We start from the raw sequence: 72,089 nt of genomic DNA on the forward strand, positions 1-72,089 counted from the left end.
AGAAAGCAAAGAAAAGTCACCTTGGCCATTCCAAGACTGAAAGTAAGGACACAGGATAATACATGGAAGAAGGCCAGCACAAAGATTAGGTATTGTAGTTCCTCCACACCTTGCCTAGACAAAATGGAAACCATTCCCTGTTCAAGAATCAACCCAATAATGCATAAGTTCCAATTCAATTCAAATTTTATCGATGTAGTTAAACAAACATGAAATCCAAAATGCATGTGTTTAGATTAACTTATTTTCATCGGTTTATTAATTTTGTATATTTTGCTTAGAAAAATTCTTAATTTACATTTATACTAACAATATAAACTTACACTGTAAACATACAAAATATGTATAATATTGTACACATTTATAAAAAGTGTACAATAGGTAAGTTTTGTGTCAACCATGTAAGCTTACAATATTGCTAGTAAAATATAAACCAATAAAACCCATTTGCATATATGTAAAGGTACGATCTTGAAAATTGTGATTCTTAAAAAGTAATACATATGTGTGGCTGTCTATCAATCTCATTTGCTCCTTTAAGTTTTAGCATACTAGCATATGCATATCACCATATACATCAATCCCATTTGCTCTTTTAAGTTTTAACGTACACGTTAATTGCCCTATGATTCACGGGGCTTGGCATTTATTGCTTCATTACCTGCTCTGCACATATGGCTTCCTCCTCAGCATCACTTGAAGTCTCCGTGCATGGAAGAAAAGTTTCACCGACACTCTTTGAAATACAGATCTTTGCTATTGGCCTTTGGCTCACAGTCAGAAGTAATGATACAAATCCCAACAGCATCAATTCTAAGAAGACACAGAAATACATAGGAGCAAACATATTTAGCAACTATACAAAGAAAGCAGTTATACATATTTTTGAGCTTTATGTGTTGGTTTCTCAATTCTCACCTGACTTGATTTTATCAAGAGCCTGAATAAGGGACTTCCTCCTTTTCCGGTTGAAGTACTGGAGAAATTAAGAATAGGAGTAATTATAAAGTTAACACAAATTGAAGAAATAAGAATGGTTAGACTTGCATGTGAAATTGCAACATTTTAAACATGTTTATAGTTTAGACCTTGCCCAAAAGATTGAGCAAATGCTCAAGAAGAATGGAGACTAGTATCAAGATGAAGCACACAGTAGCAACAGCCCATGTTGGTGTTGATTCAAGTGTTGTTTCCAAAGTTGTTGTCGCCTCTTCCTCAGCCATTACTTTCTGCTCTCTCTGTCTCTTCTGTTTATAGAATGGTTCTCTCTCAATAATAATAAAAAGTCATTTAATTGGAACGAGTGGTGGGATGTTATTATACCTGGCTCCTTGTTTTCCAAAGTCATGTTTGTCAAAACATGAAAGCTTTCCTCATTGGATATCCCGTGACTCATCTTCAATGTACACGGAATCAATGACGTGTGAAATACTAACAGTACTTTCAATTCACTTACTAAAAATAGTTCGACTCGGGATCCAAACCAAACAATTGCACAATATACAAGACGTTAAAACAAAAACGCACTTCTACTATTTCAGTCAAAAATGAAAAAACAAAAATACACACATTATGTGTTCAATGTCCAGTTCCATTGAATATGGACACGTGTTCATATCTTAATATATTCAGTGTAATTAAACACTAGACGTAAGCTCTTCTCAACAAAATTAAAAAACAAAAATAAGGTGAATCCGAAGTTAAAATTAACTACAAGAGTTGCACAATATTTGTCCCTATATACTCTCAAGCACTTTGTACATGCATAGTTGCTAATTAAGTTACAAGACTTCTAACAACATTCAATTTTTATATAGAGTTTACTTATTTTGGTTACTTTCCAATATATTAAATGATGTAAAACAGACCGTCATTGCCTTCCTGGACTCTCAAGAGCATCTAATAGAAATCATTTGGATGACGGAGTCGAAATTGCATGAAATTTAGCAGGCTGAAGAGAAATGGTTTTCTGATCAATAGTCATTGCTTTGAGATAAGGTGCGCCCTAATTTTGGCTAATTCCTTCATTTAGCCCCAGAAAACAGTGATTTTGCCATTTTTAGTAATTTTTGTTTCTTTAATAACTTTTTTGTTCAAAAGTTGAAATAAGGTCCCGCTTATTTTGAGACAACCCCTTAGACTCAATAGTTTATGATTTTGCATTCAATTCAATTTTACCATTTTTGGTAAAATTTGGTATTTTGCCACCTAATCTTATAATTAGTACGAATAAGGATTTCAAACGTTTCCTAATCGTCTTAGGGTTTTACTTCGTCGGTATTTATATGTTTTGTAGCTTCCAAAAGCAAAGCAGATTATTATTAATAAAATTTGGAGTTTTTCTCAAATTGTTTACTGGTAGATTTCAAGCGTATCACCTTGTGGTTTCAAATAACCCCTCGTAAATTCGAGATTTACTATTAAAAACTAATAATTTAGTTTCTGTTTCATCAAAAAAAAATATTATGTGTGCTTTATTCAAACTTTCGCAACATCAGTAAGAGTCTCTAACTCTTCTTTAACAAATATATTTGCACACCCATTAACATATTCCATAATAATATAGATTATTAAAAGATTAAAAGATCCAAGTTTTAACCCATATATCTTGGTTGTAAGGGACTTGTTCCCACTTACCAGCAAAAGAGAAAAAGGCGTACGCTCTGTTAAAATGAAAAACTATTCCATCCTGGCCTTCCAAACCAATGAGTACAATATAAGTGAATCATTATAGTGAATTACTTGAAATTTAGAATTGATTAGAAATAGTTTTTTTTTTTTTTTTATATTATTGGTTACGAAAACGACTTCCATCCCTTTATACATCACTGCTCTTACACGTAGAAGAAAAAATAATGCGTTTTCATAAGGACCCACAATGTGAAAACAGAATCCCCAGGTCTGTTTGTTGAGTTGGAGATTTTTTCTTGGTTTTACATTCACTTTTTTATATTATTTGATACTTTAATTTAGTATATTGTCACAATTATTTTAGATTATAAATGCAACACGCTTTTTGTCCTTGGATTTTGACTTTTTTTAATTTTTTGATGGGATCCTTGGATTTTGACTTGTATTTTATTTGATGTAATTAATTGATAGTGGAAATATCTTGACCCTGTAGACCCTTTGATTAGCTGGCACCGCACACAGTGACCCCGACGTAACACTGCCTTGGCCAAACCGACTACTATTTATTGGCTGTTGACCTGTGGCAGGATATTCAAAATTTTGGGGTAGCGTAAGTAATAAACTATTTAAATAATTATTATATTAAATTAATTAAATTCGTTATATATGATGATAATTAAGTATTTTCTCATTTATATGGCTTCCTTTTTTTTTTTGAAAAGTCATTTGTATCGCTTCTTAAAATAGATTATCAAACATTCATTTTTTGTTTAAGGCTGCGTTTGGTTTGCGTAAAAGCATTTCCGGAAAATATTTCATTTTCCGGAAATGCTATTTTCCGGAAAGGAAAATGTATTCAAAGTGTTTGGCTGCGTCGGAATTCGTTTTACGGAAAATCAATTCCGGTGTTTGGTTCGTATAAACATTTTACGAAAAATGACTTTCTTTTACAGCACCAACATTATCAAGTTCACAACACCAACATTTCCCAACATTATTCTTCAACATCACAACAAAATTCTACACAGAACAGTGGTTCCATCACAGCAAAATCACAATACCAAGTTCTACACATTGATCCCCTTAAACATCCATGAACACAGTTTAAATAAAAAATGGATAATTAAAAAAAAAAATATATATATATATATATATATATATAATGCACATCGGATCCGATGTGCATGTGGATCGGACTTGTGTGTTTTACGGAGGTGGGGGTTCGGTGACAGTGCATCGGCGGTGAGGTGATGTATGGATCGGAGCTCGAATCGGTCAAAGGTGGAAGGAAAAGTCATCGTGGGTCTTCCTAAAGCTCGGTGATCGGACTACCGTGAAGGATCGGCGGTGAGGTGAGCTCAACATGACCGGAATGGGACGAAATCGGCGTTTGCTTCGCAGTGGTGGATCGGCGTTTGCTTCGTGACGAAATCGGCGTTTGGTTCGGCGCTGATCGGCGTTTGGGACGCTCGCTGATAGCCGTTTGGTTCGCTGATCGGCGTTTGGTTCGCTTTGTGATCGGCGTTGATCGTTCTTTCTCTGGCTCGCTCTCTCTTTTGTTCGCTGAGTTCTTTCTTTCTGTGGCTCTCTCTCTCTTTTGCGCGTGTGAGGAAAATGTTTGAAGGTAAAATGATTCTGTAAAATGATTTCCGGGTCAAATGAGGCAAATTTTGGTCAAACGGAAATTATTTTCTGGAAATTCTATTTTCCTAAGCTGCCAAACGCGTGGGTTTTATGAAAAATGATTTCCAGAAATGGTTTTCAGCCAATTCAAACACAGCCTAAGTTAGTAGTCACCTCCCCTCAAATTACTTTTTGAAACAAAAAATTAAAAATATATGCTAAGTCTTAATTACTGTCTAAATATGATTATCTAGCCACAGAAGTCACATTATTTGTTTGCCTAAGCTTTTTTTTATTTTATCAAATAGAACTTTTTAAGATACCATTAATATACGTGCTTTTAGGGGTGACAAAGTAAACCCAAACCTATTTGCCCACCCAAACTCACCCACTCTAATTGAACCCCAACCCACCTAATTATTAGTTGGGTGTTGAGGGTCATTTGTGAGAATCCAAGTAGGAAGAAGAAAGCCCAATGACAAGGGTAGCAAAGAATTGGCAAACAGATGGCAAAACCATTAGGCCTAAGCGGTAGGAATAATAGATCACAGGCCCATGAAATAAACAAATGGGCCTTGAAGAGGCAAGTGGGCTTAAAGAAGCCTGGAAAGAGAGAAATAGCATACCCATGGGCAGTGTATGATGTAAAAAAGTGAGAAAGGACCACCGCAGGTCCAAAGTAATACAAACAAAGAAAGTAAGGGATTAATGGCAGGCTCATGAATCTCAAATATGAGAATAAGGTAATTGGGCTAAGGAAGCCCAATGAAGTTAGTAAAAGCCCATGAGAATGCAAAGTTAGTAAAAGGGCCAAGGAAGCCCAAAGAAAGCAAGTGGGCCAAGGATGCCCAAAGGGACACAGGAGCCCATAAGTAGGAAAACCAATGGTCATACCAAGCCACTGTGGGAAAGAGTAAATGGCTGGCCTAAAGAGGTTCAGCAGGATTGAGTCATTACAGCAAGAGTGATAGAGTAATATGGCAAGAAATGAGAGTAATCAAGAAATGGGCCGAAAGAAATGTAAAACTCAGTATTAAATAAAGCCAAGCTCCTCAAGGGAGCGGGAAATCGAAAAGCAACTCACATAAAAAGTCAAAAGGAACGAACGACAGACTATGTAGGCAAGCCTCTAGGCCACGGCAAACGAATGACCAGAAGGCAAATTTTGGACACACATGGAAGGGAGGCACGCGCAAGGCCCAAGCACCACCAGCCTGTACCTAGCCAATACAGGGCATGGTGAGGTCGTGGGTCAGAAATTCAGAAGGCATGGTTTGGTAGTGGGGAGAGGGGAAAAATCTATTTTTGAAGTTTCGGCTCAGGTTCTTTCGAGGAAGTGTCCTGCTGGGATGACTTACTACCCAAAAGAAGTAAGCTGAGTTGGAACCACTAGGTGCATGCCATGAGGGATAGGGAGAGAGAAAGAACCCAGACCGTAGCAAGAAAGGGTGTCACGGCAAACAAACAAACAAAATACCCTTCTTTGTCTGGTGATGAGGGGGCGGCACACAGATGAACCAATAGTGGTCAGCCAGTACACCCAGACCAGACAAAAAAGGTTAAGGGCTAAAACAGTAAAATACAATTATGGCAAGCACTATAAAAAGAGAATCTTGCCGTGAACAAAAAATAGAGTAATAACGGGAACCATAACTAAGAAATAGGAATTCGAAAAGAGATCCCAAAAAATATAAAAGAAACGAGTGGGAGGGAAGAAAACAACCAGAAAGAAAATAGAGAGAAATAGAACGGCAGGCATGCACCGGTAGATTGATTCCCTCTCTCCCTCACGAAATCCTGCTCTCTGTCAAAAACCAAAAGGAGCCTTTGTATATTAACCATTCAGGTCCGTTTCCCTCAGGGTAGTTAATCTCCACGGTAGGATTTTCTTGGGTGATTAATTGCGTTGAGAAGGAACGTTCTTTCCTCTCTGGTTTTGCTCCTGTGAACCAGATTTAAGTTAATTTCTTCATCTTCTGATTAACCCATACATATTACTATTTGCTCCCTTTTATTCTTTCTTTTTTGTAAAAGTTATTTTTATTGCTGTGGTTGTGTTTGGGGATCATTTGGTCATTTCTTACTAAGAAACTAGATATTTTATCTTTTCTTTTTTTTTTTTTTTTGCTATTATATCTGTCTGCCACAATTTATCTGAAACAACTCTGCCTAGCGCAAGCCTGTTTCTGGCAAACCAGGCATATTTTGCGCACAAGCCGGACTAAATTGAGTTGCAGTGGAACCGGTCCCAACTCCCTTATCTAGAAAACTTGGGCTTAGTGCAGTAGGAAGCAGCCCAACACTATTAACATAGCCCACCACTTTACAATTGGCGACTTCACTAGGGAGTTGGAAAATAGATAGGGGTGAAAACACAGAATCCCTCGCAAACAATGCCACCAAAGTCCAGAACAACACAAAATATGAGTGTCGTGCCCTCGCAAGTAGAGTCCAAGCCAACGACGCCTCACCTACAGCAACCTAACCAAACGGAAGGTGACAACAAAACGGGGGTTGATCCTCAGCCACAGCCAGGAATTCCCACAGACAATGTCAATACTTTTATTGAAGTATTACAATCATTGCAGCACTCACAACAACAAATGATGGAAGAAATCCATCAACTAAAAGCAAACAAGATGAAAGAGAAAGGAAGTCAGCATGACCCAGAGCATGCGGCAAACAAAGAAGAGACACTAGCAGGAGGTGTCCCATGGAATGCAGAACAATGTTTCATTACTATGGCTGAACTAGCGGCTCTCCTGGAACAAGAGAGAGCTAGAACACCTAAGGAGAGGTTTTACACACGAAGGCCTCCTTACCCATTAAAGGTACTCAGTAAACCATACCCCGAGAGGTATGAGCCGAAGGCCTTTGCACAATACGATGGCAGGAAGGGAAGTGCAGTTTAACACATAAGCAAGTTTATTGATACCCTTGGCCCTTACACCGCAGACGAAGACTTATGTCTTCGAGAATTTTCGAAGTCATTATGTGACCGGGCATACACCTAGTACATCGGCTTAAAACTAGGATCGATTCCAACTTGGGATGACATGGTGGATGTATTTTGCACTAAGTACTTCCATGGAGAGGAAACAGTAACGCTTGCAACCCTTCAAGCGACCAAGTAAAGGAATGGTGAAGATTTGATGGAATACATCAAGAGATTCAGGGACATAGCACTTGACTGCTATAACCATTGTGAAGAAAGAACCTTAATAGAAATGTGTATGACTAACATGATTTGGGAATTCAGAGCAATCCTGGAAAATCTAGAAATTTCCTAGTTTGCACAGCTGTTGCAAAAAGCCAAGAAGACGACCCAATCTGTAAAAGACACCTTTAGGAGGATCCGGAACCTGAATGGCCTGCTCCAGAACCGAAATTACCTCCTCAAACCGCCCTAAACTCGAATAGATCGCTGCTAAAACGTGAAGGCTCATCGCCAAGTCTAGACTCAGCTCGCCATCATCTCCACCGAAGCACCGCTCGAACACGTACTTTTTGACTTGATAGTTTTCACGTTATATCTCAAACACCATTACTGGGTTTGAATTTTTTTTTTTTTTTTAATTTGGGTAATTTAAGAATGGAGTAATTGATAAGGATGTGTTCATTTTTCTCTTTTTTTGGTTCAGAAGAATTTCTATTTGTTTCAAGGACAGTTGCTTTTGAAATTCTAGGAAATTTTTGAGCATGAAATGACATTTCTTTGTATTTGTTGCACTGTTTGGTTGCCAAGAAAGTGAGAGAAAATAGAAATGAAAAGAAAATTTTTTTTTATTTGGATTTTTAATATAATTGCTGATGTGGATGGGCTTATGTGGAATTTTTTAATCCCAAGAATGGAGACTAAAGAGAGTGGAAAAGGGAATCCAAGAAAGTGTTGAGGTTTTCACTTTAATGGCATTTTCATAATTTTGATAATTGGGTAATTGGGTGAGTTGGGGTTTACCCATAATAATTGGATGGGTAAATGAGTTTTATATACCCAACCCAATTATGCCCACCCCAAACTCAACTATTTGACACCCCTAGTGCTTTTATAATATATATATATATATATATATATATATATAGAGAGAGAGAGAGAGAGAGAGAGAGAGAGAGAGAGAGAGAGAGAGAGTTACACCTAGTGTAACTCTTTAGAGTTACACTTTTTTAAACCGTTGGATTTAAGTAAATCCAATGGTTGAAAAAAGACACTCATTATTACAAATATTCTTATTAAGATCTCATTAATTACTTTCTAAACCTATCTCTAAACCCAAAAACGTTTGACATTTCTCTCTCTCTCTCTCTCTCTCTCTCTCTCTCTCTCTCTCCATTTATCTCTCTCTCTCTCCTCCACCATTGTTCCACTTCTACAGGTTGCCAGAAGAAGAAAAAAAAAAAAAAAAAAAACCAAGCCAACACTAAAAATACGCCATATATATAGATGAACATTAGTGGTGGAAATGATGTATAAAGATTTTCAGTCTTCCTAAACTCGTGGAAATTAAGGTTCACAACAATGACCTTGAGAGGTTTGAATTGGAAGAATTAAATCGTCATTATCTATGTTAACAGAGAAGCATATATCCGAGCTCAACTTGCTTCCTTTAAAAAATCTGAAAAAGCTAAATCTAGATATGCCAAACTTAACAGAAAAGTGGCTTCATGACCATCTTTCTAGACTTCCAGTCCTTGAGACCTTACGCTCTGTTTGTTTCAGTAACGACGTTTTCTAGAAAACGAGTCATTTTTCAAGAAGTATTTTTTATAAAACTATTTCATTTTCCAATGTTTGGTAGCAACTTTAAATGAGTTGAAAAACAACCTCCTAACTTCCCTTATTTAGCTTGCTATGAGATATAGTTGTTTTCCAAAAAAATTTAATGGAAAACAATCTCTAAAAATAAGCCTTACTTTTTATGTTGACCAAAGATAGTTTTTTTTTTAACTCATATTTTTTTATGCTACCAAACACTGGAAAACATGGAAAACTATCTTTACACAAAATTTTCCATTAAAACAAACAGAACGTTAGAGATAACTTCTTGTTATATGCTGAAAGGAATAAAGATTTCAAGTTGTCATCATCATCTTAAATCATTGGGATTGTCGTCATGTGACAATATGGTAGAAGTCATGGTTGATTCTCCTATATTATGTGGACTCTCATATTATGGCAATACTAGCAATATATCTATTTCCTTGAATGCTTCAAATCTGTTAGAAGTTAAGTACTTATGTGGTTCCGGCTATCGTTCCTGGAATGCTGAAAGGATTAAATTCCTCTCAAAGATGGGAAATTTAAAAGTATTCGAATTGAGTAGTTTTTCATTTAAGGGATTTCCTTATTTGATTATATATCTTATTCCTAAAGTATTCGGCTTGGTTTTTTTTTTTTTTCTTTCTGCTGACAACCTGTAGAGGTGGAACAATGGTGAAGGAGCAATGGTGGAGGAGACAGAGAGAGAGAAACAGAGAGAAACGTTTTTGGGTTTAGAGATAGGTTTAGAATGTAATAAATGAGGGTAATTAATGAGATCCTAATAAGAATATTTGTAATAATGAGAGTCTTTTTTTAACCATTGGATCTACTTAAATCCAATGGTTTAAAAAATGTGTAACTTTAAAGAGTTACATCAGGTGTAACTTGAACCTATCTCATATATATATATATATATATATAAAACCGAAGCTTTTGAAGCTCCCAAAAATTTCCACGTCAGCATAATATTTATTAAAAAAAAAACATAAACACAAAAAGAAAAACTTTTCTTAAACCCAAAAAAAAAAAAAAAAAAGCCTAAACGCAAAAAAAAAACTTTTCCAAAAACAAATAAATGCGAAACCCAAAAAAAAAAAAAAAAACATAAACGCACAAAAAATCTTTTCCAAAACCCGATAAATGCAACCAACCTTCTTCTTCCTCCAAAACGTAGACCCATGCTTTGCAGTTCCTCTTTCTTCTCTATTTCTCTACCCTCTCCTTCCCCAAAACCCAACACTAAAAATAAATCTCGCCCAGAAGCCATACCCACAGTGCCAGGTCCGAAATTGAAAGAAGGCATCACCGATCTTTCCATGGTGCTACTCACAAGGACCGATCTCCACCTTTGAGCGCTGACGACAGCCATCAAAACCTGCCCCTTATACTCCGGCTTATTCAGCCCATTGTATATTTCAATTATGTCAGTCGGCAAAGGTAACCAAAATTGATTAGGAATTCATAACCCTATATTATATTTTGATTATAATCCATAACCCTAACCAAATTTGATTAGGAATCCATAACCCTATATTATATTATAAATAATATTTTTTTTGGGATAATTTGTTACAATGCAACTCACAGCTGAAAATTTGTATTTTACATTCTCTCTTCTGAAAATTTTTTGCTCGCTTTATAATTCTGAATTTTTATTGCTCTCTTTATAATTCTGATTTTCTATTCAGTTTTTTTGGATTTAATTTTTTGAATTTTTATTTGGGTTCATGTGGCTACCGCTTAAAAACTTGATTTTAGTGTATAGTTTGTGGATTTAAATTCAAAATTCATAAGGAATTTTAAATTCTAATTCTTTGAGATTGTGTATTTGAAATTTTTTTATGATTCATATGTTAGATTTGGGTCTGGAAAAATTATATCTCCATGTTATGACCATGATGCACCTAGCTAGCTAAGTTATTTCATTTTAGCTGAGCACTAGACAATGCAAAATAAATTCATATTTCTCATGCCTGTTTCAATTCTTATGGCCCATGAATGCAATAATTGTTATGGAATACCAATAACAGTATACCATTATGTTGGGGCCTCTTATGTGTGAAATGAAAGTAACACTATAAAAGGCCTTTCCAGTACTCACACCCTGAGATGAATAGTCTCCCATGGAAAACAACGCTCTGGTAGAACTTGGAAGTCTTCTTGAAGACAAAACTGCAATTCATATCACCAAAAATTTATGATTCATATGTTAGATATTGGGATTGGTATTGATGGTGAGATAGGTTTATATAGTAGAAAACAACATTTAGATAGTTTTGGTAATAGTTGATAGTATTGTACAAATGTTTTTTTTTTTTTGCTGCACTATTGTAACAATGATTTACCATATTGATTATTAGTCTCTGGACTGGTGTCACTTTGGAGCTTTAGGGGCCTCTGTTGGGCTGCTATTGTTGTGGACTAGAAGAGTAGTAGAGAAATTTGATGGGGCTGTGGGAAATTATTCAGTTTATGTAAGTTTAGATCAATACAAGTCGGTGTTTCAAGTCGTGCCTATGGTCCCAATTCTGAGCATGACAAATATGTGGGTTTGGTGGAGTCTTGGAAGAGATTTTGATATGATTCCGTTTGAGAAGTAGGTTTGATTTTTTTAATGATTTATTTCATGGTGTGTTTGTGCATTAAGATTAGAGTTTTTTACCCTTAATAACTTCAAAGGAATCAAAACTTTTATAAAGTTTTATTATTTTACTTAAAAAGATGATTCCCTCTTAAATTTGATGGAAGCCATGCGATCAAGTTAATAAAACTCTCTTAATTTTGATCAAGAGTGTATGTCAATTGTTTATGAAGTGAAACGACTACTATTGATAATGGTTTCAATAGATTAATATATTTTTCATAGTTTGTCAACAGATTAATATTCATAGATTTTATATTGCCATGGAGATCTGCTGGCAAAATCACATGGTAACATACTTACATAAAAATTAAATGAATAAAAAAGTCAATATGTAAATCTTCTGCAAAACAATTGAAGATTTCTTAAATGAACATGTATAATTATGTGTGAAAATGCTCCACATGCGAGGCTGTACTAACACTAGCATATATATAGTTTGAATGGGGCTCTCTTGATTTTCCTTATCTTATTGAGGTAACTGAAATATTTAACTTTCTCATCATCAATGCAAAATTTCATAGTAAATTTCTTCTCTTTGGTTATATTAGTCCTACCTTTGTATTGCTTTGTTCTATTTATTTTTTTATTATTTTTTTAAATCATTTATTTGTTTCTTTTGTTACAATTTATATTGTGCTGAGGTTAAGGTGTACATGACCATATCTGCATTACAACTAATTTCACATCATGTTTTCCTAGCTTATAGAGGGTTGAGACCTAGAAAATTGCTAAATTCCCAATACTAGGCTGCATCAGGAATAGCAAAGTTGGGGTCAAAGATACAACCTTTTCATCAAGGTAAACATATTACACATGTTTTTATTATTATTATTATGAACAAAAAAAATTAAGAACTTATTATTGTCACTATCCAGAATAATTTGTGCATCATGTATCTTAAAGAGCTTAATTGTGATCATAAATAAAGCTGTCTTTTTAATATATATTGGAAGACTCTTGGGTATCATGGTCATAATTTCAAACCCATTGCTAAGGACAGCTTAGTGGTTCAACAGCGCCTAGTGGTTTGTCAGCTAATTGATGCAATGAGTTTCATAAAAATCTGCACTACACTACACTGCACTGCACTGTTGAATTTCTCTTCTATTAATGTTTCTTGAATGTTAGTTGAAAATCAGATTCTTATTGTTTTGCTAGTAGGGATCTGGCATTTTGTTATTTAGGTTATTTGGTAATACAACTACAAGACAAGGACAATCAAGTATTTACCAATCTCTCCTTTATTCTGTATTGTTTCTTGCATATTTATTGGTAATATGTTTCTAGAAATAATTTGAAATTGGAATGTGATTGCATATTTAAGTTTCTTAGTTATCTCAAACTTGGTTTATGTTTGGTTTTATTGTTTCATTTCAAGATTGCCATTGTTTTTACTACCTCTATATACAATTTGTGTTCTATCAAAGAATCATGTTTTTTTAATTTCTATATTGCATATTTTTATTCTAAAGTTAGTATGTGGATGCTATATCGTGTATTTGCCAAAACCTTTTTTTAGTCATGGGTATTTTGATAAAACAACAAAAGTACGTATTCTTTAATATAGCAAAATTACAAATTTGATTTTTAACTTTTATATGTTGTAATACATTTCTCAACCTGTTCTATTGCTAGGCTTACATTGGTGATACTTCAAATGAATATAACAGCAACTTATCAAGTGAACAAGATAGTGATTCTACAAAGTTTCAAAAAGTTGATGTTCAAAGCAATGAGCAACTCACACCAACTTATCCCAAAAGGACATATTCAGTGACTACTACGAAGTAACAAAGGAAGAAGATACAAAAAAACACATTAAAGTTGTCTTTCAATTTATTTGAAATATTGATTAAGTAGTTCTTTAAATTTGGGTTTCATTCATTTAATGGATAATTAAAGATGCAAAGGAGTTGATTTTTCATTTTAATTTAAACTTAAGTTTGATTTCTATTTTTCATTACGTTATTTATTGTCTCATATCAAGGATGGGAAACTATGAAATTGGAATCCGAATGTGCAATAAATGAGGAAGAGAAAAAGAATAGTTTACATCTTTATACACAATAGTTTTCCCATTCATCGCATGGGTTAGCGACTAGTTTATTTAAAAAATTAACACAATAAAAGTAATTTATTCAAGCACACTCTAAAGAGATGATTGAATGATAACACATTGTTTTGGAATTGGTTTATAGATATGATAAAGATTTGCATTTTGATAATTAAGGGCCTATTTGGAATCCGCTTATTTTGCTAAAACTGTAAACTTTTTGCTGAAAGTACAGTACATAAGGGTAAAAATTAGTTGAAATAGTACAGCGAGACTCATGAATAGTACCAAAAAGTATAGTGAGGCTCATAAATAATTGCAAAAATAAGTTGAATAGTAAAATAAGCTTGCTTTTTAAACGGGTGCCAAATGCGTACTAAATTTGACAGTGTGAAGAAGAGAGTAGTTGAAATTTTGATTAACCACTAATTTACTCTAAAACACGGCTAAATGCCCCTAGAATGAATCTGTTGCTTTTTGCCTTCTTTTGAAGTAATCTCTCCGCGTACGAATTACATATTCATTGAGTTGAAAAGTTACTTAAAGTCACATCTCTTTGTCTATGTAACTTGTAATAAATTATTGGATATCTGACTGATGACTTCAAACTTTTTTTTTCTTTTTTTGGTGAGAGTAGAGACCATTAAACAAACTTCTTCGAATGTGTAAGTCAAACTTTGTCAAAAGTTTTGTGGAGAAAAAAAAATACAAAGATGCATACTCTTTTTTTTAGTAAACAATTCTTTGTACTTATTAGTTGGTGCATTTTTAATATATTTTATTTTAACTTGATATTTACAACAATAAGTTCAGAAGTATTTGAGTCATTTTTCTCATAATAAAAGAGAGTAGACTATATCGTACATTAGCCTTTTCCATTGTAGACCATTGTTATTGCTTACAAACTTTTGGTCACTTCTTTTTTGTGGGTGTATTGGGGCACGGCTGCACATTCTATTCCCAATTACTCCTTCTTTTTTAATAATTATTACAAGTGGATTTCAAATTCTAGTTCTCATAAAGAAAATCAAACAATGACACTATACTACAAAATTCTTGACATCCTTATTGTCATTCAGTGATAAGATTTAATATGATCCATAAAATTCTTGACATCCTTATTGTCATTCAGTGATAAGATTTAATATGATCCATAAAGATCAATATAATTTCATCTTGAACTTGGTATTATTTTGGATTTTAAATTTAATACACTGGTAAATGCATCTAATTACAAGGCACGTGGTATGCATGGACATCTAAAAGCGGAAGGTTATTGAAATCAAACAAACCAAATATTGTCTTTTATATATAGAGGTAAAGTTAAGAGAAAGCTCAATTAGAATTTAAAATTAAAATCCAATTTTACACTATGTATCTAAATTTAGGTAGAAACTACACCATAATTATTCACTTAAATTTGTGTCATGTATCCACTAAAGTTTTTTTAATTCTTGTGTCAAGTGAATTAATGAGTACAAAAATATTAATAATCTAATATTAACTATATAATTTATAAATAAATAAATTATCACATATGCTCAATAAAAATCACCACGCAAGAAAGATTACCACACGTGCTATCTTATTAAAAATTAGAAGAAAAAAAATTATTATAAGTAATACTAAATTTAGGTAAAAATTTTAATATGTAGCTAATTATATTTATTTTTTCAAAAAAATAATATGACTAATTATTTATATTTTTATAATAAAAATTATATTTAATTTTAAGTGTATCCATTTGTATACATGTATTACATGCTATTTTTTTTAAGGAAGAATTATTTATATATTTATAATAAAAATTGTATTTAATTTTAAATGCATCTATGTGTTTGCATAAGTTACATACTAGTTTTAATAATATTCAACCAATACTATAATATGAGACCAGACTGCAACTTATAATTTCATAAGCTATTCAGCAAAAACAAATACACCCAGAAAAATACATTCATTCGGCCATTTTTTAATTGAAGTGATACCTCAAAATCATTTTCATTCTAAGAAATGTAACTAATAAGGCTCCTAAGCCAAAAAGAGAAACAATAAAAGCATAAAATGAAAGAGAGGGTAGTTCTAAGCAAGAAACAATAAGCAAAACAAGCAACGACTACAAATTATAGGCCAATTACAAACTTAAAATCATGCAGAGAGAATGAACTTGATAAATATAGGCCAATTACAATTGCTATAACAATTTTGAATTGGGTAGAATTTGATAAGTTAGAACAGACAACGGGGAAGATGACAAGAAACCTAATAGATTAATACAAACTGTTCTTAAAGTAGAGATACTATTCAATTTACCTAAGAGGGAATAATTACAATTTTCTCCTCAAAAGCTAAGTTACAATAGTGGCAGCACACATAATCTGAGCAACAATATGCATTCTCTCCTGCAACCTCAGCTACTCAAATCTTCAGTACATATCATAGTTCTTGAGACAATATTGCGGAGTTCCCTGCAAAATAATATCAACTTTATCAGCCATAGAGGCATGAAATTACCTAGACTTTCAATTAATCAGGATTCAGGATAAAGAAACTTATGCCTGGAAAAATAAAGGCAAGTCCAAAATCATCTACTTGTCTACTTGATAATAAGAATAGTAGCATGGATTATTATGGATCATTTGTTCTGACCCAGAAATTAAACCAAGTATCCTATATGCACAATCGCATAAGACTTACTTCAAATCAGATAGTAAGATTACCACCATGACATTTTAGCATGAGCCACCCCTAGATCTGCCTTTTTTTGGTGAGCCTTACACCATAACAACATGTGTCATATGCCACTCAAGATGAGCAAAAAAACTCACTTCAGGATGCTTACTGCCTAACACCCCCCAAAACATAATATCATCAATAAATGAAAATGACCAGTTGGCACTTATTGCCATGGATCATCTCCAAAAAGAATCAACCTCACCATCCTTATAAACTACTTTCCATCATTTCCCTAAACAACTGAGAAACCCTTCAGATCAATTTCAGCTCCAACCCATAATCAGATAATCACACCACCAGTCAAGCTTAGTAGACCAATTTCCCATTTACATCACTCCACTGCTTGCAAAGATGCAATTCCTACCTTACATGTTACAACAGTAGAACACAATGCAATATCAAAAGGTATATCTTCTACAGCATAAGAGGTTGCTTACTTTGGTAGAATTGCTTCCAATAGCCTGTGTCATCAACAGAGGCTTTGGATGGAACTGTTCCCCAACATGTTGGCAAATAAGAAGCACCAGGATTCAATGACAAGGAAACTGGAGTGGGGTTGTCCTCTGTATTTGCAGCATCTTTTTCCTCCGTCAGTGAAAACCCAAAGAGTCTGCAGCTACTTTTACATGAGGAAACTAGATCTTCACTGCCCCCAAATGTGGATCGGTTTGCAAAAGGAGGAAGTGAAATACCCAGTTGATTATGCTCGAAACCAGAAGAATTCATGCCTCCCTGATCTTTCTTACAGAAGCTGTGACCAGAGTGTGAGGATGGTGTGAGCTTACCACCAATTGTTTCAGAAACAAGCAAATTTCGGTTACTAATTCTCTGCTCCTCCATATTATTGAAATTATACACTGCACTTAAGTTTGAAATGGGATTAATTGCCTGCTGGAACATTAACACAGAAGATGGAGATGAAACTTGCATAGATGGGGCAGATGGGTGCATATAGGCATTATTGCCCTGCATCATGGCAGACCATCCCTTCCGTGAGTTCGGCACTTTAACACCATCAAAGATTCCTAGGCTACCATTGTCATGAGCCTCATTTGTGGCTGGAGCTCTTCCATATGGAGAGCTTGGAAAAATTTCTTGACCTTGCAAGACCTTACGGAATTGGAAAGATTCACCAAAGCCTGTGCCTTTATAGGAGAGATCAGAATTCACAACTGGGTTTCTAACACCATCTCCCATTCCAGCAATCACAGAACCATTTGAACCAGGAAAACACCTCCTTGTTTCAGATGGACGATGGTTCTGAGTATCAATACCATCATAATGGGAAAAACCCAAAATTTCTTGACCTTGCAAGACCTTCTGGAACCTTGAAGATTCCCCAAAGTCTGATGCTCCAATCCCATCTGTTAGAAACATCAAGACCATTCAATCATGTTACATGGAAAAGGAAAAGAAAAATGGTTATGAATAAACTCATAATGCAAAAGAACCTACTAGGAACTGGAAATTCCAGTTTTGCTGAAGGCAAACCGATCCTGGTCCTCTTTGAACCAGATGCCATCAAGCTACTGGAACTGGAAAGAGAACCAGATGGCTCAATTTCCCATGGAGAGACCCTGTTATGCCTGGTCTCTATATCATCCCACCGTACCTGCAAAAAGAAGCCAACATTGTTTGCTACCTTCAAATCTAACAATTTCTTCAGGAACATCTCATATTAAAAGTAAGAATGGTTACAACACAGACAACTCAGATGCAAGAGCATCCAAACAAACATATGAAGTGCTCCAAACGTTGACAAACTTAAAGAATAGCATAAATTCTGATGCATGGGCTAGTGATTATTAGGCATAAAATTTTAATACAACTTAGAAGTAATCCAATAATGATCAAAGTCAATATCAATCAGAAACCCACAAACTATCCCATGGGACACTACAGAGAAATTCTTCGCCATAGATTTAGAGCTGCCAGTCTATAGCATGTTAGGAGGGGAAGAAGGGAAGAAGAGCTTTAAGGACCTCCTAAAGCACAAAACATCTTTAAGTTAAAGCTGGAATTTCAAGCTTTAGCATTAAAGCTCTTAGTGCATTGCTCTAGCTTTTAACATAAATAATGAATTCACAAAAAATGCCCATGCTTATGTCTTAAAATGACTCTGAATGCCCCACCAATTTTGAGAGAGAGAGAGCAAATAATTATTATTATTATTATTAATCAAATAAACATTGGCCGTTAATTGAATTAATTGATTTCAAGTATGAAAATACAAGCACTTTTATCATGTGATGCAGCAGGAAGCAGAAGGAAATATTGATTTTAATTTAGTTTTTCAAAAAAGAAAAAAAAAATTGGAGTCAATTGTATTCTATTTTAGGAATTAGTAGTTACAGTAATTAGGTTTATTAGTACCATCTTAAGAGTCATTGGTATTTTGTAATTCAATAATTGGGATTTCACATATCGTTTAGAAATTAGGTTTCCTAAGTCAATTAGAATTAGGTTATTAGTTTATATAAGCCTAATATTGTACTCCTCTAGAGACGGATTATTTTAAAGGTGAATAAGATTTCTCTTGAAATTCTCCCAATGGTCTGGTGCTGAATGTTAGAAATAAAAGTGTATGACTAAATGATTAAATTTACCATATCTCAATAACTTAAGCTTTTGGAACAATCGGTAATTTAACATAGTATCAGGGCAAGAAAATGTTGGTAAAAGTGTCAAGCGCACTTAAAGCACATAAGCCTTTTGGAGCCTAGGTGTAAAGTGCAAGTGCACGTCTAATTGAAGTAGAACGCACATTTTTCAAATATAATATCTCAAACTTTAATATTCATAACATATAATAAAAAAAATAATAATAACTCAAAATTTGTATATATTAGTATTACCTATTAGGTTAAGTGCAATTTTATAATGTTTGTAAGTTCGAATTTTACCTAAGTTATTTCAATCCTTAAATTTTTTTAAAGCACATTGAAAACAATTATCAATGGTGAATATCATAATAATCTAGTCAAAGAAATTTCAAAAATAATATTTTATATAATTCTCTTGTGCTTTATAAAAGTACAGAACCATGATAGTTATGATCAAATGATGTATACGGTTCGATCAACATACATCTAAAAGTCAAACACCAAAAAAGCACAAGAATTGTAAATTAACCTTGTTCGTATTTATAAAAAATTTATTTGTGTAATACAACACCCCAAAGATAGAGGTTGTGTAATAAATCATTGGTCCATGCCATTTCTTTCAAGATCAAAAAATTAATTTTGATGATGCATATCTTTTTTAGTAATAAAACAAAAAATGTGTGCCTAGGTACTTTGTGCTTCTTCAAAAAGCTCCAAAAAAGTGTGCCTAAAACACACTTCATTAATGACCTTTTTTTTGGCCTAGCGAAACGTTGAGAGCTTGGGGCTTTGAGCTTAAGTGTGCTTTTAACAACACTGGAATAGGAGATCCTGAGTTTGATCCCAGTCACCTCCACTCTACCTCCCATTTAAGATCCAACATGTTGTTGAACCTCACCTATTAAAAGGGAGTTTAAGCCCACACATGAGAGGGAGTGTTAGAAGTATGTGGTTAAATAATTAAATATACCATATCCTAATAACTTAAGCTTTTGGGACAATTGGTAATTTAACAGTTATTTTCTTTTATCACTTTTCACATTTAAAAGCCCTCTATTAATTTTGCTACCAAATGGGTGTAACTTCAAATCACTTTAGCATTTTAGCTTGTCAGCCGCTCAAAATCCTTAAACTCTTTTTAGTCACTTTATTGCGAAAGCTCTGCTTCCTACAGCAAAAGCTCTACAACTAGAGCAATGCCAAATGGAGCCTTAGATGTTAATTTTTGTGAATGACAAAGCGCTGCTTGAAACTGCAAGGGCAAGACAAAAATCAATAGAAGATGTCATACCCTTCCTGATACTCTAGTCTCAGAATTCAAAGTATGAGGCTAGTATTTTGTGTCACAGTTCACATAAGTACACGCATTCAAATTAAAACTGAGGATGGGAGAATTCATTTAGTGGATTTTGATACCCAACACTATTTAAAAAAAATTTAAAAAAAATTACACAGCTCTTCTGATGCCCAATGCATTTGACATTTGCTCAGCAAAGTTTAATTCATTATTGATCATATAATGAGTTTCAGGCACTCAGAAGATAAGAGTAAATTACAAATAATTGAAAACTTTATATGAACTAAAGGATATGCAAAGCAAGTTTCCAGTCACAATTGATAGAGACAATCTTATTTTACATCATGAACTGAACTTCAAGCCTCAAACATACAGCTAAATGAATGGAATAAGAAGCATACATTTGATATCATAATCATAATCAAGATTCAAGGAATGACCCTAAAAGTTTTCTAGAAATAATAATTATTTAATTAATAATTTGTACAGTGTTGGAATCTATAAGCATTTGTGTTATGTCTCAAAGAGAACAATGTATAGTTATTTAACTAATTACATTGATTGAAAGAGAAGGTACAATGGCAGAAAAGGAAGTGCAAGCATTTGTATAATGTTTTAAAGAGAAGGTATAGTGGCAGAAGAGGACTGTAAACCTTACTGTTAAAAAGCACAAAGGCTACAACAGAGGGTACAATGAACCATGGCAACTTATTTTAAATGCAAATACACACACACCACTCAAATAAAGCGTAAGATTACCATTAAATCTAATCCTCAATGCGCAAGCCCCTGATTAGCATTTGAGGAAAATAATTATTGTAAAGACGATCAGGTTCTGTCATAAATACATACCAGTAGGCATCTCCATTTTGAACCAGGCCATCTAACAGGATCCGCATCGCTAATTCCAGTTATAAACCCAGTGTATCTGACAAAAAGGAGGGAGAACGTTAGTTAGATTTTGATGAAGTATTTTATCTTAAGTTGTTCAAGCACAACAAGCCTAACCTTCTCTCTGCGGCATCTTCTGCTTCAAAACGCATTTTGAACCTCATTCCAACTGAAAATGAATGGTCCGCACTCTTCAAGAATTTACGAAGAGGAATTATGAATTCTGATGAGCTGGGCCTACTAGATATGCTAAGAAAAGTTTAGTCATATAGGGCACAATTAGGAAAGCATGGACAAAATGAATCTTTGAACTTTCAACAATAGGTAAGCATGAAGATAGTGAAACAGAATAGTAGAAACCACTGAGTAAAAAAACCTTATCATATAACAAGCAAATAGTTAGAAAGAAGACTAAGGGTCATTGGCAACCTTGTAAACCTAAGGTTCAAAGGCGAAGGATAATGGCATTACTTTGTAAGGAGAAGTGATCATACTTTTTAAGGCAGATTGATGTAGGGAGTGAAAAAAGTACAGACGTGGTGGCAGATGGAAAGAAAGGGGAAAGGTCAGAATACTTTTGAGATGAAGTGATGTTCTGGATAGTGTTAGCTGTGTGGGATATCCAGTGGAAGAGAAAATATGAAATTGCAGTGCTTATATGGAACCTAAGGTGGAAGTGAGAACAGAGAAATGGAGGCACTTTGTACAATAATTTTCTACAACGCTTAATTGTTTCAACTTCTCTTCTATGACAACAACAAAAAAACACAAAACAAAAATCCTATAAGATATGCATAACAAACTCTCTAAGCGAACCTATACAAACACATGCAAGTGATGCAAATGAAGTTCACATTATTCCAACCGAAATTCCTTTTTAGTCCATATAATTCCCCTGTAACCCAAATAGAGCCAAGCTGTTGACAAGCACCTCAAAGAAAAGGTAAGTTTGAATGGGGGTTTGAACTTGAGCCCCCCTATGTTAAAGACCTCATTCTGAGATCGTACATGCCAATCACTAACTAACAATAAGATAACAACAAAATGCTATATGTTTTGGACAAATACAAGACAAAGAGAACAGCTCAATACCTTGGATTGTAGTAAATGTTGAATGGACCTCTCAGGGATATGGCATTAACCACCTCCATGAGAGAGCTTTGATTCATCTGCTGGCTACAGAGTGCTGAGAAAGTAGCACCACCTTTAACTTGAACAGCTCTTCTGACTCCAAGTCGCAATTCTCCATCCTCACCCCTGGTGCAAATATCATAAGAATCACAAATAACATCTGAGGTTTCCTGTGTGTTAACTTTTGTCATTTTTTAAAATTTGCTTATTATTTTATATTAGCATAAGGGTGTTCTTGTAATCTTGTCATATCACTCCACTATAAAATGTGCCAAGATGAAGGACTAATTGATGACGCCCAAAACCTTCTCTCTCTCTCCATTCTTCTCTTCTCCTGTCTACTCTCCTAACCTAATCTTTCAAATTTTTATAAATCAACGTCCTCAATGTGAAACCATTTACCTAAGAAAGAGCACAGCATCTCCAGAAACAAGCTTCTTCTTGTTTACAAAAGCACTCCACCCAGTAGTGAGCAAATGCCTGCGTGGCTGCCCTGCTCAAGACAAGAGGCAGTAAAAAGACTTCATCAAAATTCTAATCACATGTTATTATTTGACCTTCTGAGATATCTCAGCAAATGGAGCACTAAATATGAATTGGATACTATGGTGTACCCCGGTAGATATGTCGAAACTTCCATTCCACACCATGCAGATCCTTTGCCACAAGCTCTTGCGATGGCCGCTGTTGCTTATAGTCCTACAATAACAATTTACCAAAGCTTATCTACCTATGCAAAAGAAGTATTAAGCTTAAAGCACATACATTGGTATAAAAAACGTGCATTCAAAACAATTGGTTGATGGTGGAAACCAGGTAATGCCAGCATATACGTGGAGAGAAAAACTCAATACAATTACCAGGGGAGGGAAACAGTCCTCAGCAGCTCGACGAGGGACAGAGAAGCCTCCATGAGTACTAGTATCAGAAGCAGTAAGGGTCTTACAGAACATGTGGGGTGTAGATGAATTCGCAGCTACTTCAACATCCTCTTCTTCACCATCTACATCAACTTCCCCTTCTTGCAGTTTCTGCTCGAATTGCTGTGTAAAATGACAATTCATGCAAAACAAAAATCACCCTCTAGAGCTTCAACATGGAAGTAAATAAGGAATGAAAAAAATATACATTTACACATGAAGTAAATCACATGACTTCATTCAAATTTTCAAGGACACAGGAAAAAAAAAAAAAAAAAAGCCAAATTCAAAAAATTTCAATGCCTCATTTGGTTGCTGATAATACCAAATGGAAAATGGAAATGACACAGTTAGAAAATTCCACATTCCCAAGTTAGAAAGATCATATTTGTCGTTTTGGCCTAAAACAGGCACAGCCACACGGCAAAGTTGGAAGTTTGTCCATCATTTTAATTCCCAAAGCTCAAATTTATCCTTGTTTCCTACATTTTATTGGCAACAAAAAAAAAAAAAATGCATAAAATCTGAACAAAGCTCACCTCACTTTCAGGAACCAGTGAAACCTGTGCATAGACTTCATCAGTCCCCTCCTCCGCCTGCCCCAGAAAAAAAAAATCCACAACTTTACACATCAAATTCACAATAAGAGAACCTTCTTTAACACCCCATTGCTTCAACAAGAAACCATAAGCTCAAGAAAATCCAAGAACTTACACTTCAAACCCCAATAGAACCCTTAAAAAGAAACACTTTAAGCACAAATTAGCTCATTCTTGCACAGTAACTTGGTAAAGCAGAATTTTCGCTGAACAAAAAATCTCTCCAAAAAAAAAACAGAAAACCCAAAATACCCAACAGCATTCACTAACAAAACGAGCAGAAAAGATTTTAGTAAAAACAAAGAAGTGAGACAAAGAGAGAGACAGACATAGATAGATATAGATAATGTTATAGTTTGGTGGGTGTTTGATTAAGAGGCATACATGGAGCTTGACATCGAGGACGCGACAGAACACGTGGGGAGGGACATCATCAGTGTAGGCAGGTGCGAGCGAGAAATCCGGAAGCTGTTCCAACTGACCCTGAGGGAAGTACACCACCACACTACCTTTCTTCGGCAGAGATATCAGTGGGCCCGCACACGCGTGCCATAGCTCCAAACACACCGCAGACGAAGCCGAACCTGGTGCTGACGCTGATGCTGATGCACCCAACACCAAATTCGAACCCGACCCGACACTGGTGTTCAACCCGACTACGGAGAACGACGATGAAGTTGTTGAGGACGACCCCGACGACGGCGTTTCGTCTTCCTCCGTGGTGTTCAGATCGATCAGACCCATTATTAGATAATTATTAAGCGTTTTGGAACAGTGAAGAAGAAGAAGAAGAAGAAAGAAAGAGTCTTGTTTGGGAATGAGAGAAATGGAAAAAGTGAGTGTGAGTGTGGTAGTGGGAGAGACAGAGAGGTCATGCCTGCATTTTTATGATGTGGGTAAAGAAAGCTTTGGGAGTCTGAGAGATAGAAAGAGAAAAGAGAAAAGAGAGTTTAGTCTCAAAAAGAGGAAGCTCTCTTTCTCTTTCTTTCTTTCTTTCCTTTTTTTTCTTATTTTTATTTTTTTCTGTTTGTTTCTACTTTCACTCTTTGTTTTTTTTGACAAAGTGAGAGAGTGAGTGAGTGAGTGTGAACTGTGAAGAGGTTTTTTTTTTTTTTGTTTTGTTTTTAGGTAACAAATCAAATCAAAAGCTTTGACGATGGTGGAGGGTCTAATTGGTAACAAAGAGTATATTATTTTAATAATAAAATTGATTTTTTTTATTTTGGGGGGTATTTCTGTTTTTGCCTTTTGTGTTTTTATTTTTGTTTGCTCTGGTCCGATGGCTGAGCTAACACAGCACTGCTGTTACTGCAGTGACTACTGTTGGGAGTGTGATGTGTGGCACAGAGTGAGTGAGTAAGGACTGTAAGTAAAGAAAGTAGTGCTTGGCTTTGTTAGTTATAAATAAAGTAAAAAATAATAAAATATTACTATATAATAATAATATTATTATTACAAAATGTACGGACTTCCTGTATTTCCGGGAGGATGTCTATTCTGTCCCCTTCTACTCCTCCAAATCTCACTCATATGCCCCCAATTCTTAATCTTCCCCCATTTATTTAAATAAAGCCTAATTGTGCAGTTTTCTTTTTCTTTTTTTCCTTTTGCTTTTTCCCATTTTGGGGTTTTTTTTTTTTTTTTTTTTTGGCACTATTCTTCTTTTTCACTGATTTTTTTAGAAAATTTTTAGGTACTCTTTTGGATACAGAAAAATGATGTTCTTTTCTCTCACATTTATGATGAACTCTATTATAATATTTAATTAATGTATTTCACCATAAATGTGAAAAAAGAGAACATCATTCTCTATATTCCAAAATTACCTAAAAATTACTTCAAGGATTTACTTTTTTGCTTGCTATACACAATAAAGTATTTCCTGTTGTTAGAGTTTGGAGGGGAAAATGAGTATTTGTCCCTAGTTTACAAACTATTTAGCAAAATGCTCTTATTTTAAAATTATTTAACAAAATGCCTTTATTTTTTAAACTCGATTTTAATAAAACCGAGTTCTATGTAAAATTCGATATCCTCTAAATTGAGTTCTATTTATATTTTTAAGTGGAACTCCAAATTAGCAATGTCGAGTTCCACTTGAATTTTCAAAAAAATTGAAGTGGCAAAATATGCATGGAACTCAACATTGCTGATGTCGAGTTCCACCTGTAACTTGATTTTATTAAAATTGAGTTTAAAAAACATGAGCATTTTGTTTCATAGTTTGTAAATTATGGACAAATGCCTTTTTTCCTCGAGTTTGGATTAGTTTTTTATTTATTTATTATTTGCTATAGCTATATTTTTTTAATTTTTAATAAATAATTTTTCTATTAAAAGTTCATCCAAACACAATTTCTGTGTGTGTGTGTTCAGATGGGCCTTTGAAAACTTTTTCACTATTTGCAATTAATTTTTGTGGGCCAAACTTTTGCAAGTTGTTGTATTTTTTTAATTTTTTTAAAGCTAGCTTCGGTGGTTTTAAAGCCTATTTTTGCATCCAAGCTTAAAAATTAATCTTCCCAACTAACCATCTAAAAGTCAGTTTTCTTGGTCAAAAAAAAAAAAGTCAAGTTTAATTTTATACACACCTAGTTTATTTCTACACTACTTGCAATTAAGTAAATTAACAAATTTATGTGTATTTGGATAAAGTTGTTTTCATTAGGTTATTTAGTTTACCTTATAAACTATACTTTAAAAAATTGATGTCTTAAAAAACGGTAAATAGGCTAAATAAGCCATAAATGTCAAATATATAAAAACAAAAACACAAAACAAAATAAAATCATCCAAAAGATGCTGCAGTTGAAAATGGCCAACTTTGAGAGCCTTGTAGAATTTTTACTTTTCATGGGACAACTTTTTTTTTTGTTTTGTTTTTAAATCATTTTGTAACAAAATCTATGGTACATTCTAAGAGAACAAACTGTGGCTATTCAGATATGGCACTAGACTTTTGTAATTGGGTACCTGGTTGGTAAATTAAAAAAGAGGTATGGTCTGAACTGTAGGTTACATAATGTTTAGAACATTCACCTTTTCTCCCTACAAAACACACACCAACCGCTTTGCTTCCTTAAGTTTTGACTTTTCCGTTAGAGTCCTACAGGTCATTATGAGTTGTTTTCTTAGGCAAAAAGCAAAGACAAAATTGCAAGTCATTATGGCTAACCAATCAGGGAACAAGTAAATCAATGAAATGGATCACCCTTTCTAATTCACATTATACTTCCCCATGAATCTCAAATTTTGTGGTCTGGTTGGAGCTATTATTCGTTGAATTAATTTGCATTACCCACTCTGTGTGGTTGTCAACATTTTCTGTTTAATAAACGAATCCATAGAATTTCTAAATTTAGGACCCGTTTGGTAAAAGATTTTTAGTAATGTTGTTTAAGTATTGTGGAAATACGTATGAGTTAAAAAGTGTTGTGAAAATATATATTGTGGTGTTTAAACACTGAAGAATGTTGTTTAAACAATAGTACCAAACGGGCCCTTCGTTTCAAATCAATCATGTTTAAAACTATTACAAAAAAATTACAAAGTTGTTTACAAATTCCTGACTATGGAAACAAGTGCCTCTAAAACCTTTAACATGTGTGTAGCATTGTTCCCATAATGAATAGATTCATGGTTGGAATTCTGTAAACAATGTAAATTGACATTTCAATCCATTTAGGAAGTGGTATCAAATGGGAATTTCCACAACCCCTTTTTCTCTGCCTCTACAAATGGATAAGACCTTGTAATTCATTTAATTTTGAACATCAAGTTAATTTGTGGTGTATTTTGTGACTTTAATGATAGGCATGTTTATTAAAAAGAATGCCAATTGCCCATGTGCCCTTTTTTATTTTGGAACAAAATTGCCCATGTGCTTTGAAGTGCGATTTTGAACCAAAATATAATAAGCCATGCTTTACTAGATTAGCTATTTGGATGCAACTTTTTATTTGAAAGGTTATTTGTTGAAATTTAGTTAAAATATAGTTTTATGTATTTAAAAAAATAATAATAATAATGATAAAAATGTATAAAAGAAAAAAAAAGTTAGACTCTTTTTTAACTTTTTGTTTTTACCAAATAAGGCTTAAAACAAGGGTAGATAAGCAAAAAAAAAACATAGAAACCCTACAAAAGGAAGAGTTTAATGACAAGCCGACGCTAATCTCATAGCATTAATAGTAAAAGATTTAAGGATATAGAACACGTAGTTGATCGAGGCTGGTTGGATGAAACATCCATTAATAAACCAACAACTTTTACAATTCAATGAACAATTTGAGACATTACTTTAAAATCAAATTATCGAAATGTAAGCTCTTAGAAACTCCTGGAAGTTAGAAATATATAGTAGAACCTTTACATTCTCTTTTGAAGTGTTCACCTAATTGGGGTATGGCAATGATTGAATTATTGCATTCCAAAAAATACTAAAATTTTGGCATGTTTTTCGAAAGAAAACCAAAGCAATATGTGCCTCAAAACTCAAAAGTTTGATGTTAGCTGTTTAATAATTGAATGGGAACTCACCCATAAAAAAGAAAGAGTTGCGTAGAGGATTATCCTTGTCCAAAATAATTCACATAAAGTCATGAATCTAAGTCTAACATTTGCTGTTGTTCTTGTTCATTGGTGTGCATGAGTGAGTGGTCTACGTTCCTCCAATGTGATGCACGTTGGATTCTGAAGCATATAGATGACCCAACAAGCATGCTACACGATCACTAAATAGGAAATCTTTCACGGCTTCAACCAGAAGAAAATGACAATTACAATATTCCATTATTCACCCAAACAAAATTTAAAGAAAAAAAAATTAAATTCCATCAGTCATTCCCAATGGGCTGCCAATTTAAAAAGATATATATAGGACAATTTGTCTCCTTTTTCCAATACTTTTTTTTAATAGATGATTTTTTTCCCCTAATTGATGGACAAAAAAATAGTAAAAGCCACTTAGAATTAACTGTCTAACAAGAATGAATCTATAAATTAAGATAATATAGGAAAGCTGGAAGAAAAATACCTAGCAAACCATCTATTATTTCTTGGATATAACTAAAATTAATTTAATTTGACTAATCCAAGCATCATTATTTTGTACTCTTAATTTTTTCTTTTTTAAATTGTATATCCGGGTTCCAATGATTTGGCCATTGAATAGATTAGTCTGATTTTAGTTTCTACAAGGAAAAACTTAAGTACAGTTTGTTTACCAAGGAAAAGAAAAGGGGTTCAATTTTTTTTAAGTGTTGTATCTTATCAATAATTGTCTCATAATTGTATAGGATTCCTGATGTGAAATGGAAGGTGTATATATATATATATATATATATATATATATGATGCACAAAATACTTATTCTTACAATAAATATGCTCCTTTTTTTTTCTTTTTCATAGATATGCTAATTAAATTCAAATATATTGCTGTTTTGAATATAAAAAATTTGTGGGTTTTAAATACTTTTAATTAACTCAATTGGTTATAAAGTTTTTTTTTTTTTTGAGCGAGAGATTTAGGGTTTGATCAAACCCTGCCTTCACCAAAAACTAATTGATATATTGACCTAATAATAAAAAAACAAGGGTAACGAGTGTCTTTAAAGTATTGGTTAACAATTCATTTTAGGAAAGTTTTGACACCACTTTTATGGGAAATGAAAAAAAACTGTCAAAACATTAATTGTTTTTTTTTTCTTCTTTTCCCATAAAAATTTTCTTTAAATGAATTATTAACTAATGTCCTAAGAGAATTTGTTAGTATAAGGGTATTCGTTAAAATTTCTCTATTATCATAAAGCAGACATTATAGGTTGAAATTATATCGTATTTATAAATAAATAAAATCTAATTTTATTTGAAAATATAATACCTATTTATATTGGATTAATCAATACAATTGAATGTTCAAATTTAAGAACGTACAACAATTAAATAAGAAAATCTAAATTTTATCCAAAAGTTATAATGTTAATTAAAAAATTAAGTGATCACCTTGTATTGGATGACAAAATTAATAGCTTGCCAGAAGAAATTAAGTTGAAGTACACTTTCGAGACCGAGGAGGACAATGTGGGTGGAACCCAAGAAGCGCCGTTGCCCATTAGATCAGAGACCTTTAATGACATAGATTTAGTAGTTAGTTAACAATAATTAAATTCCATTTCATTCCACGTTAGCAAGAAAACAAATTTAATTACATTCCAAATTTATTGAAAAATACAGTATATGATTAATAAGAAACATGGAAGAACGGATTCATTTGAGATTCAATAATGAAAAACACGGTATATTAATTCCTGAGTTCAAAAATTTGTGAAACCCTAAACCAGATTATAGCTAATTAAGCACCGACAATTTTCATATGTGAAGTGACGTGGAATGAAAGGGACCTAGAGCAAACGAGGTTTTTTTTTATTAACATGAGATATTCTTCGGGCACAACAAAGTGTCCATTTGATAATATAAATAATTTTTTTTTTTAAACTTTGTTTTTGTCTCATTTTTGAAAAAACAAAATATTTTTTTTATTACACATAAAAGTTACCAAATTAAAACTATACATTTTATCTCATGTTTCGCAAATAACTAATAAAAAAAACTATGAAGTCCCAAACCAACACAAAATTTTACTTCAATTTCACAAGTTAACTCATTGATCAACACATCATGAGTCAAAATAAAATAAAAAAATTATAATGAACTCTACTACAATTCATTTTGAATGTATAAAAATATTGTGAGATTTTGTCATGTTATTGACTTTCTTGTCACCGTGTTTGCACACATTATTAATTTGCTAATGACTTGTTATTATTAATAATTTGGCCATATTAACCAGTGCCCATCCATTTTATGAAAATTTTTATTGAAAATTAAAAAAACTGTTAAAAAGTTTAACAATTTTTTTAATTCTCACTAAAAATTTTTCCTAAAATAATTTAGGCACATATACTCTAAGAACATACATTAGTAAAACTCTTATTAATAAACCATATGAGGAAATTTTTGACATCATTTTCATATAAAATAAAAAAAATTATCAACAAAATTAATTATTTTATCATTTAATCATAAAATAGTTTTAAAAATAGTTTTAAACCACATTATTTAACATTTCTCTTAATAATTTTCTCCAAGAAAATATTTTTTGTGAATGAAGGGTATAATAGTAAAGAAGCTGTGATGTATGGACAAATGTGTCCCAGTAATGAAAAGGGTCAGGACCTCAGCAGAGCCATCAATTGCAAAGAATCCAAGCAATAGCTCTAGCTCTAGCTTTAGCTTTCTAGCTGTAACTGCAGCCTAGGGCTTTAGCTTTTGTAGGCCTAGTGAGTAGCCCGGACAAAACGGGTTACCCCCTCAGTGCCCATTTGGCCATGACCGGGTCGCTGCTTTTATCTTGTATTGGAAACTTTACTTATCCCACGCGCCTTCATTGTCTGAGATTTGCACTTTAAAACAAAAATATTATTATTTTAACAATGGTCGGATCTGAATGAATCTATGGACTAATATTGGAACAAGAAGTTACAGCAGTACAATGCAATGACACGAATTAAAATAATAAAATATAAAACATGACTTGTACTCCAAGTGAAACTGCCTTTTTTGTTGGTGAAAATGAATCACGCTTTTGGAAAAACTGGGTTAAAGTTGAGTTTCTTTTTGCTATAAGCCTTTCGGTATGTTTTCTTTATTATTTTTTATAGATAGTTTTGATTTTACCTCCTGATAATAAAATTATCAAGATACTAATTAGTTTTCTGATGTTGGTGAAGATCGAACAACAAATCTCTTGTTTAAGAACAAAAAATTTTGTCAAGAATTCACAAATATTTTCTTTTTTAAGTACCCATTTGGTTATAGATTTTTGGGCCAAAATTATGCTAATTATTTTTTCAAATTGCAACTTTCAAGAGTTTGGTATAATTTTTAAAATTTTGTTTTTCAGTCTTATAAACATTAAAAAAAAAAAAAAAAATTGCAATTTCGTGTAACATCTCTAGAACAACAATTGCAAATTGTCACATTTTCAACTCCAAACATAAAGCTGAATCAAGCTTACCCTAAACTTGATACGTGTTTATGATACATTAAAATTCCATCCTTGAATTTCAAACCAAATTTTTAAAGATTTTCATGCAGTAACTAATTAATTAAACTCTAATTTTTCCACCCTTCAATTATGTTAGTTGAAATGATCTCCAAGGTGTTGATTAAAATGTGTGATCAAAATTTGATGCCTCTCCCACAAACGTTGCTTTAGAATCCTTTTCTTTGCATGTTGATTCATAAAATACAAATAAATGACCAACTTTCTTACTAAACAAAGCCAGAAAACATGAAACCTTAAAATTGATAAGATTTTAAAATAAATTTACGTAATGTCGGTAATGAAAATGATTACGTAACTAATTAACTGTGTTTTACGTGTCTTCACCTACGTCAGTAGGAGCGTGGGATGGCAACATCATATCTTTCCCTTTTGTTTTTGCCTTCACTTTAACCTTTTACTTCAGTCTCACCCAACCCACTACCATTTGCTTTTTTTTAAAAAATATATATATATATATATTTTACCCCAACAACCATAAAAATTAAAATATTTGTTTTCACACACGGTAAGGTCAGTCAAAGTGACATCTAACGGATCTTTTATTTTTCTTTTCTGTTTTTTTTTTTTTTTCCTTTAATTTTTAACTTTCAAGAGTTTGGTATAACTTTTATACATGTTATGAATAAAGCTATATACCCAAAAATTTTGATAATATTTTTCAACACATTAACAAATGTTAAACTTTTGACTCAACATTACGTTTTTACTTACCATTAACAATTTATTATATTAACAAATGTTAAAATTTTTGTCTCTAAATTTTCTCATATTATTTTACTATTTGATAAATTTAAGTCAAATTTTGTTTTTCTTTTATAAATTCATCGTTAGACTATATTATCTCTTTATACTTTTTTTTTTTTTTTTTTATAATTTCATTATTGGGGGGAGAAAAAAATTTGAACTTTAGATGTCTCATTTGAAAACACCAATTGAACTATAAGGCTTTTTGACTTCATATTTGGATAATATTAAAACCATCATGGATTAATAATTATCACATTTATAAGCTACTTAAATTTTAAGTTTTTAATATTTAATTTAATACACAAAACATGGATTTATAGTTCAGATGATAAATAATATTTTACTTATATTATTATTTATTTTTTGGTTAATGCAATAGTATTTATAAATTATAACATAAAATTTGGCTTTCTTGTTAACAATGGTACGTAGAAATAAGAGTAAAAAATGATATTTATTGATAAAATTTTATTGCAAAATAAAATCTCTGTGATCCTCATGCATATAGAAAAAGGTAATTTTTTTCATCTTAGAACAAAGATCGTTAAAGCTATCAGTTATGGGTTTTTTATTTTTTTTTCAAGTGCTTGTGAACTTATTTTAGTTTTTATATATATATAAATACGATAGTATTTAAACCTATGACATATGTTCCATTATTATTATTCTTTATCATTAGGCTTGTAAGGACTCAATTTGTAATGGTCCCAAATTGGTAATGGGTTCGTACGTTAAAAGCCCAAACAATAAAATTTATAGAGAGTGGGCTGAAAGGCTAGGCCTTGGTCGTCGGACAATGGCAAGTCATGGTGTTCATAGTGGACGCACAGGGGTGAACTAAGTTTGTCCATGGACCTTGTCCATTGAACTTAATGTTCTTATTATTACTTTCCTTTTTTTTTTGGGTACCATCCTCCTCCCCTTTTTGGCGCATGAATCCTTACATTATATAGCCCTTCTCAGTCGATCCTGACCTTCCATCTGTCGATCAGACAGGTAACTACTCGAGTGTCTGTCCCATCAGCCGTCTCCTCCCACTTTCTGTTAGTTGCAATAACCGAAACCACACTGTTCAGGGGTCTTTTCCCATCAATGTGGTTAGGACGTTTGTTGGTGCATTCAATGCGGTGGTGACGTCTTTTCCTTGAACCATTCCCACACCGCACCCCGTGCGAGTCTCATTCCACTCGCCTTTTCTTCTAGGAGTGCTTTGGAGGATGCCTTTGATGACGTGTCGTTACTCCCTTTTAGTCCTCGGGATGCTGAGGACAGGATCATCCTCGGCTACATCAAAAGGCCATTTGAACTTTCGCTACTTGTCCTCGGCAACTATTCTCCTCGGCGCGAGCCTTGGGCCCTAATGGAAAGTGGGTCGGGACCACAAATTCTCTGGCCCCACAAGGCTAATACACTAATTGGTTGTTAGTATAGGCAAAGTTCAAAAATTAAATATTTTATTTGACGACAATAGACTTTATTAGTTAAGTTAATTAGAACTTACTTATTTTTGTATTTCTATGTTTAGATTATGTCCAACAAAATAATGTTAAGTGCAAGGCAATATTGGAGTTGTCTAAATATTCTTTTAGATGAGAAGAGTTATTATATTCTTGTATTTAGTGAGAACTTGTAATGATTAAAAAAATGATATTTTCCACAATAATCACTATAGTGACATAATTTATTTCATTAGAGATATTTAAGGAAGTGATATCTTAATTTTTGGCTAGGTACTATTCACCATTACTTATAAGATATCTCAAACCCCCCCCCCCCTCCACAAAAAAAAACCATAGTGTAGTGGATTGATCTCAATGATCTAGGAACTCCAGGTTTATTTTACACCCCAGATCAATGAATCCACATCTCGGGTACCCTAGGCCATAATGGTAATTTACTTCATAACTTGTCAAGCTAATGAGTTGTAATTAATATGCAATGTGATGACGTCGATTACCGTCACCAATGGGTCACACCGTACTCGCGACTCGAATTGAACCTGCACGACGAAACAAACTAAAGAATCCTTCAGAGAGCACCGGTGTGGTGCCGGCCAAAGACTCTCCGACGGTCAAGTTAGACTTCCTCTGTTTTACTTAGTGCGTTAGAGAGGGTTCATAAAAGCATACCTCGATTTCTGTGGGTATTACGCCTTTTATAGTGATAAGGGGTTGACTTTCCCTTTTTGGTTCCCACATCTTTTCAATGTGGGACTCTATTCCCAATTCTTCCAAACGTGGTGAGCAAGGATTCTCATTACCGGATCATGGGCCCTTGCTGCGTCAGTAGTGATGGGCCTCCAAAGCTGGGACCATACCTACGCAGGCCCAAGAGACCCAATCCGTCAGGCCCATTAAGGTAAGCCCATCATGCCCAATATTTTATCATCTTCAGTTGCCCCCTTCACCCCGATGATCCGTCACCTTTAAGGTCAAAGGATCAGTGGGGTGACGATCCTTACATATGGATATGACGGATTCATGCAAAATAGAACGACGGTCCTAGCTGGATCAACCCGTCAAAGGGAGAATCATCCAGTTGACGGATACATGGCAGGTACAAATCTGTTGGTACGTACTGACAGGTTGTCAGCATTTATTAAGCATGCCACGTGTCACTCTCTGAATGGTCGTTGTATAGGATCGAAGCGTCGCTTCGTCTTCCGTGCACTTCCTATATATATAAGGCGCCTCACTCTTTCATTTTTCAATTTTCACTCAGAAAACACTTGTCAGAGCGAAGCCGTCAACCCTGTCAGAGCAAAGCCGTCAACCTTATCTGTGCAATCCGTCGAGGACGAATACTCGCTGATTACACCAACCGTCACCTGTCCTCTGCTAAGTTCGGTAAGTGCTTCTAATTTACTATAGTCAAGTTACATTCTCTTCCATGCATTGTTGTTAGGCTTTCCATACCCGTCAACACTTTCAAACCCGTCGGTCTTAGGTTTTATTGTCAATTGTAGGAAATGTCTAGTGCGTCAAGTAACCAGTCGGTGGTTCGTGATGGGACGGAATACGAGGATGTATACCCGTCCGGTCATAAAGACCAAGAGAGCCCCGGCGAAAGTAGGAGTCCGTCTGCCTCCTCTTCATCCTCAACAAATGAGGATGTGGAGATAGTCGAAGTAGAGGGTTCCGATGATGACGGGGATCAACAACTGGAGTCCGTTGTAGGCGCTGATGGACTAAGGCAGTTCATCATGTTGCCAGAGTGGACTGTTCATAGGTTTACATCCGTCATCAGGGAGAGACATTTCAGCACCTTCAGGACCAACTTCCAAATCCCAGACTATGTCTCCATCCGTCTACCATATGTGTCGGAGAAGTGTTATTACGAAGGGGTAGACGGTGTAGGAGTGTACGAACAGGCATTGAAGGCTGGACTTCGATTCCCGCTTTCTACCCTTCATAGGGAACTCTTGCAGTATCTGGGGTTGTCCGTCACCCAGATATCCCCTAACGCCTGGAGGGTCTTCATAGCCATGGAGATTCTCTACGGTGCAATGTCAAACGGGGAAAGGAAATTGACGGTCCGTGAATTTCTTCACTGTTACCGTCCAGACGAGATTTCTGGATCAAGGGGGATGTACAGTTTTGCCAGTCGGAGCCCCTTGTTGAAGGTGATCTTTGAGACCCCAGACTCAAATAGAGACTGGAAGAGTCGGTACTTCTTCCTGGAGGGTGATAGATGGATGAACCATCCAGGGGAGACGGAGTTCATGCCCGTCGACACAACTTGGGCAGTTATAAATCAGACACGTATGCATCCGTCTAAATTTTGTGTTGCTTTTCATATCCGTCCAGTTATATGTGTATATCTTGATCATCTTTCTTTGCAGGTAGACGGCGCCCACAAGTCAGCCTCGAGGAGTTTAGCTTCCTTGAAAAGGTTTGCAAGAAGACTACGCCGGAGGAAAGGACTTGGGCGAAGTTGGTGAACCCGAGGACCATACATTGGTACTGCGACGGTCCTGAGCCCACCCAAGAAGCGATAAGATACGACGAGCGAGTTCACAAACGTAAGCCCGTCAACTTTACTTTGTCATTTACTTTGCTTTATTTTGTTTTAATTTCATCCGTCATTATTTGCAGAGATGGATGACGCAAAGAGGAGAGCTTTGATCAAGTCCCAAGCCGTCAAGAAGAGGGAATCCGGCGAGGAGGTTCCTAAGGCATCAGCTTCAATCCCTAAAAGGAAACTGACGACAAAATCCGACCGTCCCTTTAAGCAACCAAAGGTCTCTCTTGAACCTGTGGTTGGCTTAATGGCTGAGGGTAACAAGGCCGTCACCCCAGCGAAGCAGGGGAAGGGCAAAGGATTGATGGCGGTCCCAGACGGTAAGCAAGAGAGACCCCCTTCCCTTCTTCGTGATGACTCCAAGTATGCATTGGAGAAACTGTCGTCCATCATCACGGCAGAAGACTATGAAGACCTGGGAAACCATTCGACGGAGGCCATGGGGGAGACGGGCCTCTTCGCCGTCGCTCAGGTTGGTTATGTTTGTCAAATAAGTTTTTGTTTTTCATTCTTCCTGTTACTTACATTATGTGACGGTCTCTTTTCTACTTGCAGTCCTTGGTCATGATGAAGGGACTACTTGACCGGTGTCTCAACCGTGAGAGTAGCTTGGACCGGGTGCGCGCGAAGGCGCAGCAGACGGAGGAAGAGCTCGGACAACTTCAGAGATGGAGGTCCAAGATGGGGAAGAAGCTGGAGCTTTCTGAGCAGGCGAGGAAGGAGCTTGAGGAGAAGACGGCCACTTCGCTGACGGTCATAGAGAACAAAGAAGCTGAGATAAAACAACTCAAAGAAGAGATCCGTCAGGCTAAAGTGGCAGCCGTCGAGGAGTACCGATGCTCGGAGTCCTGTTTGGGCGAGCTGTCGGACTCCTTCCTCCAAGGATTCGATGATTCCCTCCGTCAAGTCAAGAAGGCTTATCCAGAGCTGGACTTGACAATGGTCAAACTTGAGGACCAAGCCCAGACTTCTGCCCTCCCCGTCGCCTCCGAAAATACGGAGGACCTTTTTGGAGACGGTGCTGCTCAGGGAGACGGAGAGTCCGCCCCGTCGAAGGATGTCCCAGATGCTGAAGAAAAGAAAGATTGATGCATATGTACTTTATTTTGTGAACAATCCGTCTTTCTTTTTTATTCATTTTTTAAGACAAACCGTCCCCTTTTTTTTTGTATTGAAAATTTGCCTTTGGGGCTTTTGGCTTAAAAGTTCACATGCTTTTTATAATTGTTTGGTGCTCTGTTTAAAACTCCGTCTACCTTCTTGAGGGATTATTTTTGTGAGAATATTTGTTAATCTGTGATTATCCGTCCACATTGCAGACTTGTTATCTTGTGTTGATTGAGCTTTTACATCGGTGAGGATTTTCCTTCTCCGTCTGTTTTGAGGGGTTTATTATGCGGACCGTCCACTTTGTGGCGTTGTTCATCACTTTTAAATATATCGCGTATTTAATGGACTTGTAGATAATTTTAACGTAGCCAGTATACGTCCACTTTGCGAAAACGTCCATCTATTGTATCCGTCCACCTTGGGACTTTATTTCATGTAGGACAGTCCGTCCATCTCAAGGACTTTATTTCATGTATTTCAACATCTTAGTGATCTGTCCACTTTGTGGACTAATTGCATCACCTTTGTGATCCGTCCACTTTGTGGACCTATGTCACATCACCTAAGTAGTCCGTCCACTTGGTGGACTTATGTTTCATCACCTTAGTGATCCGTCCACTTTGTGACTCGTATTTCATCACTTTAGTGATCCGTCCACTTTGTGGACTCATATTTCATCACCTTAGTGATCCGTCCACTTTGTGGACTCGTATTTCATCACCTTAGTGATCCGTCCACTTTGTGGACTCATATTTCATCACCTTAGTGATCCGTCCACTTTGTGGACTTTTGTTTCATCACCTTAGTGATCTGTCCACTTTGTGGACTTATATTTCATCACCTTAGTGATCCGTCCACTTTGTGGACTCGTATTTCATCACTTTAGTGATCCGTCCACTTTGTGGACTCATATTTCATCACCTTAGTGATCCGTCCACTTTGTGGACTTTTGTTTCATCACCTTAGTGATCCGTCCACTTTGTGGACTTATATTTCATCACCTTAGTGATCCGTCCACTTTGTGGACTCGTATTTCATCACTTTAGTGATCCGTCCACTTTGTGGACTCATATTTCATCACCTTAGTGATCCGTCCACTTTGTGGACTTTTGTTTCATCACCTTAGTGATCCGTCCACTTTGTGGACTCATATTTCATCACCTTAGTGATCCGTCCACTTTGTGGACTTTTGTTTCACTACCTTAGTGATCCGTCCACTTTGTGGACTCAGGGTGATCGTCCCTGTAGGACGATCCGTCCATCTTGTGGACTTCATATTGTGTCCGTCCATCTTGTGGACTTATGGTTATCATCCCTGTAGGATGATCCGTCCACCTTGTGGACGTAGTGGGATCGTCCCTGTAGGATAATCCGTCCATCTTGCGGACTTCTATCGTTTCCGTTAACTTTTGTGGGCAATTGCAATGACATACATTCAAGTAGAAGATCAAAAATTGCATCTGATTGTAGAATGCGTAAAGGAAAAGTGCCTGCCCCCTTGGGCTTAAAAAAGGCACGACAATATTGTAGCAAAAATAGTTAAACAGTGCCAATAAAAGTTAATAATTCCCAAAAAGTCTTAAAAGAGAAACTGGTTGTCGTGTCGCTATCACTGGTAGTATTTCCTCAAGTGCTCGGCATTCCACGGATGTGGTAGCTTTTCTCCGTCTATTGTCTCCAGGTGGTATGTCCCTTTCCTTTTCCACGACGTAACTCCGTAGGGTCCTTCCCAGTTGGGGCCGAGTTTTCCTTGTGTAGGGTCTCTAGTTGTACCCATGACCCTCCTGAGTACGAGGTCTCCAACTTGGAAGCTTCTTTGTCGGACCCGGGAGTTGAAATGTTTGGACATGCGATCCTGGTATCTAGCGATCCTCTGTTCTGCTTCCGACCTGACCTCGTCTATAAGGTCCAGCTGTAGCCTCATGGATTCGTCATTCCTTCCCTCGTCGTGGTTGTGAACCCTGTAGCTCGTGAGCCCAACCTCCGCTGGGATGACTGCCTCGCTCCCGTAGGTCAGTCGAAACGGTGTCTCTCCTGTCGGAGTCCTCGCCGTTGTCCTATATGCCCACAGTATGCTTGGCAGTTCTTCTGGCCATATGCCCTTTGCCCCCTCGAGCCGAGTTTTGATAATCTTTAGCAAGGATCGGTTTGTGACCTCAACCTGACCGTTAGCCTGAGGATGGGCGGGGGATGAGTAGTGGTTTTTTATTCCTAGTTGTGAGCAGAAATCACGGAAGGGGCCGTTATCGAACTGCCTCCCGTTATCTGAGACAAGGACTCTAGGAATACCAAACCTACATACTATGTTCCGCCAGACAAAACTTCTAATGTTCTTTTCTGTAATGGTGGCCAAGGCTTCCGCTTCTACCCATTTCGTGAAGTAGTCAATGCCCACTACCAAGAACTTTAGCTGCCTTATCGCCGTTGGGAAAGGTCCCATGATGTCCAGTCCCCACTGAGCGAACGGCCATGGAGCCGTTATGGGGGTCAGCTCTTCAGCTGGCTGTCCGATAAAATTGCTGAACCTCTGGCATTTGTCGCATCTTTTAACATAGGACTCAGCATCCTTTTGCATGGTCGGCCAGTAATAACCAGCTCGTAACAGCTTGTGCACCAACGACCGCGATCCAGAATGGTTCCCGCATATTCCTTCGTGTACTTCCCTCATCACGTAGTCTGCCTCTTCAACCCCGAGACATCTTTGGTAAGGACGGGAGAAACCTCTCTTGTAAAGAATGTCTTTTATCAAGACGAACCTTGCCGCTCGGACTTTTAGCTTTCTCGCTGCCTCCTTCTCCTCAGGCAATATCCCGTCCTTTAAGTATGAAGCTATCGGCGTAGTCCAGTTTCTTTCGGAGCGTATCTCCTGCATGTTGTCGGGGTCTATTAGCGGAAAGATTTGAACAAAGGGAAGTACATTACCCAGTGTTATCATGTGTTCTGCTGAAGCGGCTTTGGCTAGCCGATCAGCGAGCTCGTTGTCCCCCCTGGGGATCTGGACGAACGTTGCTTTTAGCCCGTCGACTCTAGCCCTCACTTGATCGAGATATCTCTTCAACCTTTCCCCTTTGCATTCATAATCTCCGTTTACTTGATTGGTCACGACTTGAGAGTCGCAATGCACGACCACACTTTCAGCTCCGGCGGCTTTGGCTAGGTCGAGTCCTGCTGCTACTGCTTCGTATTCTGCTTCATTGTTGGTAATGGGGAAGTCGAGACGGACCATACATTCAATCTTGTCTCCTTCAGGTGACAGCAATACTATGCCGGCTCCTCCAACTCGCTTATTGGATGATCCGTCGGTGTAGATGTTCCACTGGGGGGGTTCTTCTGCCCCCTTGTCCGCGTCATGCGTAAACTCAGCTATGAAGTCGGCTACAGCTTGTCCTTTGATGGCCACACGTGGACGATACTTGATGTCAAACTCACTCAATTCTATTGCCCACAGCGTCAGTCGACCTGCGGCCTCAGGATTACTTAGTGCCCTTCGCAAGGGCTTGTCGGTCACTACGTTCACGGTATGGGCTTGAAAGTAGGGCTTGAGCTTGCGAGCCGCCGTGACCAACGCAAAAGCGAGTTTCTCCATAGGTTGGTATCTTTCCTCGGCACCGCGGAGCGCCCGGCTGGCGTAGTACACGGGCTTCTGTGCCCTGTCCTCCTCTCTGATTAAGGCCGCGCTGACGGCCACAGTGGAGACGGCCAAATAGAGGAAGAGCTCTTCACCTGGTTGCAAGGGGCTCAGTAGAGGTGGTGAAGATAGATAGGTTTTTAACTCCTCGAATGCTCGTTGACACTCGTCCGTCCACTCGAATGACTTTTTCAATGTTCGGAAGAAAGGTAAACATTTGTCCGTCGCTCTCGACACGAATCTATTCAATGCCGCTACCTTGCCGTTAAGGCTCTGTACTTCCTTCACGTTTCTCGGGGGGGCCATCTCCATTATGGCTCGGATTTTGTCCGGGTTAGCTTCAATCCCCCTTTGAGATACCATGAATCCTAGGAATTTTCCTGCCGTTACACCAAACGCGCACTTTCCTGGATTGAGCTTCATGTTGTAGGATCGGAGTGTGCCGAATGTTTCCTTGAGATCTTCCAAATGGTCTTCCTCCTTCCGGCTCTTCACCAGCATGTCGTCGACATAAACTTGGACGTTCCTCCCGATTTGCTGTGCGAACATCTTGTTCATTAGTCTCTGGTATGTTGCCCCTGCATTCTTCAGACCGAATGGCATTACTTTGTAACAGAAGAGACCTTGACTGGTTACAAACGAAGTCTTCTCCTGGTCGTCCTCGTGCATGCGGATCTGGTTATAACCCGAGAAAGCATCCATGAAGCTTAGCAATTGGTGTTGAGCCGTCGAGTCCACTAGGATGTCGACCCTTGGGAGGGGATAGCTATCTTTGGGGCATGCTTTGTTAAGATCGGTGAAGTCCACGCACATCCGCCATTTGCCACTCGTTTTCTTCACCATTACCACATTCGCCAGCCAATCGGGGTAGTAGACTTCCCTGATAAAGCTTGCATCTTGGAGTTTGCGGACCTCTTCCGCTATTGCTTGGTCTCGCTCCGGGGCGAATACTCTCTTCTTTTGTCGGACGGGTGGGAACGAGGGCAACACATTCAACTTATGTACCATGACCGAGGGATCGATTCCTGGCATATCGTCATGGCTCCAAGCGAACACATCCTTATTGCTCCTCAAGAAAGCTACGAGCTCTTGACGGATTGCGGGTTTGACAAGCGTTCCGATCCTGGTAGTTCGATCTGAATTGGAACTGTCGAGAACTATCTCCCCTAACTTCTCAGTAGGTTCTGCCGTCGTTCGGTGTTCTTCTATGTTCAAGGCCTGGATCTGGTCTTCCGCCTCCATCATAGCTACGTAGCATTCTCGTGCGGCAATTTGGCTTCCGCGTAGCTCTCCTACCCCATACTCCGTTGGGAACTTGATCATCAGGTGGTATGTTGATGTTGCCGCCTTCCACGAGTTGAGAGTGGGCCGTCCAATAATAGCATTGTAGGCTGACGAGCAATCGACCACCAGGAATGTTACGTCCTTCGTGATTTGTTGGGGGTAGTCTCCTACCGTCACCGGTAACGTGACGGCGCCCAAAGGGAATATCCTACTCCCCCCGAAGCCAACGAGCGGGGCGTTTGTCGGTATTAGCAGTTCTCTATCAATCCTCATTTGTTGGAATGCCGGATAATACATGATGTCGGCCGAACTACCGTTGTCGACCAACACCCGGTGGATGTTGTAGTCGCCTGCCCGCAAGGTGACGACGAGTGCATCGTCGTGTGGATGGTGTAGGCGTCTTGCATCCTCCTCCGAGAACCCGATAATGGGGCCTTCCCTTCTAGCCATCTTTGGTACCGTGCCTGCCAGCTGGACATTCTGTACCATCCGAAGGTACGTTTTGCGAGCCTTTTTGGACGATCCGGCCGCAGCTGTTCCTCCAATTATCATCCTTATGTCCCCTATTGGGGGCCTTGGCCGCTCGTTTTCTCGACGGGGGTGTTGTTCTTGTTGGGGTTGATCCATTCTTTCCTTGCTGACGAACTTCTTCAGCTTTCCTTGTCGGATAAGGTTTTCGATTTGTTGCTTCAAGTCGTAACAATCGGCAGTGTCGTGACCATGGTCACGGTGGAAGCGGCAATATTTGTCTCTTGACCTTTTGTTGGGATCACTCTTCAGCTTTCCCGGAAACGTCAGGGATCCTTCGTCCTTAATCTGCATTAGGACTTGGTCTATCGGAGCGGTCAACGGGGTGAAACTTGTGAACCTTCCACCCATGGGTTTTGGACGTCTCTCGTCCCTTCGATCTCCCATCCGTCCTTTTTTTCGCCCCTGGTCCTGTCGGGGATCCTCTTGTCTGTCTCTTTTCTTCGGTCTGTCTTCTCTTGCTAGTAGAGCGTCTTCAGCGTTCATATACTTGGTGGCCCTGTAAAGCACCTCCGACATTGTCTTTGGGTCGTTTTTGTATAGGGAGAACAAAAACTTACCCCCCTTCAGCCCGTTTGTGAACGCGGCCACCAATATTTTGTCGTCGGCTTCGTCGATCGTGAGCGCTTCTTTATTGAAGCGTGATATGTAGGCCCGTAACGTCTCCTCCTCTCTCTGCTTGATGTTCATCAGACAAGCCGTGGATTTCTTGTACCGATGTCCTCCAATGAAGTGTGTAGTGAACTGAGCGCTCAGCTCTCTGAAGGTGCCGATGGAGTTTGGTGTCAGGCGGCTGAACCAAATCCTTGCCGCGCCCTTCAGGGTTGTAGGGAATGCCCTACACATAATTGCGTCTGCCACTCCCTGGAGGTGCATCAGGGTCTTGAAGGTCTCTAGGTGATCGAGGGGGTCCTTGACTCCGTCATAACTGTCCATGCTCGGCATGCGGAACTTACTCGGCAGGGGGAAGGAGTTGACGGACGCCGTAAATGGCGAGTCAGTCCGGTTGACAAGGTCGTCAAGATCGCTGGACACTCGCCCCTTGAGAGCGTTCATCAGGACTTCCATCTGTTCCTTCATCGCCTGCATCTCTGCGATGATGGGTTGTGGAGCTGTGTCCGTCACTGAGGGGATGCTAGCGTCCCGTCGCACTTGTTTGCTCGGTGCGTTGCTCTCCTGCGGTCCGTCATTATTTCTCCTCTCCGCACTGTTCCCTTCTTGATCTCCCTGGCTATTCACGGCTGCACTCTTTTGATTCAGCTGTTCCGTCAGGTCGTGGTTTTGTTTGGTGAGGCGCTCCACAGCTGCGGCGAGCGTCTTGACCTGTCTCTCAAGGGCAGTCGTAGGAGCTTCTTCTTGGACGTCATTTGTGGTTGCCATCGAGCGCGTGAGTACCATGTAACTCCTTTATCTAGGAAATGTTACCGTACCCGGTCGTCGATTTCCCACAGACGGCGCCAACTGATGACGTCGATTACCGTCACCAATGGGTCACACCGTACTCGCGACTCGAATTGAACCTGCACGACGAAACAAACTAAAGAATCCTTCAGAGAGCACCGGTGTGGTGCCGGCCAAAGACTCTCCGACGGTCAAGTTAGACTTCCTCTGTTTTACTTAGTGCGTTAGAGAGGGTTCATAAAAGCATACCTCGATTTCTGTGGGTATTACGCCTTTTATAGTGATAAGGGGTTGACTTTCCCTTTTTGGTTCCCACATCTTTTCAATGTGGGACTCTATTCCCAATTCTTCCAAACGTGGTGAGCAAGGATTCTCATTACCGGATCATGGGCCCTTGCTGCGTCAGTAGTGATGGGCCTCCAAAGCTGGGACCATACCTACGCAGGCCCAAGAGACCCAATCCGTCAGGCCCATTAAGGTAAGCCCATCATGCCCAATATTTTATCATCTTCACAATGAAAGTAAATAGTGTGGGAAGAGGAGATGTGAAATTTGAACCACAAATATAGAACATCACAATGAATGTCTTTATTATTGGATTATCATTAAAACTCCCAATAATGGAGTATTGTGGAAATAATACATTGGTTTATTATTCAAAACTTATCAAATTTGTAAAAATAGTTATATCTATAGAACAATGTTGCATCCTATTCAGTTCTATCTGTGCCCCCACTCCCACCAACTAAAAATGGTAAGGGCACCTTATATATTCTAAGACATAGGAGTATAAAAAACTAAAAATGCCTTCGTTTGACGTAGTTATAAAAGTATCAGTGGCTTTTTAATTTTATTTTTATTTTTTGAAATAAACACACACAAGGGAAAGGGAAAGGACAGTGACTTTTTAATCTAATTATACATTAATATTATTATTATTATTATTATTATTATATGTTTCCTTTTTGTACCGGTGAAGATCAATAATTTAACTTATTGTGGATTTATATTTACAATATTATGAGTTCTTTTATTGTTTGTAAATACATAAAAAAACACGAGTGGAAATCAAATGATCATCAAACACGTCAAAATGAGGTTCATTAAAATTTTCAAATTAGGGAAGCACTCAACACCTCAAAGTACATAATAATGCTTCATTGCCTTCCTATTCTTCTTCTTTCCCTTACGAAACTCAAGGTGCCTTGTTTGCTAGGTTACCCATTTGGGAAACCATAAATACAAAGTCTCTACTTTCCACCCTTTCGTGATAGCTGCATGTGTTGTGTTTCCAGAGATTGGTTGGGCATTGCTATTTTCTTGCCACAAGAAATTATTGAGAGTTAAAAGAGTTAGGACATCTATTTAAAAGTAGTCAGTTGGCCTGTTTGTGAATCTTTTGCGTTTCTAGTAATTTACTCAAAAAAATTATACTACTTTTTATGTGTTTTGTATTTAACTATTTATTAACTCTGACTTCTTTTTATGTATCTACATTCACTTGTTATGTTGTTCATATGCTAACTAATACTCCCTCCGTTTCAATTTGTTTGTCTTGTTTGAAAAGTCAAATTTTTTAAGAGAACATCATTTATTGGCTTGTCTACCTTATAAAAATGTATAAGTTTACAAAACTAACTTTAAATGACTTTATCAGCTTTTTTTTTTTTTAAAAAAGAGTTATTCTTAATGAGGCAACTAAAAGGATGCCCCAATCAGATTGATATTTTAAATATGTGTTAGTTTTCTTTTCAAATAGATTTGAAAATAAAGTAGATGTATAATAGGAACATTAGTCAATTAATGACTTTTATTTTTAGAAACATGACAATATTTTTGAACATCCTAAAATGGAATAGAGGATAAATAAAATGGGATTTAGGGAGTACATCACCAATACCTCTAATAAGTAAGTCATTGATTTTTTTTTTTTTTTTTGAAAATATTAATGGATTGGTTTAGGAAAAATATATTTTTAGAAATTTTTTATGAGAAAATTAAAACAAACAATTAAGGGGTGTTTGAATCATCAATTTCCATAACTCATATCTCTGTTTTCATAACTCATAACTCAAAAATGATAGGACCCATAGCTAGAAGTCCGTTAGTCTCTACCATAACTCTGTTTTTGTAAATAACACTACATGGAGGGACCTACTGTCAGACTTAGCCGCAACTTTTGACCATCTTTTTTTTTTTTTTTTTTTCTTCATCACTGGGTTCGGTTTTTAGGGTTTTTTCTTCTTCTTCTTTCACTGGGTTCATTTTTTTTTTTTCACTGGGTTCTGTGAGTTTGGGTACTGGAGAAAAAAAAAAAAAAAAAGCTGCATCAAGTGACAGGTATAGGGCCCACAAACAGTGTAAAAAATATTGAGTGATGACAAGTGAGTGATGGTGCCAAACTGGTAGGGTATTTTAAGTGATGAGTAATGAGAGACGGAAATTGAGTGATGAAAAAAAAGCATCCAAACAAGGCCTTAATTTTTTGACGGTTTAAAATATATATATATATATATATATTTTCCATGAAAGTGTCAAAACTTTCCTAAAATAATTTATTAACAATTGTCTTGAGAGTACCCATTAACAAGATCTGATAAACTAATTCGAATACAAGTAATTCTTAGGTATTTTCGGAATATGAAGAATGATACTTCCTCCTCTCATATTTAAGATGGGAATGTGAGATCTACTCATTAAATTTATGGTGGAGTTCACCATAAATATGAGAACTGAGAACATCATTTCTCTATATTCCAAGAGTATTTAAGAATTTTACTTAGAAGACATTCTTAGCAGGTTGTTTAAGGACTTAATTCTCATCACTGTTCAATTTGATGCGCCATGGTTGACGTAGAAGAAAGAAAGTAGTATATATGTATGTGTATATATATATATATATATATATATATGCTCCCCTAGCTATGGAGGGCCCCATTGCTGTTCTTCGTTTGGCTAAGTTTGGCTAATTTGAAGTACATCAGTACATGGGTTTGATCAATTTTGTGAGAATCCAACTGAAAGGTATCCCTTCATCAAAAAAAAAAAAAAAAAACTGAAAGGTAACTCCTAGTCCCCACTGCGATTTCTATACCAATTATTAATTAGCAAACTCGTGCACAAAGTAATAATTTTGAATTTATTACGCTGTAAAAGTAAAAGATAGTAGATACCTTGCCAACCTTAATGACCATGAGCGACAAATTAACCGACCGACTTCGGACAGTAAAAATTAGTCAAAAGACATAATTATAGGATCGGTTAAGGTAAGAATAATAATTAATCATGATTAGCAAAACAATATGATATCACTTGCATTATCAAATTTTGTCCATAAGATTTGCCCCCCTATGGTGCACGTGGGGCTTTGCTATCATTCCATTCATCCTTATGGCTGCTAAAAGAGAATTACTGTGTGATCTTTTTTCTGAAAAGTGACTCAAATTATCCACTTGGATAATGTCATCCAAAATGTTCCTCCAAAGTTTTGAATTTATATATATATTTCATAAAATAAAAATCGATCTCAAAACATAGTGTAATTATACTTATGTTATAAGTTACAACAAACCCTAAAAAATATATGAAATATCATTTCGAATTGAAAATAAATAAATATAAATTCAAACAATTGAAAATGGGTGGGCGGTGGCTTTTTATATTAGCTCGATTCCAATCCAACTACATCCTAGTGATCAAACAGCTTATAAGTTTTGATCAATTTATCTTTAATGCAACAAGTTGAATATGGATCTAGCTAACTTTTGGATGACAACATTATTACAACCTCACACACATAAAACTGGCTTTATCCGGGTATGTATTGCTAAAATTTTTAGCAACTTGCTACAGTAAGAACTTAAATATAAGACTTATTGTAGTAAGGTTGTAAAAAAACTAATATCTCTCTCTCTCTCTCTCTCTCTCTCTCTCTCTCTCTCTCTCTCTCTCTCTCTCTCTCTCTCTCTCTCTCTCTCTCTCTCTCTCTCTCTCTCTCTCTCTCTCTCTCTCTCTCTCTCTCTCTCTCTCTCTCTCTCTCTCAAAACCATTCACTTGCTACCATGGCCAAATTGGCCTTGGCGGTAGAGATTGGTGTAGCCAACTCGGCCTACATGGTGGAGCTCATGGGTTGCCAACTTGGCAAAAGGTAGTGGGTCTCGCGTGGCCAACCTCAACCTAAGTGGTGGAGATCGACTTTGCTTGGGTATGGGTGGTGGGTTTGTTTTATTGTGGAGCTCATGGGTTTGATTTGTTTTGGGCTGGATGGTGGAGCTCATGGGTCACGATGGCAATGGTGGTAGTTTGACCTATTTAGGTTAGGTTGATTTGTTTTGGGTTCTGATATGATGGTTTGTTATTTTGATCTATGGTGGTGGTTGGGCTCACTTCAATAGTGGGTTTGGTGGTTGTTTCGGTGGTTGCTGGGTTGGTTTAGGTGGTGTGGGTTTTGCTGGTGATCGTTCGGTGGTGTGAGTTTGATGGAGGAAGAGAGGGAAGTGAGAGAAGTGAGTTGTTTATATTATTTGATAGTGTAGTTTATATTATTTTAATGAGTTGTACTTAAAAATAAAAATTAGAATGTTAGGTGAGTTGTAAAATGAAATGGTAAAATAGAAAAAGTAGATTTTGATGATATAAAATATATATATTTTTTACATCCTTAGATGCGAATGCTCTAAAAATACTATATTTTCAATTTTAACAAAAGCGAAAATTTCTACTACTTTCTACTTTCTACGCATAATAAAATTAGTTAAGTGATAGGATAAAATAGTTTTGATTTGATTAATCTCTTTTACATGTTTAGCTTTATCGCCAACTGGATGTTATTGTTTTGATTACTACACTACAAACGCAATCGTTTCACGCTACCATTTTATAACAATTTTTCGTAGGAAACATTTTTCCTCTTTTTTTTTTTTTTTTTTTTTTTTTTTTAAGTGCTCAACTACAATTGATTTAGTTGTTAAATAATGTTACAAACATAACACATTTCACAATTTTTAATACAACTTGTTAAGATAATAAACTGTAATTATTATAAGCTAACAACTTAGAAATGGTGAAAATTACAATTTAATAATTTAATAATTGTGAAAAATATTGGGAAATTTATCCTTTCTTTATTCTTAATTGTCAGTTGTTATTGACAAATATTTTTTTAATGTTGTACCATGTATGTCAGTATCTCAACTGCTAGATCATAGGGACTCATAGGAACAAAAAGTCTTAAAGGGCCTTCTCCTTCGAAGTTCAATTTTGTAAGCTAATTGTCGGTTTTTTTCTAGGAAGAACCAAAAAAAGGATAAGCTAATGCTATCAGGATTAGCTTAGAATTGGCGGTTGAAATAGACCAAATTTTGTGTTTTTTTAATTTTATTATTGATATGTAAAATTGTATTGATTTTAATCCATATCATTTAACACCATTTTCAACATAATACTTTAACAATGACAACTTCAATCTCAAACGATAATTGTAAATAAGTCTTTCATATCAATATCAATATCAATCTCATCAAAAAAAGAAAAAAGAAAAAAAAAATCAATATCAATGTGATGATAGCAAAAAGAATGAACCACTCCTTACGTTACTGGGCAAGACCTAACAATGAAAGTCTTCAAATAAATATTTTTTAATTAAATAGTAAAAGTCTTCAAAAATATATTTTTAATGAAAAAGTAATTATGAAGTTAATGTTAAGTTAAATAAATGAAAATAAATGGTAAACTAGATTCTAAATGAGAAAATTTGCTTAAAGAAATGGGTGACTCGTATTATTAATGAAAATATGAGAAAAAGTTGTTTGAAATGATTTGGTTATGTTTAAAGGAGAGTGATTAAGGAACTAATGACAAAGAGTGAATTGATTCAAATTGAGAAATAAAAAAAGTAGAAATTTCCCTAAATAACATTATTAGAAATAGTAAAACCTTACAAATCAATTAAAGAAATAATAGATATGACTTCAAATAAAACAAATTGATGGAAAATAATCCGTAAAATCAACCATGATTAATGATGATGCCTGGATCGTCAGTTAAGGGATTCGTCCAGAGTAAAACCGTCCATGAGTTAACCTGACTATAAAACAATGGAAAGAAAAATAAGGACACCGGTGTGGTGTCTACCTACACGCCTCCGATGGCTAAGTCAGATTAGCTAGCAATGAGAGAATAATAAGAGAGTAGTATTTGTAGGGATTGTGTTCATGTACCTCCTTTTTGGGTTTCACCAATGGGTATATATAAGATCCCTTCTTCTAGCCGTTGGCCTTGCTTTGATGATCGAATCATTGCAGGATTTGTAACACCCATGTAAGGTATTAAATGGATAGAACGATCTTCCAACGGCGCTGAAGACCGTTGTTTGTTTGTGTAACGCTTCACCATAAATGCGAGACGATGGTGGAGTCTTTGCTAGCCAGTTCTCAGTATCGTCCTTTGTTATCGTCCTTCCGCGATGGACGGATATTTCTTCAGGACTATCAATTAACTTGTCGAGATCCATTATAGAACTTAAAAAATTTGAAATTAAAACTTTGCTGTTGTTATTGTTGTAGCAATAAACTAATAATATTAACAATTAAATTAATAATGAGATAAATGCTGCCCGACATTTTGTCTTCATGAGTTTAGCTTAGCCATAACTCTACAAAAAAATATCCTATAATCATGATTGTTAGGTGACACTAATTATTAAGTCAAAGTTATCTTGGATTCATTTATATCTCAACCTAAATTATTTTCTTAGCTAATAAAAGCAGTTGACATCTAAATTAATTAAGTTGAAAGATTGGAAGTCCGTTTGGGTATCGCGTGATTTTCGGTAGTTTATCGATATTCTCTCCATCCCATATTATTGATCCTTTATTTTATATTGTGATGCCCAAAGTGAAATTAAAAGATAAAAAATTTCTATCTAAACTTAACTTTATTTAAAAAGTTAATACCATTCTTTCCTTATAGTTTAAATTAATGATAATAATTTTGAAAATTTGTACCTTTTTAACTAACAAACAATCATAAAATTATATATTTTTTAAAAAGTTGAATTTTCTATATAAGACAACATTTTGAAACGGAAGTAATAGTACTTATTAAAAAATATGCTTTTGTTAACTTTAAAAAAAAAATGATAAAAAAAAAGACATAAAAAAAATCACCTTAATTTTTTAATAAAAAAGGATACATTAAAAATCCCCCATGGACCCAATTCTGATTTCCTAACCATCTAATCCAATCAATCTTGAGGAAAAAATAAAAATATAATCCAATCAATCCCACAAAGTACTAGGGCACCCATGCTGTACTGAGTAGTGAGTACTGCTTCCATTCTTACCAAATAATTTCCTCTCCATGACCCATAATCTCTATCGGATTATTCAATTTTTTACCCAAACAAGAATCTGTACCATAAAATTCGCACTCCACTTCACTCTCAAGGAGCGTGCTTAAACACACCCAACAAAGATTTAAGATTGTAAACTATTTTATTCCACGCGCAGAGACGAGACTGGGGAAAATAAAATCTTCAAAGATAAAAAAAAAGTGGTCATGATCAAAAGGCCGGCCAAAATGAGTAAAGGAGAGTTTGGCAGAGACCCCTCGACTTTTACGCGGGTGCTGCCTGCCTCTTCCTCAGCCTTTCATCGTACTTTAGTCACGTCAATCACCGTCACGCGCTCCCACGCTATTCTTTGTACTACGCTCTTTCCTCTGTCACGTTCCTCACCGTCCACGTGTCCCACCCACATCACATCTCCCACTGTTCGATAAAAAAGGGGGGCACTTTCGTCATTCCCACGTAATAGCACAGGGTCGATGTAAAATAATTAATAATGTAGTACAAAAATTATAGAAAAAAATCGTGCTCTTTACCATCTTTACAATTTTGCTACTATGAATTGAGAACACGTGGTCAAATTATAATCAATCACTAAGATGGGGAGTTGAAAAAAAAACATTTTTCAATTTAAAGAAAAAGTAAATAAAGTTAAGAGTTAAGAATGCATCCATGCTTATATAATAGAAAATGTATCACATTTTAGTTAATTAAATTCAAATTTATTATTTAAACTTTGATTCTAAATAAAAAAGTTCAAAATTCAAATTCACTCTCATGATCATTCAAAGTTATATAAAAATATATAATTGTTATAGTAATTATATAAATTTAAACTAGTATTATTCATTTTGGATTTAATTTTTAGTTTTTCTTTACATATTTTGCTAATGAAAGAAGATAGTAAATAGTAGTTGTTATGTGTGAGAAAAAAAATAAACAATGAAAAGACCAATAAAAAAAATATTTTAATAAAATATAATATAAAATAGGTAAATTGATATAAGATATTTAAAAAAAATAGTATTTTAAATAGAAAAAAAGTTGCCTCTTACAGTAAAATAGGAAATTGTGCATGCAGCCACTCTAAGAAGTTAGATTTTTTTGTAAAATGTGATTAACTGATAAAAAATTAAGAATTTACGGGAAAGTAACATCCCACGATCCCAATAAATAACTATATATTATGTAGGCGTAACTTACAAAAATATATATAGTCTCTATCTATCTCTTATCTCGAAGATATGCGAAGGACACGTGGCGGAAGATGGGTGTGGGATAAAAAGTAGGACCCAGTTGAAGACTTGCCAAAAGGAACTAGACCGGTCTTTGTCTCATCAGAGGCTGTCGGCTACTAATAAGGTAACATTACATCGCCATTGATCGTACGGTCAAGAACGGCCCAAACTGAATTACAATCGTCAGACACAGAGAGAGAAAGTAACTACGACGTAGTATTAGTATGAGTAGTAGGGGGTTTGATAGGGTTCGTATATGGTACATATTATATATATATACTACTGTAGCAAATGGTGGTGGGTCTTCTGACTTTTTTGATTGCATTGCCTTGATGGTCAAGCTGAGGCTGCATCTGGGGATTATAATTATTGAACGAGAAAAAGTTAAAAGAAAATTGTGTGTGGAGGTTCACTGGTTCTGGTTCAGTAGTACAGTCACAGAGTGAAGAGAGTACTGCCAACTAATTCATTTCATGGTGCTCTGCTTTTGGAAAAGTGCGGAGAGGTGAGCAGCAAGTTCAGGAGGTCATTTAAAATAGGAACTTTCCTAGATTTATGACACCATAGGCTTGAAAGGTGTTTTGGTTGTTTCACTAACACGTTGCACCTAATAAAGGATCATCATCTTTTTGTTGTTAACGTCTTTCCTGGCCCTTGCACCTTGGAAAAATCATATAAATATTATCCTTTTTGAAAAGGGTACATAAAGAAAGTTTTGTGTTTTACTTTTATGTCTTTTTCTTTACATATGTTCATATGAACCTTTTTTTTTTTTTTTTTTTTTGGGTTTAGATTGCAATTTTATTGATTTATGTTTAGTGAAAAAATTATTTTACAATTTCACTTACCAAAATTGGAAAAAAGTGTTGTAAGGAAAAAGGTACATGAGGGTGTTAAGGTAATTATGTAGTGTAAGATCCATATGCACCCCTTCTTTGCCTCTCATTATTGGACCCTAATGGAAAACTCCCTCCATTCATCTTATCTTTTCTTTCTTTCCTTCGTCGTGACAAAATAAGTAGTGATGGCAATGAGGCGCGAAAATATGTGCGGGGGCATTAGTGGAGGTAGGTTAAGTTGAGGAAAAAGTATTTGGTATCAAATGATATCACGTCATTTATATCAAAACTCAATAAATGAGAGATAGCTATCCACTAACATATGTTTTTCATTTGTTAGTAGGGTAGTTATTTTGTGCTGACATATCTCACACTTATTGGATTTTGATACCGTTGACATGGTATCATTTGATACCAAATATCTTCTCCAGGTTTAGGGCAAGTTGAAAATGTTTTACTAATCATATGACTCCCACATTGATAAGATAAAAGTTAAATATAAGGGAAAATGACAACTGTGAGAATACTAAAAAAGAGTACAACAAGTGTTTTAAAGATAATAATACCAAAAAAATTATAGCTATGATATTTAAAAAGAAAAAAAAAATCACATTATACACACACATTTGGGGTGGGGTGAGGTAAGATGGGGCGGGGTGAGGTAAGATGAGGCGGGGCAAGCAAAACCAATCCACACCTCTATCATCTTATTGGGGGAGAGAAATTTTACACGGGGCAACGTGGGGAAGGGTGGGCTGTTTTTGTTATCCCTAAAAATGGAAAAATGGTTTCTTTCCTTGCTCATCTTTTCTCTTCACATTCCACTAATCCAAACATTCTGTAAATGTTTTATATATAGTGTCTCTTCGTTTTCTTCTTGTATTTTTTGGTTTTCAAAATGGAGAATATAATATCTTGGAAGAATTATGATGTATTGAATACTTAATAAAAATTTCACCTTTTTGAGCATATTTTCATAGATATATTGAAATTGTTTCAAGAATGGCTTAAAACTCACTCCACAAATTTTTTAGACTAAATTAAACCAATCTCAGTTGATATTTCATAAAATGACACTCTCCTTTTAAATATGTATATATATATACAACGAATAAGTTCATATCCTTACACATTGTGACTTTTCTAACATAATATTTATTATTTTAATAAATAAGATATTCTATCAGCTATGGACGAAATTACACTTCTTCTTAAGGTTTGTGGACAATGACATTTCCACTTGAGATTTGTATAAATGAGTAGGATTTTTATTTTTTTATTTTTAATACAAATCTCTAAGGGGTGCCATTTCCTCCATAATTTAGGGAGAGTGTCATTTCATAAAATCTAAAAGGAGGTTTTTGTTATATTGAAATTGTTTCAAGAATGGCTTAAAACTCACTCCACAAATTTTTTAGACTAAATTAAACCAATCTCAGTTGATATTTCATAAAATGACACTCTCCTTTTAAATATGTATATATATACAACGAATAAGTTCATATCCTTACGCATTGTGACATTTCTAACATAATATTTATTATTTTAATAAATAAGATATTTTATCAGCTATGGACGAAATTACACTTCTTCCTAAGGTTTGTGGACAATGACATTTCCACTTGAGATTTGTATAAATGAGTAGGATTTTTATTTATTTTTTATTTTTAATACAAATCTCTAAGGGGTGCCATTTCCTCCATAATTTAGGGAGAGTGTCATTTCATAAAATCTAAAAGGAGGTTTTTGTTATTTACTAAAATTTTTATTATTGGAAAAACATTTTTTTTTTGGTTGGTTCTGGGCTCTTTTTTGTGTGGGCTTTGTGCAATTAAACCCAAACCTAATGAAATTAATGGACGGTACTATACAGTAATAGACTAATATAATGGCTACCTTCAAGTCTAGTGAAACAGAAGGATTACACATTTACACCACATGGTATTAGGACTCAAAGCTCAATGATTTTTAACAAGATTATTACAAACTAGCATGGGCTCTCAAATCTAATCTTTCCGGAAACTTCTTAAGTAGGAGCCTATTGGGCCTTTCTCGCTCTACCATGACCCAACCCGCTTTAAACAAACCAATCCATGTTTGTGGCCACAAATTTACATGGGCTATTGGGTCCATTGTGTGTGTGTGTCCAAACTCCAAACCTTCCAACAAAGCAGGTTGTAATCCTCTAGCCCCAAATACATGGCCAATCAATATTCTCCAGCTTTCGGCCAACAATTCCCAAATTAGTAGCTCATATTCTTTTTTTTTAACAGATATTAAAGAATTTCAACTTATAGAATTTGCTCCATTATGATTACTTTTTATAATTAGGCCAAAATGTTAATTAGTTTTTAGTATAAGCGGGATTTAAACCTCAAATATCTTATTTGACGATAATAAATTTTACCAATTGAGCTTATTAGAACTTATAAGTAGCTCATATTTGTGGTTTTGTAGGTGAGAGCGGCATGATTCTGAGTTTGGGGACCCGTACTTCTATTTTTGTAACAATTAAACATTTCACTCAATGCACGGGTACATTATAAGTTCATAGAAAATATTTCGTAAAAAGTTATCTTCATGGTTCATCTATAAAACTCATTAAGTAGTACTATATCTGAGAATTAGTTATATTAAATATGAATTATTATGATTGATATAATACAGTACACGAATATATTGTTTGTGAATTATTATGATTGATACAACTCAATATACGAATATATTGTTTGAATAAACTCACAAATATTTCTTTATTTTGACTAACTTAACCTCATTATATATTAGATATTATTGTGTATTATAATTAATTAATTATTATTTGTAGGGGTACTGGGCCCAGGAGCTCATTATTTATATATATAATGGGCCTAAGGCTCAAGCCGAGGACTGAAAGGCATCTGAGGAGGGTAAACATTGTCAAGAAAGCCCATGTTAGCAAATGAAGAAGTCGGTTTTGATCATAATGGCCTAGGGGGTTGTGCCGAGGATGAATGCCTCCTCAGCTAACCAAGGCCGAGGTCCATAAGGTGGTTTGCTGTCTGGGGGAACGTCCCAGGAACATTCTGTTGATACGGATAAGCACTACGGGAACACAGGACAGGAAGGAGTCCTAAAATATTTAAGGAGAAAGCTGCTACCACCGTATTGAATGCTCTGCAGCTAACTTTTTTGTTGCATTAATGTGGAGAAGACCCCTGAACAGTGTTGAATTGACTACCCCAATGCACAAAGGGACTGAGAGGGTGTCCGATAGGACAAGCACTCAAGTGGTGGCTTGGATGATCAACAAGTGAAAGACCAAGATTGTCTAAGGAGAACTATATAATAGAAGAGACCCTCCATGGAGAGGGGATCAAGAAATCAAGAGAGAAACACTGTAGCAATTAGGAACCAATTTTGTAATCAAACTTGTGAGAAATATATACGAACTGACTTTCTCGGACTATGTCGAGGACGACTTTCTTTGGATTAATCCAATCTACTTTCCTGTTCTCGTAAATGGAGCTCACTTTATTTGTTGTCTAACTTATTTTAACCTAGTTTTCCAACCCATTCTCTACAAATTCATTGTTTTGGGCTTTTTGGGTATAGGTCCATCTATTGTCTGGGCTAGAGATTCAAATTTGGTCCTTACACTATTTATTTATGTATTTTTCTTGTTTTTTTTTTTATTTTTTTATTTTTTTTATTTTTATAAAGTTGTTGATAAAGCAACTAAACTTGAATATGATGCCAAATTCTAATCATTTTTTTTTTCCTTTCAAATATAGATCCTAAAAAATAATTATATAAATTACCAAGACCCTTGTGTCTCAATAACACTCCCTAGAAGAACCTAAATGTATATCCTCCCTTCAAATTTATTGTGAGAAAAAAAGAACCATACAAATTCCTTCATCTATATTTATATATATCTAAAAGCTGAAGTGTAATATTTGCTGTTACTACACTCCAGTTGAGCCACATCATCACCATGTCACAAATCTTTTTTTTATTTTTTATTTTATAGGTTTCCACTTAACATATTCTCTATAATTAGTCCTCTTTTCTTTCTCTTAACTCATCATCTTCCTCTTCTAAAAAAAAAAAAAAAAAAAAAAGCACATCATCTTCCCACCAAACAAATTGCTAATGTTTCTCCTATTAATGACTTCTCCATTAAATCCCAATTGCCTTAAATTCAACAATCAATCCCCTCTCTCTCTCTCTCTCTCTCTCTCTCTCTCTCTCTCTCTCTCTCTCTCTCTCTCTCTCTCTCTCTCTCTCTCTCTCTCTCTCTCTCTCTCTCTCTTATCATTTCCTTATCAAACAAACAGCTTATCTCTCCATCAAAACATTTAATTGCCTCCCGTTGGCTTTAAAACCCACTGATTTAAATTTTTTAATATAAATTTTGAATTGCTCTCCTTCCACCCCACAAGTCACCAAATTACAAATAGCATTGGAAATTCCCATTGAGGTAAGTTTTTCCTTTTCTTCCCCCTCAACTTCTTTGCTTTTCAATTGCAAATATATGGTTTGTGCTAGATTTTTTTTTACAATGTTGTAATACAATGTTTCTTTATGTTCTTTTTATTTTTAAATTTTAAATTTTTAGTCTATTTCTTTATATTCATGTTTACAATTTTTCTATACATAATTGCATTTTAACCATTAAAATTGTTTGTGTCTAAAAAATAGGAATGCGTTTTATTGATTTAGTACATAATTATTTCCCACCCATTTATTTTATTTTATTTTTTGAATGGCTTTGTTATTTGATTTATTTATGTTTACTATATAAATTCTTGCTAATTATCTTTTAATCTCATCTAAATCTGTTAGGTTAAATATATTGACCCCAGTTAATTAATTCAATTACCCAAGTTGATTAATTAAGTCAAATTACATGCAAATCATGGAGGCACTAACAAATCACCAAATAACTAATATGCAGCGGAAAATAACTAACACAGTGATTTGTTAACGAGTGGGGAAAACCTCTTGCAAGGTAAAAACCCCACCAGATGAATTTAAGGTCACCACTCTTAAGAATCCACTAATCAATAATCAAGCGGTTACAACTATGAGAAATCTTACCACTACCCTAGCCTATCCCAAAACACCAACCTACAGTTGAACCTTTGCTTCAATATCCAATTGAACTTGATCTTGTTGTAGACTTTTTTGCTTTGAACAAATCTCCAATCTGTTACTAACTCTTTTGCACAGATCCTAGTAGGTGACTAATTCCAGAAACTTGATTGATTGTTGTTGGCTGCAAAGTTTTTCACTTCATAAACGATGAAGATCAGGAAGCACTTGGTTACAAAACCTTAAGGCGTACAAACGCAGTAACTTCACACAAAGTGTATGAGTTCTACATCTTCGTTTCTGTACTTGATGACTTTTAAAATAAGTCTTATATATGACTAGGGTTGTAGAGAGAGAAACTCTAATCATTCAAGTTATTATAGGCCGAATTTCAGATCTGAGAAATTTGAAATCGTAATTCTTGATAGGTCGAGCTTGTGTCGAGCTTTTTCATTAGTCCTCAATAGTAGTTAGTGTCGAGCTTTAAACAGATTTTCTTCACTTGTTTCTTGGATCAAACTTTAGTCTTTAATGATACCACTTGATATGTTTGAACAACATACTTTTTGATACATTAAACCCAACTTAGATCTACCCCATTACAAGTAAAGTGCGTTTTGTTGAAGGATTAACCAATTACATAGAAAATATGACCCTAACAAAATCTATGCTAACTTTTATATTCTTAGGATACCTTGGAAGAAGAAACAAAATATTATGATTGATAGGTATGGAGCATATGGTGTTCCTCTTTTTCTTTGTATTTGAGATTATAACTTAGTTTTGTATGGTTTTCTCATTAATTTTACGATGTAAATAAATTTACGGCAAGTCATACATAATAATGTCTTTTCTTTCTTTTTTATTTTTTTAAGATCTAATATCTAATTCTTACCATTTATCATCTCAAAAAAAAAAAAAAATCTTACCAATTATAATTTTTGAGGAAACAACTCAGGGACGCTTACAATGTTTAACTATTATCCATTACTCTTAATTGAAGCATATATCTTGATTTGATCTCATTCTCACATAAAAATTTTTAGGAAAAAAATAATGAATATGAAAAGTCTCTAATTTTCCATAAACCAATATGGTAGCCCAAAAGTCCTCTACTCAGACTTGGTATTATGTTACCACATTGGATTTGATGAGTGTGTATATATATATATATATATATATATATATATATATATATTTAGACACAGACACAGACACCCATATATGCAACATAGCAGTTACAAATACAATTTCCAATTACCAAAATATACAGGTCTCTTCCTCTTCTCTAACCTTTCCCCTCCCTCGACGCTTTTGTATCATATATACATTTTTCCCTTCCCCTACATATTTTTCATATATATATATATATATATATATATATATATATATATTCTATTTTTATCTCTTTTGAAACCAATAAGCTTAGTATTTGTGATGGAAAAATTTCAATTAATATTATCAATACATGTTTGTTTTTGATATCTACTATATATCTAAGGTACCTCTCTCTCTCTCTCTCTCATTTAGATTTCTCTATAATCTTGATATCCTATTTGTTTTAATGCTTTGTGATAAGCTTTTTACAAGTTCTAGAAGTTCTTGGATTGATTAGAATGGAGAAAGTTAATATATGAAGATTGATAAGTATTGTCAAGATAATAGCAATAATTTTTTATGCCAGTAAAGCAATTTGAATAACATAGCTTAGAAAACCAAAACTATTAAACACAAAAATACTATTATAAAATTTTTTCTTTAGGAAATTAATGATAAATGGCTGTTAGGTTGTCTATATGATGGTATTACTAACCAAATTCTCTTACATTATTTCACTTTTTGATCAATAAAATTTTGTTTACTTTCACATAAGTCACACTTTTTAGCAAGTGTTCTTGACCATATATATATATATATAGTCATCTACTTGGATGATTTTCTCAGCAATTCTACAATCAACAACGCATTACTCTTGCAGTATAATTTATAATTTATTGTATTGTTTGTTGACACATGATAATTTATAATTCAAAATCTTTTCCTACTATTTTCTTGGCGGATTTGTTAAAATTCAGAAATTGTATTTGGCTTCAACTTGCTAGGTTCTTTTTTCATGATCATTGGTTTATTTGTTGTGAGTTGGGCTAAAGTTGAAGACATGGGAGTAATCAAACAAGATACAGTTGTAGGACTATTACATGAATCTTTTAGAGAACAAGAGTATTAAATGTATAAATTTCTCAGTAGCTTAAAATAATGAGGTGATTCAATGGTATAAAAAAACAAATATGGACATGTATAAACAATTATATCATGGATACGTTTGCTTTTCTCTATCCCTTTTATGTTTTTTTATTGATTGACTAAAATCAACTACACATTTAGCTTCTTCTCCAAAAAAAAAAAAAAAAAAAAAAAACTTTTAGCTTCCTTAGTTTTTCAAAAATTTTAAATTGTGTAAAGGAAAAATAGAAATCAATATATGTTTTGGAGAGAAATTTTTTTGTAATACTTGATTCTCATATATGAGTTTAGTGATTATCAAAATATAAATTGTTATAACTGTTAAATTACCGATTCTCCCAAAAGTTTAAGCTTTTGGGACAATTGTTAATTTAACATAGAATCAGAGCAGAAGGTTCTGAGTTTGATCTTTGTCTCCTCCACTCTACCTCATATTTAAATTCTCATGTGTTGTTCTCACCTATTAAAAGGTAGTTTTGGCTCACACGTGAGGGGGAGTGTTAGAAGTATGTGGTTAAATGATTAAATTTATCATATTCCAATAGCTTAAGTTTTTGAAATAATCGGTAATTTAGCAATAACTTTGTTCAATAGTTCTTGTGCAAAAAAATAAAAACAAAGTTTGGATAAATTGCTCATTAACTTCTCCAAAAATGCAAAATAATGTTAGCTTTCATATGAAATCATTAAGATTCATTTTCATGTTCTAATAAAAATTATACGTTCTTCATTTTTTTTTTTATTGTGTTGCATTTTGGTGCATATCTCACTATATTATAACGTATTACAAAAAATTTTGTCATATATAATGATTAAAAATAAAACACAACACGTTTCCTTGGCCAAAAATATATATATACACAAAAAATCAAAATATAGACTTCTATAGTTACAAAATATTTATTATATATTATAGTATAATCACATTATTGTGAGATGGGTTTGAAACTATTATTTAAAAGTCACAACCACTATTCTCATTTTTTATTTAACATATAAGAATATGATGTCAAATTTTTTCGCGCATCATGTGAGACTGCAATTAGTTCTAATAAAAATTGGTGCACCATCATAAAGAAACTAATACATAGAAATAATGCATGTGCCTCATTAAACACATGAAAATAAATGAATGTTTTTCATAAAATAAATTCCTATAATTTTTATGAATAGAAAATAATTAAACAAATCATGATTATAAAACCCTTAATAATGGCGTCAAATTAAGAATTAATAATTTTAAAATACCTAAATTTAAGATTACATTTAAAACTTTAAAATTGATTTGAACATTTTTATACATTTTTTTTTTCTTTCTTTCACTCTTCGACTTATGGATCTCAAACATGTTGTTCTACTTTCAATGATTACTATCCCCATTAAAACAAAAAGCTACTTAAAACAAAAAGAAACTTAATAAGCAAAGTAGAGAAAAAGAAAGAGAGAAGCAAGACTATCTATGTGGAAAAAGAAGTCGACTGTCAATTATTTATTTATTTTTCAACTAAAAAAAGCCATTTACTTTGTAAGAGCCTTGTAAGTTATAACTTAGCTAATTAACATTTTTTTGGTGATTTCGACAGAAATATTTAAAATTCAAAAATCTCCCCTCTCCAACTATTGAATTATTAAAAAAAAAAAAAAGCCTCTCTTTTTTGAGAGTTTAAAAAAAAAAAAAAAGTTAAAAAAAAGCCTCTTAACCATATGAATTGACTACGGACACATCAATGGTTCAACATAATCAGTAAAATTACTTTAGAACATCTTTAGTTGTTTTACGTTCTATCAATTCCTATGATCTCTTATTATACTTAAGAAAAAATGGACTGGGTTTCAGTTAATTAACTAGTAAAATTTCCTATCATCGAATTGGTGATAATATAGAGTTAGAATCCTATTTGCACCAAATTAAAATCAATTAGTGTCTTGGCTTGTTGTTAAAAAATATTTATCATAGAATGGATGCTATAACTAGTAGGTTCAAATTTTTATCATATCTATAAAAAATAAATAAAAATATCGCGGAATATAATTTCTTAAATAGTTGCAAGTCAAATTGGAATGCAAGCAAGACAAAACATAATTTTTATTTTGGGGATTGACAATATATAAAAGTATATATTTGAGCTGCATCGTAACAAGTCAATCTTGCATGTGAATTTGAGGTTGGAGCCCAGTGGTGTGATGCGGGAATTTGGTTTATAATTGAGCAAATAATCGAGCAAGTCAAGTCAACACAGTCATGTTATGCCAAACCAGTTGCTTCTCAAGAACTCCTTTCGACACTCTCTGTTAATAGATTGTTCACGCAAGTTCCTTGACCCCAAGTAGCTATTAGAATAATGGTTTCATTCTTTTTTAATAGCTTAATCTTTTGGGTTAAGCGGTAATTTTCTCCTGGTACTCAATGAATCCCAAAAACTTAGAACACAATTTAACAAAAACAAGTTAGGGCTAAGTACATTAAACTGAATTGACGTGCACAAGGATTTCCTAAGAAAAAAAAGAGAGTAAATCAATCAGAGAGAATTCATTGAAGAAACAAAGTTCATCAGCTACTAGCTGCAACACAAAATTGAAAATTCAACAAGAAAACAAACTTTTAAGGCCTGAAAGGTTGAAATACCTCCAGAAACACAAAGTAAAATACAAAATGACAATTTTTTAAGACCATAATTTGAACTTGCCCATCATGGGGGAATAGACGAAGTTGCCACAGGTAATTGCTTGCTAATCTTTGTCATTATCAATTTTCTGGGGTCTCTGGTATCATGGCAAAAGAGGATCATCATCATAAAGATGGTGGAAACAAACATGGGAATTGGACCAAAAAACCATACCAAAAAATTTAGAGCAAAATAGAGTGCTCTAAGCCCAAGTAACCAGAATTCACCAGCCCTTTTAACTTCCTTGACCACATCTTCAACATTATCATGGTCCTTGACTGGGTTGCTCATCAGATAGCTTGCAAAAGTAAGATGCTTTACTGATTGAACAAAGCATGAAAAGGCCAGGAGGAAGCAGGTTAGGAGGCTTATGCATTTGATGCTAATGGTGAACTGACTTGTATCTCCATAGATGAAGTCGGTTTGGAATTGGAATAAGTTTTTGGAAGAGTATGCGGTCCAAGCTCCAATAAGAGTGCAAAGAGTTAAAGAGATTATTGCTAACTGAGTTGCTGCAGCTATGTTTGTTCCACTCACGCTTATAGCTACAGAAACATCGCTTGTAGTTATAGTACCCTGCAAGTCCAAGTAAAAGGTAAGAAACTCTGCCTAATCATATATGATTAGCAAAGAAAGGTGGAAGAAGAGAGTGATACTAGCCTTCATAATGTTTTCAACCCAAACTTTTTTCTTTTGGTTCTCAAAACCCAATACTGTTGTCTTAGGATGATTATGATACGTGTAGAGGTGGAAGAGATTGTAAGCGAACATAATCAACAAGCTACCTGAAACCAATACCAAATCAAAGTACTGCTTTTGGAAACCATGATGTTCTTCCCCTCTCAGCTCAGTACTAGTGACACCGAAGAAGTTTAAGCCATGATGTTCTTGAATTTCATTTTATAACTTCTTAGCAAAGAAGATTCCATGACATTTCGGATTTTGCTTAAGGAGCCATTGATTCTCCATACAGTTGTAAAGAAAACAATGGAAATATTTATTTTTATTTCAAGTGAAAGTAGTTGAGAGACATAACTTATTGATTTATACAAATATTAAAATTTAATGCAGACAGTACTACAAGGAGGGTTTCTCAAATGCTATACTCGCAAAGTCCAAATCTTCTGTTCTACTCTTTTTCCTCCACTATATATTTTACAAAATAAAAACATGCCACATGTTTATCTATTTTATTAAATGCTAAATTTATACTTTCTATTATTTCAATTACCTAAAATAAATAAATAAAAGCCTGTCATATTCCCAATGCCCCACCACCACCTTTGCTAGCAGCTAAGAGATAAGAGATAAGTTTAATCTCTTCTAAAGGATTACACATAAAGATAGTAATGTGTTGGAATAATTCTTTTATCACTGTTCTATTTTGAATCCATTTACTTCTTCCTTGGCCTGAAACAATATGAACTAGTACCATGGGTTTGAAATAGTCCAACCATGATCTCCATGACTCACATGCAAAGATCATCATGTAATCTCCACAAACCATTCCGATGATGCCAAAAATTGTCAGTGAGTCGTGCGGTGCTCATGTGATCTTGATAGAACCTGCGAAATAGAAACAAAAAAGACCTTATAGAGAGTACCGGTGTGATACCGGCTAAATACCCTCCGAAGGTTAAGTTAGAGAGAATTTCTACAACTTTAGAGTGCCAGAGCTGGGAAAATTACGCATACCTTGATTTGTGAGAGCTTTGGGGGGTTTTTATAGTAGTGTAGAGCTGGCCTTAGTTTCTTGGGGGAGAAGGCATTCCCTTGTGGAAAAGATTCTCATTAATATTCGCGCTTTATAGGATCCTTTCCTTGTAGGATTCCTCTAATCATGGTTGGGAGTAGAATGCAAGATATTTCCATACTAGGATTCTTGGAGACTACTTATGCCACGTAGGTGCCACATGGCTTCATCAAGCCGTCTCCCTTGGACCTGTCTACTTTAAGGGGTTCATTCGTTGCCTTGCCTCTCCATCCAGGTCATGAACCCGTCCAATAGTTCTTTGATTGGTAGAGTGCTTAGGCTGTCTCTTTTGGTAACTCTATCACTAATGTCTGCTCCCATTATTCATGCCTGTCTGCTTAGGGGTTTTATCCCTATCAGTTGCCCTTTCACTTCGCGGGTTCGTCGCTTGGTATTCTGGATGGACACGTGGGGTAACGAATTCACCCAGTTCTAGGGAGTTGTGCCTTGATTGACAGGGTAGTTGAGAGTCATAAATGTTGAGGGGACACGTGGCACGATTTTAGTGGTGGGTTACTTGGATCAAAGCATTGCTTCGTCTTCCACACAACTTCTTCTATATATTTGTTGCTTTCTTCCCCCATTTCCATCTTTTGCTGCTAATTCCCATTGCTAGAGCTCAACCGTTGCCTATGAGAATTCGTCGATCTGTCCTCTCAGCGCATCCGTTCACCATACTACCATCTTCCATTCGTACCGTATACTTGTAAGCACTTCCGTCCTATATACTTTTTGCCTTTTCTTTTTTTCAAGACTTATGTAACCGTCGCTTATATAGACCTGTAGAGTCTTAGGAATTTATCCGTCACTTGTAGGTGTAATAGATGTCTAGTGAAGCGTTGAGTGAACAGTCCTGTGTTCGTGAATGAGCTAGCTACAATGAAGTGTACCCGTTAGGTCATATCGACCCAGGCACCTTGTACCCTGAAAGGGATCCATCTGCCAACTCACCTTCTGAAGAAGAATATGAGGATTCAGATGAGTATGGGTCAGAGAGTGATATTGCTCCTGTCTGGTAAGTGTCCGTTTACTTGGTTTATTCGTCACTTATGTGTTTATTGCTGCCTAACTTAATGCTTATTTTGGTTGTAGCCTAGGTCCATTCAGAGGTTTCCCTCGAGTAGTGGAATTTCTTGGAGAAAATCTTCTGAATCCCATTGGAAGAGAGGGCTTGGAAACAGTTCATCACTCTAGACACCATCCGCTAGTACTATGAGGGTCCCAAGCCTACAGACTTCGCCCGTTGCTACGATCAGACTGCTCACAAACGTGAGTCCGTTGCTCTCTTTTTATTATTATTATTCTTCATTCTATATCCTTTTTGAATAATTTTGTCTAACTCTTTCCTCCCGTTCCTTCTGGCGTAGAAATGGACAGTGGTAAAAGGAGAGCCCTCATTCGTAAACAAGCCGTTGATCGTGCAAAGAAGTGGCAGGATGGGGTCGTATCTCCTGTTGAAGGGACAGTGCAAATTAGGCCGTTCATGAAGCGAAGGCCTACGGATAAGGGCGACTGTCCATCAAAAAAGCCTAAGGAGGTGGCTACTACCACTGTTGGGGAGAAGCCCGCAACTATCTAAGTGCCCTCACCTCCTTGTCATGGTGTTGGCAAAGGTTTATGACAGCCAAATGTCCCATCCTAGAGAAGCACCCCCTTCTTCTTTGTGAGGATTCAAAACATGCTATAGGGCTTTTGTCATCCATCATCAAGGACGATGACTATGAAGACTTGCGTAACCATGCCACTGAGGCCATGGGGGAGTTAGGTTTCTTTGGCTTGGCTCAGGTATGTAACTGTCCTCCTTCCATTTTGTTTTTCAACTATTGTTATTAGTTCTAACCCTTTCTTAACTTTTTGTAGGGGGTGCTGATGATGAAGGGTCTGATGGACCGTTGCCTATCCCAGGAGAAATGGGTCGACCGTTTGAGGGAGAAGGTTAAGGCTATTGAGACGGAGCTAAATGAGCTTAAGGCTTGGAAAGAAGTACAAGTCAAAAAGCTGACCGTGACCAAGAAAGCACTGGAAGAGTCGGAGGGCCATACAGATGAGCTGAGAAAGGTGCTTCAAGACAAAGAGGGGGAGATCTCCACCTTAAGGGAGCAAGTTCGTTATGCTAAGGACGATTGGAAGGCAGAGTTTCGTGTCTCCGACGGCTTCCTTACTGAGCTCAGTGATTGCTACTTCGACAGCTTTTCAGAGTGCCTCCATTAGATCAAAGCCCTCTACCTCGACTTGGATGTGTCGCTAGTGTCTTTAGACCTTGTGGCCTAGACTCTGGCTAGGACCGTCGACCAAGAAGGCACTGATGAGCTCTTTGAGGCTAACCCTATGCCCAACGTTCAAGGTGACTGAAAGGCGGCTCCTGAAGATGAGCAAGCCAAGTTTGTCAAGGACGAAAACCATCTTGTTAGGAAGGAGGTAGAGCCAGAGAAAGTTGTCAATGAGGCACCCCCCGTTGACCAGCCTTAGGAAATCATTTTGAGAACAGTGGTTATGTAATCTTAACATTGCCCACAAATTTTTGGGTTTTTATTTATAACTTTTTTTACTTCCTTTCTATTTGAAAGATTTTAAACCTTACATCATCAACCTTTTAGGCCATTCATTTAGTTTTTAAACCAAGAATGATCCGTCTACTTTATAGGCGTGACTTAGTAGATTTTCAGGATGTCTATAGTCTGTCCACCTCGGTGTTTTAATAACTCAAGCTTATGTAATCCATTCACTTGGTGTTTCTTTAAGCCTGATCATTTAAGGACTTGTATGAACTTCAAGTCATCCCTTGGGATTTTCCCGTATCCGTCCACTTGAAGACTTATAAATTTCAAGGTATCCTGTGGGATTTCCCTGTCTCTGTCCACTTAAGGACTTGTAAATTTCAAGTTATCCCTTGGGATGTACTCGTCCACTCAGGGACTTGCATAAATTTCAAGGTATCCCCTAGGATTTCCTTGTATTCTTCCACTTAAGGACTTATAATTTCAAGTTATCCCTTGGGGTGTACCTGTCCATTGAGGAACTTCCATGAATTTCAAGGTATCCTTTGGGATTTCCTTGTATCCATCCACTTAAGGACTTATAATTTCAAGTTATCCATTGGGATGTACCCATCCACTTAAGGACTTGTGTATATTTCAAGGTATCCCCTGGGATGTGTCTGTCCACTTAAGGACTTAGTCGTAGATGCGTTTTTTTTGTAGATATGTATATATGCCCATGATATATCTGAATAAATCCTCTTATTATGGTAAATAAATGCATAAGCCAAAAATTGTTCTAAAAAAATAAAAAGCTGCCCTTTGGGCTAAAAGTATTGTAGACAATAAAAATAACTAGAATTAAATAAATTGGAAATGAGGAGTGGTGGATTGTATGCCATCGTCTACTGGTAATATTTCTTTAGGTCCTCGGCGTTCCATGGATGATGCCACTTTTGTCCGTCGAGTGTTTTTAGGTGATATGTGCCTTTCCTCTGCCACAAAGTGATTTTGAAAGATCCTTCCCAGTTGGATTCTAGCTTTCCTTGGGAGGGATCTCTTGTGGCACCCGTCACCTTTTTGAAGACAAGATCTCCAACTTGAAAATCCTTGTGTCTAACTTTGGAATTGTAGTGTTTGGCCATGAGGTCCTAGTATCGTGCTAACCTTTGTTTGTCCATTAGGTCCAGTTGCAGGCGCATGGCCTCATCGTTCATATTCTCGTCATGATTTTCCACTCTAAAGCTTGTGAGTCCGATCTCAGCAGGGATGACAACCTCGCTCTTGTATGCTAGTCGGAAGGGTGTTTCTCCTATAGGTGTTCTGGCCATCATCTTGTATGCCCACAGTACACTTGGCAGCTCGTCTGGCCATATACCTTTTGCCCCCTCAAGCCGAGTCTTGATGATTTTGAGCAAAGATCGGTTCATGACCTCAACTTGCCCGTTGGCTTGAGGGTGGGCGGGCAAGGAGTAATGGTTCCTGATTCCCAATTGTGAGCAAAAATCCCTGAATGATTTGTTGTCAAACTACTTTCCGTTGTCCGAGACCAAGACTCTAGGGATTCCATACCTACAGATAATGTTTCTCCAGACGAAGCTTCGTACGCTTTTCTCCGTGATGGTGGCTAGTGCTTTAGCTTCCACCCATTTGGTAAAGTAATTGATACTGATCACTAGGAACTTTAGCTGTCTTACTACAATTGGGAATAGGCCCATGATGTCCAACCTCCATTGAGCAAAAGGCCATGGGGCTGTCATCGGAGTGAGCTCTTCCTTTGGCTGTCTAATGATGTTGCTGAACCTTTGACACTTGTTGTAGGTTTTGACATAAGCTTGGGTATCCTTCTGCATGGTCAGCCAATAGTATCCTTCTCGAATCAGCTTGTGCACTAATGATCATGATCCCGAGTGGTTCCCGTAGATTCCTTCATGAACTTCCCTCATGACATAATCTGCTTCCTCGGTGGTTAGGTATCTTAGGTACGGTTGGGAGAATCCTTTCTTATACAATATGTCTTTTATTAGGACAAACCGTGCCGCCTGGACCTTCAACTTCCTTGCAGCCTCTTTACCATTGGGTAGTGTGTCGTCTCTCAAATACGAAACTATTAGTGTGGTCCAGTTGCCTTCCGAGCCCATTCCTGCACACCCACACCATCTATTAAAGGCGAAAGCTGAACAAAAGAAAGTACCTTACTAGAGTTGAGCATGTGTTCTGCTAATGCAGCCTTGGCAAGACGGTCTGCTTGCTCATTCTCTTCTCTTGGGATTTGAACAAACTTGACCTGAAGGTTGCCTACCTGCTTCCTTACTTGCTTCAGGTATTTCTTCATCCGTTCACCTTTGCATTCATAGTCACCGTTCACCTAACTTGTGATCACCTGATAGTTGCAATAAACAACCATACTTGTGGTTCCTGCTGCTTTGGCGAGATCTAGTCCTACCACTAAGGCTTCGTACTCTGCCTTATTGTTGGTCGTAGGAAAGTCGAGACGAAGCATGCACTCGATCTTGTCCCCTTCCAGAGAGTGGATCACTATTCCTACTCCGTCAGCCTGCCTGTTGGACTTGAATTATAAATTAAAAATGATGTAAAACCTATGGATTTTTCTTAAATCCTTTTCCATTTTAAGGACTTTTTTTAAAAAAAAAAAGAAAAAGAAAAAAAACCTAAGAACTTTTCATGAAAAACCTTTTAAGAGATATATATATTAGATTAAAAACTCATAGGAATTTTATTTGGGTGTTAAAAATGTGATGCTTTGCCCATGGCTTAAATCCATTAAGTCCATGGGTCCCCTAGAGCCAAACATAATCCCTTCCCCTTTTAATTAATGTTTTACATTGCTACCTTTGCACGAGAATACATTTGGTGTCTAAATGGGTTAATTGCATGAGGTATACATTCCACCCCTTTTGTTGAAATTTTCTTTTGCATGCCATTCATTTATACATCATCATATTGTACATGTCATGTTAGGATAGATTGCACGTAATTTTTACATGTCATTCTTTTACATTCCTTCTTACATGTCATCTTAAGATAAATCCCATGTCATTCCTACATGTCATCTTAGGATAGATTACATATCATCTTCACTTGTCATCCTAGGATAGTTTTTATCTATGCTTTATTTCACATGTACATACATACTTTTTTTCAAATGCCAAATAAGTTAGTTGTCATATAAAATGGTGAAATTTAAATTTAAATTCAAAATTAGGTACTATCCTTTTGGATAGGCATTGTGGGGTGCTTAGCACCTTCTCCACACGTAACCAAACTTTAAAATCTATAATTTCCGGTTCGAGATGTTTATTTGATTTTATAGTTTAGCTTAGGAGCCTTAGGATTTCCTTAGTTAAAATTAGGAAGTAAAATTAATTAGACTTAAGCTCCGTTTGGGAGTTCATAAGGGAAGGGAATGGAATAGAATGAAATGGAATGATCATAAGGGAATGTAAATGAATTGAATGGAATGAAATGTATTTAAGTAAGGGAAAGGAATGGAAAAGAATGGAATGAAATGAAATTAAGTAATCTTGATTGGATGTTTTAATATAAAGGAATGAAAAAGAATGAAAATGAATGGAATGTAAGTAATCTTGTTTGGGAGCAACATGGAGGGAATGGAATGGAATCATTTTATGACAATATTACTATTAGACCCCTATTTTAAAATAAAGAGTTGAATATATAAGGTATTTTGGGGG

At 35.7% G+C, this 72,089-nt stretch overlaps 3 protein-coding genes and 1 long non-coding RNA gene across 7 annotated transcripts in view; 2 read left to right on the forward strand and 2 right to left on the reverse strand.

Moving 5' to 3' along the window:
* LOC126726044 (MLO-like protein 12) overlaps positions 1-1,291 on the reverse strand; it is a 5,272-nt gene extending 3,981 nt beyond the window's left edge. Inside the window, exons 1-4 of the mRNA XM_050431154.1 lie at positions 1,089-1,291; positions 919-976; positions 662-813; positions 21-137 (exon numbers count right to left, since the gene is read on the reverse strand). Coding sequence (XP_050287111.1) covers positions 21-137; positions 662-813; positions 919-976; positions 1,089-1,223 — 462 coding nt within the window. The 5' untranslated portion in view covers positions 1,224-1,291. The remainder of the gene's footprint in view (positions 1-20; positions 138-661; positions 814-918; positions 977-1,088) is intronic.
* A 10,034-nt stretch (positions 1,292-11,325) lies between these two features.
* Positions 11,326-13,610, forward strand: LOC126726045 (uncharacterized). 2 transcript variants are annotated; one of them, XR_007655674.1, is made up of 2 exons: positions 11,326-12,455; positions 12,819-13,610. It is a non-coding gene; the product is annotated as an uncharacterized LOC126726045 (long non-coding RNA). The 2 variants fall into 2 exon arrangements; XR_007655673.1 differs by having other exon boundaries at positions 13,328-13,610.
* Positions 13,611-15,849: 2,239 nt separating this feature from the next.
* On the reverse strand, positions 15,850-24,881 carry LOC126726047 (auxin response factor 3). Of its 3 annotated transcripts, none has more exons than XM_050431157.1 (11): positions 24,272-24,881; positions 23,828-23,884; positions 23,229-23,411; positions 22,983-23,067; positions 22,771-22,861; positions 22,330-22,494; positions 21,355-21,474; positions 21,199-21,274; positions 17,902-18,058; positions 16,884-17,810; positions 15,850-16,178 (listed from the first exon to the last, which is right to left on the reverse strand). In XM_050431157.1, exons 1-11 carry the CDS (start codon positions 24,629-24,631, stop codon positions 16,147-16,149), a joined length of 2,253 nt encoding a protein of 750 aa, XP_050287114.1. In that variant the 5' UTR covers positions 24,632-24,881; the 3' UTR covers positions 15,850-16,146. The 3 variants fall into 3 exon arrangements, with proteins under 3 accessions (XP_050287114.1, XP_050287112.1, XP_050287113.1); XM_050431155.1 differs by having other exon boundaries at positions 21,355-21,486; XM_050431156.1 differs by having other exon boundaries at positions 21,355-21,477; positions 24,272-24,880.
* A 10,368-nt stretch (positions 24,882-35,249) lies between these two features.
* LOC126726048 (uncharacterized) lies at positions 35,250-37,941 on the forward strand. Its single transcript, XM_050431159.1, has 4 exons — positions 35,250-36,525; positions 36,606-36,785; positions 36,859-37,256; positions 37,340-37,941. The coding sequence occupies exons 1-4, from the start codon at positions 35,733-35,735 to the stop codon at positions 37,871-37,873; spliced, it is 1,905 nt and encodes a 634-aa protein (XP_050287116.1). The 5' UTR covers positions 35,250-35,732; the 3' UTR covers positions 37,874-37,941.
* The last annotated feature ends 34,148 nt before the right edge of the window (positions 37,942-72,089 follow it).

Source organism: Quercus robur, chromosome 5 (assembly GCF_932294415.1).
Source record: "Quercus robur chromosome 5, dhQueRobu3.1, whole genome shotgun sequence".
Lineage (NCBI taxonomy): Eukaryota > Viridiplantae > Streptophyta > Magnoliopsida > Fagales > Fagaceae > Quercus > Quercus robur.

What these genes read in the sequence shown, in the direction of transcription:
- LOC126726047 (XM_050431155.1), bottom strand. Translation starts at nt 24,631, where the DNA reads ATGGGTCTGATCGATCTGAACACCACGGAGGAAGACGAAACGCCGTCG. An exon ending in GATGCTGTGCTCTTTCTTAG is followed by an intron (nt 22,495 to 22,770) that starts GTAAATGGTTTC and finishes TATTTGCACCAG; the next exon opens with GGGTGAGGATGGAGAATTGC. An exon ending in AACATTTACTACAATCCAAG is followed by an intron (nt 21,487 to 22,329) that starts GTATTGAGCTGT and finishes AACTTTTCTTAG; the next exon opens with CATATCTAGTAGGCCCAGCT.
- LOC126726048 (XM_050431159.1), top strand. Translation starts at nt 35,733, where the DNA reads ATGTCTAGTGCGTCAAGTAACCAGTCGGTGGTTCGTGATGGGACGGAA. An exon ending in GGCAGTTATAAATCAGACAC is followed by an intron (nt 36,526 to 36,605) that starts GTATGCATCCGT and finishes CTTTCTTTGCAG; the next exon opens with GTAGACGGCGCCCACAAGTC. An exon ending in GCCTCTTCGCCGTCGCTCAG is followed by an intron (nt 37,257 to 37,339) that starts GTTGGTTATGTT and finishes TTCTACTTGCAG; the next exon opens with TCCTTGGTCATGATGAAGGG.